This window comes from Podarcis melisellensis, assembly GCF_964234715.1.
Source record: "Podarcis melisellensis genome assembly, chromosome: 11".
NCBI lineage: Eukaryota > Metazoa > Chordata > Lepidosauria > Squamata > Lacertidae > Podarcis > Podarcis melisellensis.
Window position 1 is genome coordinate 41,768,349 of NC_138543.1, and position 72,089 is coordinate 41,840,437.

A 72,089-nucleotide genomic window follows, 5' to 3' on the forward strand; every position below is an offset into this window, starting at 1 on the left:
GCCAACTCACATCAGTTCCAGCCAGCATAACCAATGGTCAGAGATGATACAAGTTGTAGTGCAGCAACAACTGGAAGGCTACAGGTTGCCCACCCCTAATCTAGAGCCTGACAGAGGCAGTGAGAGTCTGTTAGAACTTTTGGATCTCTCAGCATCTTTTGACACAATGGATCATCAAAACTTTGTGAGCTGGCTGAAGAAGTTGGGTGTACGAGACATAATTGTTGAGTGGTTCCATTTCTAGACCAGAATTCCATGTCTGCATCAGGACCAGTAGCAGAAGGTAAAATCGGATGAGTACTGCTCTGCCTCATATAAATGGAATGAACAATAATTTGGAGATATAGATACAGATGTTAGAATTCCTGCTCCATGATTGCAGTCATGGGATTTTTGTCTGTCACATGACAGTTTATATTTTGACTCCACAGAGTGGGAAGTGACGGAGACAGGATATTTGTGTTACTGTGTTCCGTGAAGTGGGACTATTGTCCTTTGCTCTTTCCTCTTTGCTGTCTGGCACTAGAGAGGGAGCCATGTTGCAGTGCTCTGTGTGTGTTTATATGTAAATAAAGTAGATTAGCCAAAATGCTGGGTTGCTGAGGTCTGTTACGCAAACTGTGAACACTCTGCGGATCCTAAGTTTGCCAATGTCTGTTGGCATTGGTCACTGTGGTGTTTGGGCTGAAGAAAGCTTTTGAAGCTCCCAAACAAAAGACCAGGAGAGAGAGAACATGCCATGTTGGGCATGTGTCTCTGCCAGGGTCCTACTCGAGAGTAGGACAAGCTCCTGACAATAGATATGTCAGGTTATGTATCCACAGCAGTAACCAGAGGAGGAATGACCGCTGGGGGAAGTGCAGAAAGAAGAAATGCCATGGTACACCTGCAGCAGCGGTAAGGGATGCGGGTGGCGCTGTGGGTTAAACCACAGAGCCTAGGACTTGCCGATCAGAAGGTCGGCGGTTCGAATCCCCGCAATGGGGTGAGCTCCCGTTGCTCGGTCCCTGCTCCTGCCAACTTAACAGTTCGAAAGCACGTCAAAGTGCAAGTAGATAAATAGGTACCGCTCCGGCAGGAAGGTAAACGGTGTTTCCGTGTGCTGCTCTGGTTCACCATGCTGGCCACATGACCCGGAAGCTGTCTGCGGACAAACGCCAGCTCCCTTGGCCAATAAAGCGAGATGAGTGCCGCAACCCCAGAGTCGGTCACGACTGGATCTAATGGTCAGGGGTCCCTTTACCTTTTTACCTGCAGCAGCACAACTGGATGCCTTCATCTGCTCCAGCTGCAACAAATCATGTCTCTTCCATATTGGTCTCTACGGCAGCAGCAGGCACTGTAACTCTCCAACGGTTTGACTTCACCCTCAAAGGCACACTCTTCCATTGTCTTCTGAGACAGACAGATGCCAACCTTATAGATACATATGAATTGAAGTAGCTTTGGAGGAAGCCTAAATCCTGAGCCGAAGCAGGGTGCTTTGGAGCAAATCGGGACTTGTCTGAGATGAAATGGAATCGGTACAAGGCACCCCAACTCAAACCAGGAATCTCTGCTAAGCACCTTGCAGTGCTTGAATGAATCAGATGCCCCTACAGACAAGTGTCTGCTAAAAGTGGAACTCATTTTTCTAACCTTACCTTATAAGGAAAACATCAGAATAGAGGGGAAAAGGGGAGATAGGGCAAAAGGGAGATTGTAGGGGAGATTGTGACTGTCAGGTCAAGCTTGTAATCAGGAGAGATGATTTTACCCAGACACTCCAATCCCAGTATTTTCAGAAAGGAAAACCAATAGATTTTAGTTTTGCCTCTCTCTGAAAATCAACTATGATAGTAGTCAGTGCTAAGACTGCTGGACCCATTTGTTTGCAGTTGTCAGGTTTCTTAACTAGGGGCACCTCTAGCATGCCTGCTATATTCCAACTAACTGCTTGTTGTTGTTGTTTTAAAAAACCAAACATTAAAGGTGTCATTGGACTTGCCTGAAAATTTGATCTAATTCTGCCAAAATTAAAAAGTTATAGAAGGTACACACACACACACGCGTGCACACACACACACACACACACACACACACACACTTTTAAAGACATCTAGCACAGCACACACCCCGACCTATTTGTCTGTAATTTGGCATGTTTCTTTCCTCAAGGCACCTCTCCTATGTCTGGTATTTGCAGACCAATTGCCCACAGATCACTTGGGGAGATTAAGTGAATCCTTTTTATCCACTCCAAGGCTACAAAGGCTGCCCTTAAAGGAAAGCACCGCCACTATCCTTCTGAAATTTGGCAGGATTTATTCCCTTAGGAAGGGCTACCATGTCTGCAAATTGTATCCCATTTCAGCGTGTGTGTGTGGCAGGCACCACAACCAGTTTCTGCAAAATGGCCTTGTTTCTAGGGAAGAGGGGTGAGAATGTGAACTCTGAAAAATGCTTCCTGAGAAATTTCAACTTGCACTGCCTCTAAAGTGTCAGAATTACAGTCCTGGTATCTTGCTCTGCTGCTAGATACACTAGTAGCAAAAGTAGCCAGGATGGCTGATCACCACCTTTGATTTGTATTATGATCCTCTCAGATCACGAGCTGGCATCCATTCTGCATGCATTGATAATCTCTTGTGGATTGCTGTAATGCACTTTACACAGGGCTGCCTTTAGAGACGGCTAGGAATGCTTTGATTATTGCAGAAACCAGCTGCTCTTTTACGGAAGAGAAATCATAGTCCTGCTAAGATTGGCTGCCTGTTTGCTTCTAGGGCCAATTCAAGTGTTAGGTCTTACCATTAAAGACTCAGATGGCCTGGTTCCTGCCTATCTTCAAGAGTTCCTCTTCCCATATGTGCCTTCATGGTCTTTCAAATCTACCCAAGACATCTTGCTCTGTTTTCTATACCAAAGAGCACAAAATGAGGCCTTCACTGTAGTAATGACCCTTGTGTGGAACTCCCTAAAAATTCAACTGTTACCATTATAGAACTGCTCTGGAGGGCAGGGCCTGAACCAATGGCTTCAAGATACAGGAAAGGAGATTCCGACTAAACATCAGGAAGAACTTTCTGACAGTAAGAGCTGTTTGACAGTGGAAAAGTCTCCCTTTGATTGCCTTGGACTGCCCTTCCGCAGAGATTTTAAAGCAGAGATTGGATGCCACCTGTCAGGGATGATTTAGCTGAGATTCCTACCTTGCAGGGGGGAGTTGGGCTAGATGCATAGCTGTTTTTGTGTGTGTGTTTTTAATTTATTTAATCATTTTTTCAATACCACAAAAAACACATACAACAAAAACCACAATAACACAATAACACAATCTAACAATTCAGATTTGAGTACTGATATAACTATAACTACACCTTTTTAACAGTATATTTCCCCACCTCTCCTCCCCCTACTTCCCTCCACTTTCCGCCTTATCTCTTAAGTAATCCTTCCAGATTTCTTCATATTTATCCATTCTTAATTTGCGTCAATATGCAATTCGTTCATATGTAACTAGTCTGTCCATATTGTCAATCCATGTGCTCAATGGGATCTTTTTGCGGCTCTTCCAATTCATCAGAACAAGTTTTTTTGCTTCTAATAATGGCATGGTTTATCCATTTTTTTTTTACCCCTTGTAATCTCCCACGTTTCTGGTATATAATTTAGAATTAAATTCAAATCCCCTAAATAACATTTTTTGTTATTAATCTTGTTATATATATCCTCACCTCGCACCAAATTGATCTTATCATCGGGCAGCCAATCATCATATGTACTAAGTTTGCATTTTTACCTCCACATCTCCAGCAGTTGTCTGCATTTGTTATTTTCTTCTGGTAAAGTTTTGCTGGAGTCCAGTGGATTCTGAATATTATTTTCTGCTGAATAAGTCTTAGATCCATAGAAGCTATTTCTGTTGATTTTATACATGACTCCCATATATCGCTTGTTATCTGCACCCCCAACTTTTCACTCCATTTTTGTCTATCATATTCTAAATCTTACTTGCATAGCTGTCAACTTTTCCCTTTTCTTGCGAGGAATCCTATTCGGAATAAGGGAATTTCCCTTAAAAAAGGAGAAGCATTGACAACTATGGCTAGATGACCTTTGGTGTTCCTTCCAGCTCTACAATTCTAAATACAAACGTCACAGATCTCCTGGACCTCTCGCATTTCATGGCCTTTTGGCCTCACTGTTTACAAAATTAGTTTCCCTATCTGTGTCTGCCAAGTGAGGATAACAGTTCATGCATCCGATAAAGCTGATACTTTCCCCCTGAAGCTTCTGCCAAAATAGACCTTGAAGGTGCTTCAGAAAACTAAATTGTTTTTGCTGTACCAGACTAATCTGACTCCCCTTCTGGAGTTCCCCAGAAGTTAGGCATTCTTTATTTGATAAGGGTTTTGCTGACATTTTGCTCATTGCACCAGAGTGTTCCAGAGGCTTCCACTGATGGAAATCTTACTGCCAGCTGAGTGACAGTGTTGGATACAGCCCAGTGGTGTCTATTCACATATTTTTGTGTAGACTACCAAGTATAAATAAATCCAGCTATCATTTTAGGTTTGCATAGAACTACTAGGTGCAAGGAATTAATTCCTCAGCTAGTAGACCTGTTAATATGCGATTAAAACTTCACAATCCCAGTGTCCACCAATAAAAGCTTTATTGTATGCAGGCAAAATACATGGTTATATTGACATTGTATGGTTTTACAGGATAAAGAGAGAGTCCCTGGAAGGATTCTTGAAACTGAACTAAGCTCTTAACGACATAAAGAGGAACAAACGCTGTCACTGTTGCAATATTTATCACAATATTTCAGCCTTCCTTCAAGAAGCTGAGGGCATTGTATAACCCACATTTTATTCTCACAACAACCCTGTGAGTTGAGTTTGACTGAGAGAACGTGACTAGGTGAAGGTTCACCCCATGAGCTTTGTGGCTGAGTAAGGATTTGAACCTGGATCTCTGACGTTCTAGTTTAACATTCTAAACACTACTGCACACTGGCTCAATATGAGACGTTGGAAGTAAGTTAGAGTACAATTTTCTAGAATCTAAATGTGACTTTGCACCAGAATGGAACGTTTATTCTGTTTGGAGCAACCCTTTTACTCAACCGTGGTTGAATAAATAATAGCAGATAAAATTATTTGACCTGTGCTTGTTTACCACTTTCCCATAACTCTAATAGATCACTTTTAAAATGTCAGTATTGCCGCAAACCCTGTTCCTTTTACCGGTACATCCCCAGTGGCGTAAGGAGGGTGTGTGTGGAGGGGACGGGCCACACCGGGTGCCACTCTGGGAGGGGTGACAAGATGGCCCCTGCCTCCCCTCAGCTGTAGAGCGTGCAAGGGAGCTCGCAGTCTGTATGGGCGCCACTCGCGCACCGTTCATACGGACTGTGCATGTGCGGCATTCTGTAGGGAGTGCGCACACATGGGATGCTGCACATGCGCAGTCTGTATGGGTGGCGCCATCCTGGTTGCCAGAGAGGGTTCCTCCGCCACTGAATATCCCCCAGTGAACTAAAGTTCAGATTTCATTTCTTCAGGTTTACTATGGCTCAGAGCTGTAAAAATGGGAAACCAATGGTTCCTGCGTTGTTGGACCTCAACTCTCATCCTACAACCTCTGGCCACAGTCAGTTCAGCCAATAGTCAGGGGTGAACAGCAACACCTCTGGAGGGATGCAGGTTCTCCAGTCCTATGCTAGGCATTTTGCCAGAGGCCTGCAATCTCATGGCGATTTCTAATGATCTACTGGAATCCACTATGTGAATTTGAACCATCACACAGTGAAATTTTTCCTTTGCTTTCTGCTACTGATCATCACCAATGTGGCCCCAAATCACACGGTGAGTTCAGTAAGTGATATGGCTGGGAGTAGTAAATTCACCATATGAAGATAAGTTTTAAAGCACTGCTGCAAATAGGTCTCCAGAAGACCACTAGTGGCCAGTGTAGTGGTACGGAACTTAACTTGAGAGGGCAGAGCAGTGGGGTTGTAAACATTTTGGGGGGTGGCTCACTCAGGTGGGAGTGCTGGATTGCCTCCACCATAGCCCTGCCCAATCCCCATCCAGGTTATCTGCAGCGACACTGGTGTTTGGAGGGTGACTCCACCCTTCCACACCAGCCAATACTGCAAAAATTACTTAGCCCACAGATTATTATAGTCCACTTCTATTTGGTTCATCTGAAAGAAAACCACCACCACCAGTTTCCCAGCATATAAATGCTTCCCTTCCCAATCATGTGACGCTTATTCCTGCTCACCACATGTGATGAGGCAAGCAGCCATTTTGAAACCCTGTCAGCACCAACTCTTAGAGTTCATCCAGCACTAGATTGGGATATTTTTTTCACGCCCAAAGGAAAGTACAAATTTGCTTCCATGATGGAACTCAAAGTAGCATATAAGGGATTTTAATGCTGTATTGTTTTTAATACTCAATTGGGAGCCGCCCAGAGTGGCTGGGGAAACTCAGCCAGATGGGCGGGGTATAAATAATAAATTATTATGATTATTATTTACCTCGTGGTCTTCCATTCAGACACTGCCCAGGGCTATACGTCCTTAGTTTTAAGTTGACAGGCCTTCAGACAATTCCCGGGGCTCGAAATAACAACCTGCATTTGCAAACCTGGTGCCCTCCAGCTGTTTTGGACTGCAACACCCATCCCTCCCAGCCAGCAAAGCTAATGGTGAGGGATGATGGGAATTGTAGTTCAACACCTGAAGGGTACCAAGTTGGGAAGCCAGCTCTGAAACTAACTCCCTCCACATTCAAAAAGCCTTGGTGGTGGTGGGGAAGAACCACATTAAGCAACCAATAACTGAAGCCAATGTATTATAGGGAAAAGAAATCCATTTTTTTTATTTTTTTCACTCATAATTTATTTACAAATACACATTATAACTTTTATATACATTGCACATTTACATGGTAGAAAAGTACAAAACTATATATTTAAATGAATTTATATTTAACTCGCCATGTTTGAAAATATAAAATTGCCTCAGAAAAAAAAGTATTATGAAAAGCAAGAAACTTGAACTGATAAAGCTTTGATATAATATTCTGTGAACACTTTGAATGAGAAATGAAAAGGACTTTTAAAAATGGAACTGCAGGACTATCTTAAAGGAAACATCAAATAAAACGTTGATGCATGTGACAATGTATTTTTTCCCCAATAAAAAATTATGCTCGCATTACATTTAGCCATATAGCTATTAACGGCCTTCATAATCCGATCTTTGGGTTTGGATTCTCATAGTACAGTAGAAATGTCCAGTACATTGAGATCACCTCAATAACATGAATCAATCAGAAGAACATAAACAAGGGGAAGAGGTTTCCTTAAAGACTGCATCATTGCACCCCGAATCTATAGTTAAGTCAGTTTACAGCGCCTTTTGGTCAGTCAAGATTCCTTGTAAACAAATACCCGAGGGATTGTGGATGTATGTACAGAACCGGCAAGGAAATGCAATAAATTAAAATGTAACAGGAAACTGACATGCAAAGTTTTGTTAAAGTGGAAAAGAGTTAACACTGGCAGAAACAAGGCTATGAAGAGTTGTGACGGGGATGGGGGGGGGATAAGCTCTAAGGAATGGATTTATAGTTTACAAGAAAAAAAGAAGAAGCTTTACTATACAGGCAAGAGACCTCACAATAAATAACACTGTTCATCCCATAACGATTAAATTTCTTCCAAAAAAAAAAAAAGGTGTACAGTCAATCGGACATTTTTTATGTATAAATTATAAAACATGACACAGTATAAATAAATGTCTACAAGATTCAACTATATGTATACTTTTTTCTTCCCCAAATAAATAAGCATACATTTATGTACAGTATGGACATTGTATTTCTTGCCCAATGGCTGTTCCAAAAGTGATGGAAGTTTTACCACTGATTGGAAGATAAGCTGTAGTCCTGGTCGTCGTCTTCTTCGTCTTCGTCAAGATCTTCATTAATGGCTAGATAGGAGAATACAGGGGAGCTGTTGTTTAAACACGGACAACAACAGCGCAGAAGCAGCTCAGAGCATGTTTTCAAAGCCCCCTGCATAGCCGTGATAGAGAGTTGCATTTTTACTCTTTTTTTGTTTTGTTTTTTTAAGCGTGGCTTGTAGTGAGATGCGCTTTGGCATCTGCTGTTACGCAATAAAGTTTTTGTGTGCATGTGTGTGTGTGTTACATAATCTATGAAGTCATAACTGCAGCAAGTTCTGAAGACTCAATGGCTCAGGTTTTATTGGCAGATTCCTGAAATTAGATAAAAAGTGCTCTTGTGTTCTAGGTTTTTTAAACTGCTTTTTTTTTTTTTGAGTCCTTCATTCAGAGGCAACTGCAAGGAGACAGCAGCCCACGTGGTTAAGTGTTAAGCTAGGGGGGTCGCAGGAGGGAGTGGGGAGGGAGGGTGCGATTAGATTGTAGCCAAGTGTTAATAAAGCAAACAGCAAAGCACACTGAAGCAAACGATATTAAGAGAGGGCAGGAAATCGCCCGAAAGATGCATTTAAGGCAGCCCTCTGATGTTAAGCAGACCCTTTCCTACCATGAGAAAAGGCTCCCCAAAATGTCCGCTGTTGGCTATCTGTTATGCCTTACGAACCACAAGACGTCTGTATAATATATAAATCTTTCTGCATAAGATCTCTCTCATGTTCCCTTTCATGTTTAATAAGGGTGTCAGTCTTCCCTAAACTGGGGGCTGTTTTGCCTTCAGAAGATAACCGTTCCTGGGAAGGTTAAAAATCTCACTTACAGTTGCAAGATCCTGGGTGCTTTACTTCCAAAAGCACACCCAGTGAACACGCTGCCTCCTTCATAGCACATTCGCTTGGGTAAGTGGTGTTATCGCTGGCACAAACAGATTCATCCGATTTGCTTTCGGGACAGAGCTCGTCGCAGAGGGCACACCGGCCTCTGCCCACTTTTAAATCCCACAAACATTTCTTCCCAGTGCTGCATTGGATGTCTTCGCAAGATTTGGCCTCTACAAGAGATTTTCATTAAAAAAAGAAAAGAAAAAGAGGGGAAGGGGAAAGAAGTTGACGTTTGCTTGCTTTTTTTTTTTTTAAAAAAAGAACAAAAGCAAAGTAACTGTGAAATTATATTCTGACAATTTCTGCAGGGTCACAAAGATGATCCCAAAAACCAACAACCCTGTGACTGCCCAACAGGAGGCAGTGAAGCTGGAGGTGTGGAGAGAAGCTAGGACTTAAAATTGAGTTTTACTTGTCTCCTGGTTTTCTGATGGAGGGTGGGGCCCTGGCTGAAAGTTTTAGCTAGAAGAGGGAGAGTTTCAGCTAAAGGCACTGGAGGCTGTGAGTGCAATCTCAGAGAGGTTTCCTTATCCAACACTCTCAATCAGCAGAGGCTGATGCCCCTTAGGACTAGCAGGGAGGCCAATCGTAGATGCAACCAGAGTCAACGGCAGGTAGAACAAGAGACAATGATAGGCAGGGCCAACTAATTCTAGTTTTGTCTCCATCCTCCTCCCTACTGAATTCTGCAAGTGGAAGAGATGAAGGCGGAGGAGGAATCTGACTGCTGGTGCCACTCTCTGGACTGATTATTAGGAGGTGGGGGGCTGACAGAGGACAGACTAAGATTGGTAGAGCAAAGCTCCATTCATCCCAGCAGACCAGCCTCCAGTGCTGTCTGTTCAGGCTAGGTAGAGAGACAGGGTCATGATGCTGGATACTGAGAGGCATAGCAGTGAGGTGATGGATGACAGAGCTGTGTGGGCTACCCAACCTGCCCTGTACCCCATAAGCTATACTGCTATCCTCCTGTTTGGTGCAAAATCATGTTCCTTCTCCTGTTTTGAAACAAGATTCATTTGCTAGCCTGGTCTACTTTCTGAACATGGAAGGTTGAGGAGTGCCATCTGTTCCTTTGCTGGCCTTAAGATTCTTTTACTCTACTTGCCTTTGGGTGTAATGGCTCAAGCTGAAACCCTTGACATGGCCAAGTCCTATAAATCTGATTTATCGGCAACAGCCACCACAGAAAGTGCCAGCCCTTAAAATTATGTTGTCTGGGGTGAAGGACAAGGTAGTGACACTCCTCTACTCCACACACAGAAACCAACTGTGCTGGTGGTTGAATTCTTACTTCCACACTAATGATGGGATAATACTCTTCACCACACCTAGAGAGGCCAGGAGAGGCTGTATGGCAACACAAGGGAATGGCTGCAGAGCTCAGGAGGAACTCTGGGTGGCTGCTGCTTCTACCCACCAGCATCTGCTGCCTGAGGCGGGTTCCTCACTTTGCCTAGTGGTAGGGCTGGGCCTGACTATAGGAAAGCACTAGGGGTGAGTGTCAGCTTTCTGTGTGGGCTGGATAACCAGGTGAATCAGAGTGATTCAGGAGTCTTTCCCTCCCATGCTGAAGTGCCACATCAAAAAGAAAGACAGACCCGCCCACTCAGGATTATGGACGAAAATGAATCCCTTTTATGTCCCTCACAAAAAAAACAACAACCCCACTTGGATCAATTTATCCACAATTTGACAGGCATAATTCACTCTGGAAGGACTACTGTGCCTACAAACTTCATCCACTCTGGCCAAAATAAGGGAAAAGTTTTAGCTAATGTTAGATTCTCCATTACAAGTGAATGAAGAAACACAGAGTTGTTTTAGACACAGTGCCTGGGAACTAGAAACACAACTCAAAGCAGAGAGAATTCAGAGTGACCTTGAAAAGAACCAGGGTTTTAAAAAGGCAGAGATTCAAGGTGAATTTTTAGGCCCATTCCCTATGAATACAGTAAAAGGAAACACACATGACTGCCTTCAAAATGGCCCTGGGTTGCCTGATAAAGGGGGTGTTGGTGACACACATTTGCCACTGAGATCCGTAATCATAAGCATACTCTCTAGGGAGCAAATCCCATGGAACCCTGGAGGACTTAGAAGTGGGCTATGTGGCTCTTGTGTCATACTGATCTTCCAGGTCAGAGGTAGTGGCCTACTGCCAATGTAACAGCTTCCACATGAGCTGCTGAGCCAACTCTGGGCACAGGGACAGCTCCTAGTGCTGGCACAATGTTATAAACTAGTAATTGCTGCTGGTCCCAAGACCCCTGTGCTTGATCTTTGAGACCAAAGATCAGAATAGGATTTTTAAGGGAAAGGCATGCGAGGAGAGAGGGAAGGAGGGAGGGTGGGAGAAGCATCTTGCTTTCTAGGGCTCAATTAGTCCTCTATTTTTATAAACAGCGGCAGACCCAGCCGCAATGGTCACACTGAATGACTAGCTCTGCATTCTCAGAAGGGTCAGATAATGTAGCAAACCACTTATGACACCAGAAGGAGTTGCAAAATCAGCTCGTGTTACAGCAAGGAGCCCAAACAAGATCAAAGTTTTGTCTCCCACTCTAGGTGTTAGGTTAGCACGGCAAAGCAAGGGGAGATTGCGTGATCAGAAACCTCTCTGCCTTGAACGGTTACTGTATTCATTTTTGCCTATGTTTGAATTTGCGTAGAAATGTCACAGGCTGTACATTTTGCAAGTCAAGGTCTTTTAGCTTCAATGTTTACAGCCAACTGAGGACAACATTTCATGCAATCAGTACAATGGCTTGTGGTGCATGAACACTAATATCAGGCTAAATTTATTTACCTTGAAAGATCTACTGCAGTCTTTATTGTTTTAGCATGGAGTGTATAGTGTATGTGACTGTATAGGGCAGTGGTGAGGCAGGGCACGGAGAGAGCTGCTGTTAAAAAAAGTTAAAAATCTAAGATCTTGGCCACATGCAAAGTGCTTTTTAGATTGTAGCTGTTGCCTTTCTTTCTGTCCATAAATTCAGTACAAGATATATAATTTGCAGCTGATTATCAAATTAGTAAATTATATAGGGAATCACATCAGCCGTTGGCTTCAGTTGTACAACCTTCAGCTGAAATTTGTATTATCTTCTTTCTCTGATGCTATGGCTATTATGCACACTAACATGGCTGCACTGTTATTCCCCCACTCCTGTGGGAGATCTAGATTCCCCCATGCTGTGTCTAGCACTGCGGAAATTGCATTTCTCAATGGTCCAGGCATAAGAGAGGTGAATATGAATGAAAGTCCCCTTGTTTTGTTCATCTTCTGCAGTTCCCCAGTTGACCTCCTGATTTGCTTGTGCAGTGTTTATACAGCTTTGTGTTAATCGTTCCTTCATCCCACACTTTTCAGTGTACTTCCCTGTCACTTTCCTAACTGCAGAAAGTCTGTTGATATTTTTTTTAAGTGGATTTGTTACACTAAGGTACAGCACTGAGAGTTTAACGTGTTATCCACTGTTTGTGAGAACGAGGTTAAAAAGCCCTTTCCCCAAAAGCCTGCCCTTTTTTGGAGAAAGGGGAGAGCACAACTTTAACAAATGACCTGAACTCCCAAGTTTCCCCAATAGGACAGAGTTATAAAGCATCTCCAAGGTTAATGAGAAAGTTTCTGGAAGATGGAGAGGAGCATGTCTTCTGTGGAAACAGGCAAAAGCCGTCTCCTATCACATGCAACCCCACCCCTCTACAGTGGTATCTCGGGTTACAGACGCTTCAGGTTACAGACTCCGCTAACCCAGAAATAGTACCTCGGGTTAAGAACTTTGCTTCAGGATGAGAACAGAAATCGTACTCCAGTGGCATGGCAGCAGCGGGAGGCCCCATTAGCTAAAGTGGTACCTCAGGTTAAGAACGGACCTTCAGAATGAATTAAGTTCTTAACCCAAGCTACCACTGTATCTTCAAGTTCCATACTGTAATCATCAGGGAACTGGGTTTTGTAGAAAAAATATAGAGTTAACTAGGGCTAGAAGTATTAACTGCTTTTGACTGTATTTCTGCCAGTGACAAATGTCTCAATTCTGGGGGGTACTCCTTGCAAAAAGGTTTGTTTCAGTTGCCCTCACTTATCCTGACCCTTAGCTGCCATCAGTGATACGAATCTGACTGGCTTTGCAAAGTTGTAATGATAGCTCATTACTTAATTCCTCACTGGGTATGGTGATCTATGAGGAAGATGCAAGAAGTTGCAGCAAGAAGGGGAAATGGCAGAGATATAGCAGCCAGGTAAATGGAATTAGAAAAGTGGATTTTCTGTAGAAATTTCCATGCCACTGAAATGGCTAGTCTTGACCAAAAAGTAGAGAAAAACTGGTGCACCCCTTGCACAACACATTCCATTCCTCATCTTCCACACCAAAACCGCAGCAGAAGAAAATGCTAAAAGTTCCAAAATTACTTAAAAACCAAGTAGGAATGTATTCCTGGAATCCAGAAATCCAGGTTTTAGTTCAAGAAAACTTTCTATTTAATTCAGCTGACAATTACTGAGGACAAATCTTTGGCCCACCTCCCATTGGAACCCCTAATACATGAGGATACCAGATCTTTGAAGATGTTTTCAGACCACATGGCTTCAGTGTTGAAGTCAACTGGATTCCAATAGAAACAACTGCCTGAACAACAATTCATGGGGAATATTATTTTACATGGACCGAAAATAGCTTTTCTCCTTTAAAAAAATCTAGATCTCTCATAGGAGTGGGGAAATAACAGTTTGTAGTGAAGCCATGTAGCGTGCATAGCCATAGCATCAGAGAAAGAAGGGATGAGAAAAACCTTTTTCCAGCCTTGGTGGAGTGATAGGATGGAAGGGAGGACTGAAGGTCTTCTTGGACTCAGGTTAAAATCTGAACCGGAGAAGAAATTTGGGGCTCATAATACCAGCCTCATATTGTAGTTACCCAAATTTGCGTTTTTGGGCTCACAATACTAGTCTCCTATTGGAGTTACCCAAATCTGCATTTTTCAAGTCTGGAATTATGAATTTCAGCACCAGCCCAACTCCTGAGTCTCTCCCCTTGCTGTCACTTAAACAGCCATCTGCTCCTCTTCTGTTGTAAAGAGATTGTATTAGAATGATTATGGTTGCCGGATGAAGGAGAAATTTTAGAGGATTATTATTATTACGTGATAGTTTAATTGATCAACAATGCAACACTACAGATGTCTACTTGTTACCACTACATCCAAATACTAGTTGGATCAGCTCATGGATCGTGGGGGCAGGGGACCTTGGGGGATGCACAGGGCTTTGGATCCAGTGGCTCTAAACCATGTGGCTCCCCACAATGGAAAGCCCTATTTTAGGGCTTTATGAGCTTTTGCGGCCACTTGGGCATAGCACAGACCCTCCAAGGATGTCCCTGATTTAGAGAAGCCATCCCAGTTATCTGATTTGATCCCAGAATGTCTCACGTTCCCCTAGGATGTCCCTATTTTCGTTGGAGAAACGTTGGAGGTTATGGAGTTATCTGACCCTCGAGCTGTTTGAAGGCAGTCCTGTACAGTTGTATCTTGTTTTGAGACTGGGATCCATTCCGGAGCCCCGGCTGCTAGCCGAAAAGGACACAGGGCAAAGTGCTGTGTCTGCACACACATGCACTTCTGGGTTTACCGTGGACGTTTGCCAGAATGGACGCTAGATGAGGCAGACATTTGCAGAGGTATTACTGTATAAGGTTTTTTAAAAATGTTTTATTGTGTTTTTATATATGCTGGGAGCCGCCTAGAGTGGCTGGGGCAACCCAGTAAGATGTGTGGGGTATAAATAGTAATATATATATATATATCATTATGGAATGGGACCTCCCTAATTTCATTGGAGAAATGTTAGGGGGTATGATAGCATGGGACCTGTGCCACAGTGGAGCCACCCCATACTAGTGGTGCAGAGGCCAGCATGGAGGAATCCATGCAGCTTCCTAACATCTCAAGTCATTGACATGGAGTATATGTATTAGGGTTGTCCCATCAACTGATGTACATTTTCCCATGAGAGGAAAAAAGCCACAGCAGTTCTTAAGAGGGAAGCATGCTGAAATTTTGTTTGACTGATATAAACATACATTGGAGCAGGCAGAATTTTGTAAGAGGCATTTCCTTTTCACATAGGCGAGAATGCCTCTTGCAAGATGATACTTTCTATCTGCAGTGTTAATAGCTATGGCTATTAAAAATAATTTTCAAGTTGACCTCAGGGCACCTTTTTATGTCAATATAATTGTTTAAAATCGATTCATCTAAGCAATTTAGCAACTAAATCAGGTGTGGGGAACTTGAGGTTCCAACATTGTTGGACTCCAATTCTCATCAGCCCCAACCTGCACAAGCCAACATTTAGCAATGATAGACTATTTAGTCAGCAGGTTCCTTACCCCTAATCTAAACCTTGCCATCTTAATTGTAACAGGAATGTAGTTTGAGAGCAGGCAAAGGTGGTTTGAAATAAGATCCCTGTCACAGAATCATCAGGTTGCCTTGATCAAGTCTCTATCTCACACCCTCTTTCTCTCACAGCCTTTAGTTCTTTAACTTTAAAATGTAAATCACACCTCACAGAATCATTGTGGGGGCCAGTGTGTGTAATGTAAATGAATATATATTTGCCTTGCTGGCTTATGCCACCTATTTCTGATGGGCACAGATACCCTGAAAGCAGCCTCTCTCCACTCTGGAGGGTTCCTCTGGCTTACAGGTTGCCCAAATCCAGGTGTCTCATCCAGCCAATATTGAATAGACACTTTCTGACACTGGCTGTTGCATGGCGCTCATTGCCCTTCTTGTTAAGGTGACTGATGGAAGCTCTCTGGCTCCCAATAGGGTAGCTCCAGAACCATTTGCTGCTCCACACATTGGTAAACTTCCCCGTGAGACAAGAGGAAGCAGCATGGGGATTACAACAACAGTAAATGGTAATATTTAAAGTTTATAGAGCACCTTTTGAGTGTTCAAAGTGCTACATTGCTGCAGTGTGATTCTATAAAACAATATTTTCCTCACTGTTCAGTAGATACAGTTGGCCCTCACTCATCTGAGGTGAACTCAGAAAACCTACCAAGATAACTGGTGGAGAGCCCACACAGAAGAGGTTCTGTGGGCAGAAAGGAGGTGTGTGTGTCCTCAGATGGGGGACAATCTATTTAAAATGACTTGAAGAGGAAAACTGGTCAGGGTAAAGGTTAAACACAGGATCATAGGAAGTGGCTTATGCCAAGTATTGTCTACACTGACAGACAGCCGTTCTCCAGGAATCAAAACTGGGTTTTCTCCCAGCCCTGCCTGGAGATGGCAGGGATTCAATCTTCTGCCTGCAGAACAGATGCTCTAGCACTGAGCCAAGGTGCCTCCATAAACACTCCTTCCACCTGCCAGTTCTCTCCTGCGGCTGCCTCTCCACTAGACACCGAGCAGGGAGTCCTGTGTTCCCCTCACAATATCTGGTTCCACCCATGAGGCACAGATCCCAAGTTGGATGGTGTAGCCTCCTTCGTTCAGGCCTCTCAGGTTTTCCCCTCCCCAATGCATGGTACTTACTGATACATTTTCCTTCGTAGGCTAGACCGATGGATCTTCCGAGCAGGCAGGTCGCTTTCCTCAGATGACAAGCGCTTGCATATGTGATCCCATCGTTCCCACAGAGATACTGTTCAGGGGACGTAGGCTCTGGGCAAATCCGATTGCATGTCACACAGTTGGCGTTATTGTTTTGATCGACCACACAGGTGGAGCTGCCAGGGCACAAAACATCCCTACAGGTTTCTGAAAGAATAGACAGGGAGAACGACCTGTTAGCAACAACACGAGCCACCTTCACCACCAAGCAGCCTAGAATAACATGTGGCACCAACAACAACCATTGAAAAGTTGTTTATAAGCTTTTTATGTTAAATGGAAATGAACACAGTGAAGAGATAGCCACTCTGTCTCAGTGGTGGGGAGTCTCTAGCCCATCTCAGGCTAATTAGGCCTATTTTTCCTCAAACCATTCTGGCCCACCTGCTCCACCCCTACAAATATATCTGTCTGTCCCACACATCAGTGTGAGCAGGCAAAAACAAGCCAGACTACTTAGTCCTCATCGAGTGGGCTCCCACTTCCAGTTTTTGAGGTCGCATATGCATGGTGTTTGTTGCAATCCAGGTGAATCCTCTAGTTTCTTGAGGTAAACTGCTGTTTTTCTCAAACCAGCTTACAACAATAATAGTAATTTGTTACTTATACCCCACTCATCTAACTGGGCTGCCCCAGCCACTCTGGGGAGCTTCCAACAGGATATAAAATTCTGTTACAGGACTGCCTTCAAATGTATTTAGCAGGTTGTGTAGTTGTTTATCTCCTTGACATCTGCAGGGTGGGTGCCACTGCTGAGAAGGCCCTCTGCCTGGTTCCCTGTAACTTCACTTCTCACAGTGAGGGAACTGCCAGAAGGCCCTCAGAGCTGGACCTCAGTGTCGATGGTGAATAGTGGGGTGGAAATGCTCCTTCAGGTACACAGAGCCAAAGCAGTTTAGGGCTTTAAACATCAGCACCAACATTTTGAATTGTGCTAGGAAACGTACTGGGAGCCAATGTAGATATTTCAGGACTGGAGTTATATAGTCCTGGCAGCTGCTCCCAGTTCCCCGTCTGGCGGCCACATTCTGGATGAGTTATGAGTTTCTGAGTCACCTTCAAAGATAGCCCCATGTAGAGCTTCAATATGACTAGCCGCATTTACTTCATACTTAAGAAGGATGTGTATGTGTGAGACAGCCACCACACATGAAGCAGATGACAGCTGCAAGAGCAGGAATTCCAGGTGGAGAAGGTTGCAAAGCCATGCGCATCCAGGCGAAGACACATCTGCCTCCTGTCTGGTGTGAACAACACCATGCAAATGTGAATTGAAACACAGCGGGGTGGGGGTGGGGCAGGGAATGAACTTGCTGTGTTTTAAGTCTCCCTTATCTGTGGTGGCAAAGGGGACATAAGGCCTATTGGCCTGATCCAGTTCCCTTCCCCTGCTTGGTTTACTAGCCACAACATGGATAGCACTGCTGTTTTCAAAACTTGAAGTAGGTGTCACATCCTCTACATCCCAAGCCAAGAGGGCACAAAATAATAATAATAATAATAATAATAATAATAATAATAATAATAATAATAATTTATATTTATATGGGTCCCTATTGAGAAGAGCCATAAAAAGCAACTGTATCAAAAGGAATTATTGTGAAAATAAGAAATATTTAGGTGGGGAGGGGTGCGCGCCAAATTTTGTTCTCACCCAGGGTGCCATACTACCAACATCCACCCCTGTTGTGTGGATGAGTGTGACACTGTGAATGTTCTCTTCTGGAAAAAGTAACAGCTCCCAGCACATGAAAACAACTAGGGCAGGATCAGCTTTAACTATTCTCCAGGATGATTCTTGCTTTCTAATTGCACATATGTTTTAATTGTACACATGTTAATTGTTTTTTGGTTGGGGGGAGGGTAATTTTCAAGTGGCATTCCCCACCTATAGCCTGAAGAGGAACAATTGAGCCAACCCCCTGAGGACTCTACCACCTCATTCCATTACACATGGGTAGGACAGGCTTCTCGGCACCCTTAACAAACTACAGTTCCCAGGATTCTTTTTCCTTTTTTAGAAGGGAAGCCATGTGCTTTAAATGTATGGCCAGTACACAGTCCTTCTTGGGGGAACTTGCGTTAGAATCCACAAAGCACTTTTCTGCACTGGTATCTCCTGCGTTATATACCATGATAAGTAGTATACCGGGAGCACCAGCAACTTCTGATTTTCCAGATATACCTTCTCCCCCACCAGCATGCAACCCAGAGAACAGATTTGTTGCAAACTTACTTTTGCATCTGCCCTGGTACTGGACTTCAAGTTCAGGCTGCTCTTTACACCTGGCTTTCAGAAGGGCACACTCATTCTTGTAGGTTTTCCCATCCAAGCCACACACTGGGCCCTTCCATGTGATATTAGAGCAATCTGGAGCACAGACACACCGAGGTTTGTTCTTCTTGTTCATTTTGCATTTCTTCCCAGGCCCACAGTCCACATTCTCACAGGTTTCTAAAGAGGAAACGGGAAAGGGAGCAGGGCAGTGTTGGGGGTGGGTGGAAGAAAAACCCAGAGACATTGCTTTAATTAAACACCCAGAGTCCTCACCACAGCTTCACAAACAACCACAGGCTGACCCAGAATATAAGGAAGGTTATCCCCTCTCCCCTTCGCCGTAGCAAAAAGGCCATAAAATAAAAACACAGGATCTTCCCGTTTGCTGAGCCGGATGCTTTCAACGTGACGCACAAGTCCGGATCCACTCCACTCCTTCCCAAATGCCCCTTATTCTGGTGCTAGAGGCACAAAATAATGTCTGTGCACTCCCCAGTTATTAGCCTGCAATATAGCAAGCATTGGGCAGTAGCAACAGACATTAGAGCCCCCCCCTCCATTGAAAAGGTGGGCCATGCTATCCTTTTAATCGTCTGATGGCATGCCAAAGGGGCTAATCTCCAACGAGAAACTGCATGCGCAGGACTAACAAGTGAGATGCATGTCAAAGATTGCTTCGTTGAGGAAATCTGCCTCAGCTCCTCCCTTTCTCCAGTCCGTTAGAATAATAGAATTGTAGAGGATCATCTGCTCCAACCCACTGCCATGCAATCTTTTGCCCAACATGGGGCCCAAACCCTGCGATGAGGAGTCTCATGCTCTACTGACTGAGCTATGCAGTATCTTCTCTGCTCATCCAGCACTCCTGACCTGTTGGGTTTTGTTCTCTACCCTCTTTCATTGGGGAGGTCATTTAAGTTACAGACAGCCCAAGGTTGCACGTGCCTCTCTGAAAAGCCCTGGCTGCGATCCATTTCTTTTAAAAATTATTATTATTCTGGAATAATCCTGCCCAAGATACTTGGGTAAGTGAGCTGCTGCTACACCTTAAAAGGTAAAGGGACCCCTGACCATTAGGTCCAGTCGTGGCCAACTCTGGGGTTGCGGCGCTCATCTCGCTTTACTGGCCGAAGGAGCCGGTGTACAGCTTCTGGGTCATGTGGCCAGCATGACTAAGCCGTTTCTGGCGAACCAGAGCAGCGCATGGAAACACCGTTTACCTTCCCGCTGGTACCTATTGATCTACTTGCACTTTGACGTGCTTTCGAACTGCTAGGTTGGCAGGAGCAGGGACTGAGCAATGGGAGCTAACCACGTCGCGGGGATTCGAACCACCGACCTTCTGATCGGCAAGTCCTAGGTTCTGTGGTTTAACCCACAGCACCACCTGCGTCCCCTGCTACACCTTAGTTCTTTATAAAACAGCCTTCACCATCCTGGCACCCTCCTTATGCTTTGGACTACAATTCCCATCTGCCCCGGCCAGTGCAGGAAAACACCTGGAAAGCACCAGGTGAGCAAAAGTTGCTATGGAGCTTTGCACACTGTTGCCACTAAAAGAAAGTTTGTAGTGGTTGCCACCTTCCTCTTTCATGCTCACTCACACACCATGTTCCCCCATGTAACCAGAGCTCAACTTGAGTCTTCATCACAGCATGCTTTGGACTCCAGTGGTCAGTAAGAAGAACAGGGCTGTTGTTGTTGTTCCTGGCAGGGCCCCCGTGGCCATAATAGCCATGTGGCAAAAAGCTGCTCCCAGCATGAAGATGAATTGGCTGGGAAAGGGTGGCCTGCCAAACTTCTGCTTGTTGTGCAGCTGTTAGAGGCACAGGGGGAACTGCTGGCAAGCCTACCTGCAGACTCTGGTATGAAGAGCACATGCAGAATTTATTTCTGCTTCACTCTAGCTGCCCCTAAACACATCTAGAATTAGCTCGAGGCAGTCTTAGAGCCCCAGGAACTCTCCTTCAAAAATAAAATAAAATAGCCACGTCTATTATAAGGAGAAGCTGTTACGGTCAATGCATTTATTTTCTTGTAGAGAAGGAGACACTGGATGGCAGACTGTCTAGAGACACCAACCTGAGATCTGGAAGCCCTCTCTGTTACTGTAGGGCTCTTGCTAGTCAACAAACGGCAAGGCAAATGCACTCAGGCAAAGGTAAAGGGGCCCCTGACCATTAGGTCCAGTTGTCACCGACTCTGGGGTTGCGGCGCTCATCTCACTTTATTGGCCAAGGGAGCCAGCGTACAGCTTCTGGGTCATGTGGCCAGCATGACTAAGCCGCTTCTGGCAAACCAGAGCAGCGCACGGAAACGCCGTTTACCTTCCCGCCTGAGTGGTACCTATTTATCTACTTGCACTTTGACGTGCTTTCGAACTGCTAGGTTGGCAGGAGCAGGGACCAAGCAATGGGAGCTCACACCGTCGCGGAGATTCGAACCGCCGACCTTCTGATCGACAAGTCCTAGGCTCTGTGGTTTAACCCACAGCACCACCCTTATCAGCTCAGGGACACTTTAATATATTCTGCCTTGCTACATGTATCACATGGTTAGTTAGTTATTCAGCATATAACCCGCCCTTCACCAGATGATCTCAGGGTGGAAAAGGATTGAGCCCACGGCACTGAAAACAGATGCCTGGGCTCTGAGCCTTGGCACAAATTACGAAGCCCTAGGCTGCGGTGGGTGGGGTGAGAAGACTCCTCCTTCCTAGGAAGGGGCGGCAACTCAGTTTTAGAGCTTTCTATGCAGAAGAACTCAAGCCCAACCTCTGACTGCTTCAGGGATAAGAAGAGTTCTCAGGTTGCAGGACTGGGGGAAATGTTCTGCCTGTGTGACCTTGGAGAGAGAAGCGCTGCTGGTCAGAGCAAACACAACTGGTCAGTGTGGACCAATGGTGTCTGACTCAGCACTGTGCAACTGAACAGATTCATTCACACGTTACACTGGACACAGGTACAAAGCTGTCACACAACTCATTGAATGCAACATGTGAATACCCCTGGGGAAGAAATGCAGTCCTTTCCTATTTTTATTTTTAAGAGGCCCCCACCTTTGCAAGGGATACAGTTCGGGGCACCCCCGCTGAAAATCATCCACTTGAAAAGCACGTGATCGCTGACGTCCTCCTCGGTCCAAGAAGTGGTAAGCCTGCCGGTTTTACAGCACTCCTCCTTGCTGAGACCATTTTTGTAGAGGACCTGGCAGCGGCCGTTCCTGGCTTGCCGGAGCCAGCAATTCCCAGCTGCATTCAGAAAGAGAGAGGGAGAGAGAGAGAGAGACCCAGCCATATCAATGTCAGTTACCAGTGACCCAGACACAACACGTGCGGCTTTCATTGACTTTTACTAGACTGTTTACTTTTTATTTGTCCGGTTTCATAACCTGAAGCTTCTCCTCTGGACCAAATGGAAGCGCCATTCCAATAACCTGATCAAGCCAATTTGACGTCTTACTTTTCCATATGGAGAAGGCGCTGTAGCTTTGGAGGGGAGTCTGGCGTGTAGGGTAGGGTGGGGGCCCGAAAAGACTTGATTGCACGTGGCAAGGGTGCGAAATAGATCTCAGGAATTATTATTATTTTTAAAAAAAGGACGGAGAAGATCATAAGAAAAAAATGACGCTTACTATCTCCCCCTCATTTGTCCATCCCACACTCCACCCCCTTGCTTAATTCATACATAAAAGTTGGCACACACACAACCGACGGGGAAATTTCACTACAGTCTTTCCCGTTCCTCCACCCAAAGTATAGGATTTGGCAGCGGTGGTAGCAGCGATGATAAAACCGTAGTCTTTCGAAATCATCAAACTTTGCTGATTTCATCAATAGAAGAACTAGATGGCTGGTAGTGGAGTAGTGAGTGACCGAAGTGTGCACGCGTACTGCTAAGCGCAGGAGGAGGGAAGCGGAGAAGAATCGGATTAAGCTACACAAGTTTACACGGGTTTACTAGAGAAAAACAATTGGGGGAACATACGCGCACACAAACACACGGTTACCCACAACAACAACCTTGCGGCTGTCTACTGCTGCTGCTTCTGGATCCGAACCAAGGACACTGATTAGACCTGTCGCTCCATGCTCTGAGATTGAAGAATTTGGGGAAGGGGGGGCCAGTCCCTCGTGAACCACCAATGTGACTCCTCCAAACACTCAGTGGCAATCGATTCTGCTTCTTTATCCATATGGGAATTTTGCCAGAGCAAAGAATTCAGAAGGAAATATCACACACACACACGACTAACGTGGTCCCAAGCACCAAATCTATCCGCCTCAAAACTTCAAAATAGTAATGGTAATAATAATTATCGTATTTTAGCTGCTGCCAGTCTAAGGTTGCAATATAGCACCAAGGGAGGCATAATCATTCACAAAGGAAACAGAAATAAATGCCCCTAAACTGTAGAAGTATCCTAATAACCCCTCAATCCACATCTAATCAATACTGGAGTGGAGATGGGGGCGAAAATACGTGGTTACATTGTGGGTTGTTGTTGTTGTTTTTTAAAAAAATCACCGTAAGATATCCTTTGCCAAAGTTCACAGAATGGCATAAAACTGGAGGAAAGCAGGGGCACATAAAACAATTACCCAAACTTGAAAAAACTCTTTCCCTCTAGGAGTGTGAGCTATAATAATGAGTTCCTTTCGGAGTCCATATTCCCATCCTCGTCGCGCCAAGATGATTTTAGCAAATTAAACAGCAACCTTACCAAAAAGCTGCAACAACAAAAACAAAACTGCACAGCCTCTCCCTCCCTCCCTCCCTCTCTCTCAGGCGCGCGCGGGAGCACACACAGATTCACACATGTTCAAAACCAGACCTCCGTGGTGGTCGAACTCAGAAAAGTTCTGAGCTGGTGCAGCGGCTCATTGAAGCTGCAGCGCGTTAGGGATGCAAGATAAAAGCTATTGAGAAAGGGGCTAGAGCTAATGATGATGAAGGCAATCAAGATTTTAATGATGATTGCGCCTAGCTTCTCTGCCCGGCCAAACGCGGATCGCCCTGTCACTTCTGCGCCATTTGTGCCAAGGAGCCCGCACAGAGCGATCCTAAGCACACCTTTCCACCCAAAAAAGTAAGTCCCACTACGAGTTGAACGGACTTGTTTATTTATGTCCGAGACGGCAGCCGTAGACATGCAAAATGCCAGACATGTCTGCTCAGAGGCATGCCCCGTTGAGTTCCACAGTCAGCTCATCTGACGGGAGTCTCTGGAGAAAAGCGTGGGGGAAGAAGGCAGAAAGGGTAGACAGACAGACTCTCTCTAGGCAGACGGATGACAGAATAGGCACATCTGCACATTAAAAAGGCGTAAAAGCGCATCTTACCCTGTGCTGTTTGATCTTCCATGAAGTGGCAGAAAAACAGTAGGAGAAAAACCATGCCCGGGAAGATTCTCTGGTTTAACATCCTTAGTTATTTCCCTCCAGCGGAAAGAGAAGACGCAACCTCTCAAGTAGCAGGAGGAAGACGAGGGAAACGAAAGAGCACGCCAGACAGACAAGCCTGCTTATTGAATGAACGTCAGGCTCTGAATGCTGCCTCTCTTTAAATCTATGGGGTCTTAGCTCTGCGGTGGGCGGTCTCCTAATGTGTGTGTGTGTGCGCGCGCGAGTGTCTGTGTGTGTTCGGAGGTGGGGGGGGGGGAAGAGTGTTGGAGATTTTTAAAAGTTGAGTGCGAATCAGTGTGAAACCCTTTCCAATGATCCGACCCCCCCCTTTTTTTAGGTGCGCGCGCGCGCGGGCACACACAGCCACGCGCGCCCATCTAGTCTTTACGCTCCGCAAGCCAGGCACTCCACTCGCCACACTGGCGGTTAGAGCGACCCTACCTACCCAAAGGGACTCGCCTCACCTTTCTAACCGTCTGCGGTAGCAGAAAGGAAGGAGCGTTCGTTGTTGTGGTGGTTTGTGTGCGTGTGTCTGAAGCCAACAACAACAGTTTCTAGTAGCCTTAAAATAAAAGGGGGGGGGAAAGCTTATCAGAGCACCCCCTGACTTCACTAATAAACCAGGGCGCAGGGAAAAGAAGGGGGAGAGAGGCGCGTTTAGACAGGAGACGCTACTTCTTAGGGAGTCTGTTTCGAAAGCCCGTTTCGCTGGTTTGCAGCGCCTGCTTTTCCCACCCGAGTTCCCTCGCCCCTTCCCAAGCCAACCTGGCCGGGGGGTGGGGTGGGGGGTGGGATGATATGCGAGTTGCAAAACAGCGATTGCGTTTGGAACGGAAGAGAATTGTGTGTGCAGAGTTATATGCTTGCAATGAGGTGCAGCTGAGCTAGACGGCGACTGAGCAGCCACGAAGTTTTCCTCCCGAGAGAGGAAGAAGACGAAGCCTTGGCGTTGTCCTCGTTGTCTGTCTCTCCTGCGCCCCTCTCCCTGTAAGTGTCTGGACGGGGGTGGGGTGGGGAGAGTGTTGCACGGTCTCCCCACCCCTCCCGCCGTCTCCCCACCACCAGCCCCGCGCCCCAGATGTTGTGGCTACTCATAAATCTCTAACCCTCACACCTCCAAACAGTAGTTAAGTGTCTGGCGCGCACATATTTCGCCCTCTCTGGGACTCGTCAAAAACAAATCAAAGTTTAATGCCCGGTTCAATACCCAAGTGTGAGTCTTTTCACTTGGGGGCGTCTGAAGTTTTTGGAGTTGCAATGGAAGGTGGTGGCGGCGGTGGAGAGGAGGAAGAAGAAGAAGGAGAAGGAGAAGGGACTGGCGATGGGGAGGCGACGTAGGCGGTCCCTCTTCCCGAAGAATAAAATAATAAGCCATCCTCCTCTACGACGGGGGAGGCGGAGAGACGGGACGGACGCGATTGCAACAGGCCTAATGAACTTTTGCAGCGTTGCTAGTCTATTAAGCGCTGTCTGGCATTCTTCTCGGCTTCTTTCAAGAAGAGTTGGCGGACTCATTTATAATAACATTTTTTGGCACCGCTGAATGAAACTGAGTAGGCGATATTTCCTTTTATACCAAACGATTACTTAACGGGAAAAAAATGGGGAGTGTTGATTCAAAAATCCGCCTCTTTAAAAACAACAATAAAAAAAGCCCACCTCCTCCGAGCCTCGTCCAGTGCCCGGCCCTTACCAAGAGGGCAACAGACAGCAAAAAATGCAGGCAAACATTCTTGCTTATTGCCAGGTCACTGGGATTTGTACCGAAGTCCGGCCGATCCTTCTTCAGACTCCCCCCCTTTATCCCCCCCGTCTGCCCCTTCTTCCCCCCTCCATCCCCAAGTCTCTCTCTCTCTCTCTCTCTCTCTCTCTGCCCCCCCACCAACCCCCCTTCCTACAACTGCAAATAACTCAGTGATAACAGATTTTTTTCCACCAACTGCAGGAGATAGTGCTAATCTTTTAATAAAAGATCCCATTACAATGGGATCTGTCTGGACAGACTATAATAGATCTAGAAATACAGCCGTGCTAATATTAGAAGACAGTTGTTTGGGTGCCTCAGACTGGGCCACGGCCCGCCTTTGAAAAATGGGCATGAATCACAATACCACGCCGAGGCATATCCCCCCCTCCCCCCGTCACACCCATTCACAACCAGACTGGTAAATGACTGACCTCTTCCTTGCAATTTATATATATATATATACATATTTGGGTGGTGCTGGTGGCGGTGGTGAGTATAGCCATTATAATCTTTATTGCCGAGCTCCGGGGCATTTTGATAATTTCAGAAGCTTCTTTGCATCCTCCGCCGCGCGCCCCCTCCCCGTCTCACCCCGTCCCCCAAATCAGTTCAGCCGCGCTCTCCCTTGCCCCCCTTTCTCAATAGCTCGCCTGATGCGGGGTTGATGAGCGCCCTCTTATGGCGGATGCCGTTATGCACGGAGAGGAAGGAATAAAACAAGCCAGGCTTCTGCAGGGAACCGTCGTTAAAAATGCGGGATTCCTGTCGAAAACAGGTAGCGGCAGAGTCTTGGATGGATCCCGGTGTTCGCGCACGGTTTTGACAAAGCCGGATATTTTATTTATTTATTCTGGCTTCCCTTAAAAAACACGCGCGCACGTAGCGGGTGGTGTTTTCCCAGACACTGACTCTTTTGAAACTTTGCTCGTTTCCTTATGAATCAGGCTTGTAAATGTTGCCACTGAAACGTTCTGCCTCTCCGATTTAGCCTTACGCCATCCCCCAAGGGAAGTCAACGGGGGGCCCTCCAGAGCTGAGGCTGGTGGGAATTGTAGTCTAGAACAGCTGGGGGGCGCCTGGTTGGCTATCTCTGCCTTATGTTCTAAGGAAATAATAAGCCATTGAGAAAGCCTGATAAGCTCGCTGGCTTTCCACCCTCTGCTCAAAGTCACAACGGATGAAGATGCAGAAGGGTCTCTTGTGACCTGAGGCTGATTACAGGCCTCACTGCACCCCCCTTTTGCTCTGCATATTTGGCTCAGAGTACTGCACACACAGCACCCCAATAATCTATTGCAAGAGCTGGGCAAAGCGAGCTGGTATTGTTATCCAGATGTTGTGGGGGGATATCCACTGCCTTATCGACTTAAGGCCACTTTCAGCGAATTTGTGGCCAAGGAAATATTTGAACTGGGAAGTAGTCACACAGTTACTATACCAGTCAGTGTTTTATTTTTTTCTGGGGGTACTCAATGGTAAAAGTTAAAGGACCCCTGGACGGTTAAGTCCAGTTAAAGGTGACTATAGGGTTGCAGCACTCATCTCGCTTTTAGGTCGAGGGAGCCGGCGTTTGTCCACAGACAGCTTTCCGGGTCATGTGGCCAGGATGACTAAACTTCTGGCACAACGGGACACCATAACAGAAACCAGAGTGCACGGAAATGCTGTTTACCTTCCCATCACAGTGGTACCTATTTATCTACTTGCACTGGCGTGCTTTCAAACTGCTAGCTTGGCAGGAGCTGGGACAAAGCAACAGGAGCTCACTCCATCGCGGGGAGAACCACTGACCTTTTGATAGACAAGCCCAAGAGGCTCAGTGGTTCAGACCACAGTGCCCGTGTCCCTACCACTACTCAATTGTACGCTACTGCCTTTTTTCCCTAGAAGAAAAGCACTGGTTTAAAATATGGCACTTACCATAACAACTTCATGGTGAGTAATGGCACCTCCCCCCCCCCTAGAAGAAAGCACTGTGTTTGATCCTAACAGACCCTCATCTTGCATAAACCTGTAGAACTCTATCTATGAAACCCTTTGCAAATATGGTGCCCTCCCATAAACCCCAGACACCACAACATCTGGAAATCACCCGGTTCCCAAGATGAGAGGGTGTTGGATGGAAGTGATGGGAATACAGTTAACTTTCACTTGTGTATCTCCTGCTGGTGCTAAGTATGAAATAAAATGCATTTGGGAGCCCAGGATCTCAGCTTTAATTCCATGTTGGATACTGTATAGATGGTGTATAGATAGATGAAAGCCATTGCAATTTGTGTGCATATATAAACTCGAAAGATAAAATTGCCAGATTAAATGAAAAATTAGGCAGACTAAAACTCTGCATCATCATGGCCCTAATTTAAATGTCATCTGTTGGAAATTTTGTGGTAGTTTATCTTGGTCTGCAAGGAGAAAAGTAATGTAACGAGAATACGAGACATACGGTAATTGGTGGCAAACATAGTCAGCGACAGAACAGCAGAAAACTAGGCCAACAGGATGGAGTAACAAAAAATTAAAAATTACCTGCCTTCATTCTTTACAGCATTCTGGCAATTCGAGAAAAGACCACCCTCTCCCCAATTCACACATGTAGCAAAGCACTTGGTTACATCAGGTCAAGGACTGAGCCAGTGTGTGGGATCAGTGTGGATAAAAAGGAGGGTTGTTTGCTCTGGAGAATGGTTCACGTTCTCTCACTGAAGCTTCACCTTGATCATGCTTCACCTTGGCTTTGTATTGATCCACTGGGCAAAATGTTTATCCCAATTCTAGAAAGTATTTGCTATTACAGGGGCAGCTTTAACAGCCCATATTCCTGGAAGCCAACCTCATAACAGGTCATAACGGTCCCATATGCGCCTCAGATGTGCATCATCGGCAGATCACTATGATTGCCCTGGTATGGAGACTTGAATCACACCTGTTTTCTGACATCGTGTAGAGACAGCTGCAGTTTCCTTTATTGTTTTGGCTTCTTCAAATGCTAGACATTTGGTTTTGCTCGCACCTAAATGTCGGGGAGCAGCATTGTTGGACCTGAAATCTTCCTTTCATATATCAGCATATTTTGACTGCCCTGCCTCCCTCCTCTTGCTTTGTCAACAACAAAATGTAACTTACAGTAAAGGCAACAATGATGCCCACTCTGTAAAGGAATTGTCTCACGGGACACAAGAATGCTGCTATTCTCAAGCTTTGCGTTTTCTCATTAAAAAGCTAGCTTGTTTCAGAAGCCTATACATTTTAATATGTCTGGCTGCATTCTGAGGAAAATAACAATGAGGGGGAACCCGAGTCTGTCTCATGGGAAAATGGTTCTTTGAGACAACTTGTGAGGAACCATATTCAGTATGCCTTTGTAAGGAATGTTATTTTTATTGTCATTTTAATCGGTTTTCATTTTAGTAAACATTGGGAATTTTCTCCAGCGCCTGTTCCAAGGCTTATCTTGCCCTCCAGAAGAATGACCATCACTGTCAGATGGTTCAATTTTCCTTGATAATTGTTCTTGTTTCTCTGTTGTTACACTCAGGTAGAGTGGTACCTCAGGTTACAGACACTTCAGGATACAGACTCTGCTAACCCAGAAATAATACCTCGGGTTAAGAACTTTGTTTCAGGATGAGAACAGAAATCACGTGGCGGTGCCACGGCAGCAGGCCCCATTGGCTAAAATGGTACCTCAGGTTAAGAACAGTTTCAGGTTAAGAACAGACCTCTGGAACGAATTAAGTTCTTAACCCGAGGTACCACTGTACTTTGCTTCCCCAAAACATTTAACAGATAGGAACAGTATGTGTGCATGAGGTACTATTTTTGCCTGTTGAATGTTTTGGTGAAGCAAAGCACCCGAGCATGTGGTAAATAGAAAAATCTTTCCTACTAGAGATTAAACACAGTCTAGGCACAGGTTTGGAAAATGTTACGGCTTCTCTAGCATGAGACGAGTTTTTTTTGGGGGGGGGGTTTAATACTGAGCTAACGTTTTCAATATGGTTAGTCCCATTTTATAAATGACAACGGAAACAAAGAGATTTTATCTCATATCTGAGATACTTCCCACAAGCAAACTCTTTTCAGTTTTGTGGGGATCTTGGGAAATTGGGGACACGGGTGGCGCTGTGGGCTAAACCACAGAGCCTAGGACTTGCTGATCAGAAGGTTGGTGGTTCGAATCCCCGTGACGGGGTGAGCTCCCGTTGTTCGGTCCCTGCTCCTGCCAACCTAGCAGTTCGAAAGCACGTCAAAGTGCAAGTAGATCAATAGGTACCAGCGGGAAGGTAAACGGAGTTTCCGTGCGCTGCTCTGGTTCGCCAGAAGCGGCTTAGTCATGCTGCCACATGACCCGGAAGCTGTACGCTGGCTCCCTTGGCCAATAAAGCGAGATGAGTGCCACAACCCCAGAATCGGCCACGACTGGACCTAATGGTCAGGGGTCCCTTTACCTTTACCTCTGGGAAATTGATCTTTGAAGGGCCCCCTCCTAAGTTAGTGGATTCCTGGCCACTGGCTCAGTTTGAAGTGGTGGCCGGTGGCTCCGAGTCTCCCTTTAAATTTCCTCAAAGTGCTTTAGAGCAATGCTACAACAGGGGCATTCTGAGAAATTTTAAATGGCAGTTCACAGACCCAGAACACGCTGTAGCCAGGACTGGTGGGGCAGGAATATCATCTTGTAAGTACTTGGGAGTAGGAGAAAAATAGCAGCTAAGAATAGAAACCCACTATCTTTGGCCAATCGCTTTAGGTCTTTTTCTTAAATCAGCTACCTTAGAGTGTTCCAGAAATGCTGCCATTTTTTAAGGGTGTCACACTTCCCAGGCCACATGCCCTGCTCTGGCCTTGCTTCACACCCCATATCCTCCAACATCCCACTGATCCAAATAGGGACACTCATAGAATCGTAGTGTTGGAAAGAGTCCTGAGGTCATTTAGTCCAACCCCCTGTAATGCAGGATTCTCAGCTAAAACAGCTAAAACACCCATGAAGCAACTCAGTTTTTTCTTTGGTTCCAAGCTTTCGTGGGAGCTGGTTGACTCATGCCACAGTGCCAGACTAAAAAATGGGACATTCTGAGATCCATTCAGAAGCCGGGATGGCCTCATCCCATTATACCTGAAGGAATGTCTCCACCGTCATCGTTCTGCCTGGACGCTGAGGTCCAGCGCCGAGGGCTTTCTGGTGGTTCCCTCACGGTGAGAAGCAAAGCTACAGGGAACCAGGCAGAGGGCCTTCTTGGTAGTGGCACCCGCCCTGTGGAACGCCCTCCCACCTGACATTTAGAAGACATCTGAAGGCAGCCCTGTTCAGGGACGTTTTTAATGTGTGACATCATAATGTATTTTTAATCTTTGTTGGAAACCACCCAGAGTGGCTGGGGAGACCCAGCCAGATGGGCAGGGTACAAATAAATTTATTATTATTATTATTATTATTATTATTATTATTATTATTATTATTATTATATTCCAGATGTCCCGCTCAAATTGGGGTGGTTGAGCGGTTTGACATCCTCAGTGAGAGGACGTGAATATGTCATTGAACTCTAATAATGACTCTTGCTTGGAGTATAGAGAGAGAGGTGTGTGCATGTGTGTATAGAAATTAGCCTACATTTATATCCATTGCTCCGCCCACCTTTGCCTTTGGCCCTGCCCACCGCTGTCATGTGACCTCTGGAAGTTTGCCTAGAAGTGAATATGGGACAATGAAGTGGGAAAGGTTCTTCCCTCCTCCTCCGTAGACACTTTGGTATATTCTCAGCACATTCAGCTCACGTGCAGAGTTCCCAAGGCAGCCCTATCTGCCAGCAGAAAGGTATGCTTTCCAGATGGTCAGGGTGGTCCATATTGTGCAAAGCTCCCAGTGTTATGGCTGCCATTTGGAGAATCCATGCGAAAGCCAAGCACATATTTAAAGCTCTACCTTTGAAATCAGTGGGACTTCAAGGTGCCTTCAGTGGGATTTCGAGTTTGGCTGCATCACGCCCTCTTGCATCAATAAATCAGAAATGGAAAAGAGCGATGGAAAGAACTTCCTTAACGTTAACACATAGTACCGTGTTTTTCTGTGTTTAACACACCCCTGTATATAAGAAAACCGCTATTTACCAAATTAAGGAAATGGGGGTAGATTGCCCAGAGTTTTTGAGCTTTTTTTTGGGGGGGGGGGGAGGATTGCCTGCCTGACCGCCACTGCCAATCACACAACTCACAAAAGCTACCAATCGCCTTCCCGCTCGCCGCCAGCCGCCGCCAATCGCCAACCCAATTGCTGCAGCAGCAGCCAATTGCCAGCAGGCCTTGCCGCAGCTGCCAATCACCCGCCCAATGGCCATAGCAGCAGCCAATCGCCAGCAGGCCTTGCCGCAGACACCAATCACCTGAACAATCACCGCTGACAATCTTCTGCTCGCGGTTGCCACCAATCGCCCGTCCCCCCCTCTGCACTATCCATGTATAAGATAACCCCCAATTTTAAATATTTTTAAATAATAATAAATATTATCTTATACACAGAAAAATACTGTACTTTAGTGACAAATATTTGCATTGGTTTTAGAACCAGTTTAAGTACCCAAATTCTGTTGTCATAAAACTATTGAAACCCTATTGGAAAATTGTTTGTGAGCGTGTCTAGTGCAAATTAGATCTATTTGGGAAGTTTACATTATTTATTTACTTCTATTAGTTTATCATCATCATTATTATTCATTCATCACTTCTTCATTTTACAAAAAATCTCAAAGCGACCTACAAAGATTATGAAAGAAAAATGGTCATTCACATAAACATAGACATGACCTTATTGTTGTTTTCTTTTCCTGGTTTTTATGTATACAAATTCAGGCTGGCCAGCACTCTGTCCTCCACTCTCAGGTGTTCATCAAGCAAACTATCATAAGAAACTCCACTGCACTGTCTCCATAAAAATCTGAATCATTTTGCAGCGGCTTTATTAGACCAGTTGTCTCTTTTGCGTTTTTGGTTCATCACGAGCCAAGGGAAGGACTGGGACGGGGTGTTGTGTCTGTGCAGGCTGTCTGTGACCTTAAATACAAGAAGCCTCTTGTGAAGCTTTAAGGACTGTGGTGACTGTGTGTGGTTAGACAAATGCTTTGTGTGGATATAGTTAAAAGGGCATGCGAGCAGGTGGCATTCCCAAACGCCTCCAAATAAATCTGCACATGCTGTATAAGGTCAAACTTACCCGTGCTGGGGGTTTATTGGTAGCTGAAATAGTAATAACAGACCCTTGTGTCCCTACTTGAGGTCATAGATTTCGGCACACATTAAGAGTGGGACAGTGGAGAAAACATAAGGGCAGGTTGGAATCTCATAGGGCTGTTTTGTGCACTGTTGTCAAGGGAAGCTATCACAAAATGGGCGGGCAGGGGGGCCAGGAAGGGAAGAGAAGAGAAGAAAGCAAAATAAAACATTAAAAACACTTTGAATATGACATTTATTTATGCAGATAGCACTTTTATTTTGCCATTTAAGCAAAAAAAGTCTCTCAGAGTAGCTCACCTGTTCCATAGTAGAACAGCTCCCGCCTTCAGGCTTACAGCCCTAAAAGACAGGACACAGAAGGAAAAAGGGAAAGGGAGGGAGAAGGAAAAAGAAAAAAAGCAACCTCAGTGCCACTTCTTAAAGATATAGTTCTAACAAAGTCCAGCTGTGATGCAAACAGTTCAGGTAGCCTGATGGAATGACTGTTACTAGGCAACAGTTGAGGGAGGGCAAATGGCGGCTCCTCCCTCAGTCAGGGTCCCTGCTTCTCTTCCTTTCCTCTGCTCTGCACCCTGATTTTAAGCTGCAAGTGAGAAAAGGCTCCACTAGAAGGGCCCACCATAAACACAACAAATGAAAACGGTACCCATTTTTCATTTTTAAACATGCAGAACCACAGTAGCAACCACATCGGACTTCTTCACCCATTAACGCTTTTCAGATATACATCTAAAAATGTAAAAAATAAATCAATGTCCACCCACCTGCACTTTCTGGGAACATCCCCCGCCCCCCAAATCTGGTTGGCCACTATGAGAACATGATACTGATCTGGATGGGCCATTGGTCACATCCAGCAGCCCTTTCCTTATATGATATTTTTTGTTCCTACAAGCTATTCCAACTGAACAGGTCTCCGCCATGGGTGTCTATTTTGTATGGTTTTGACATTACAGTGGTACCTCGGGTTACATACGCTTCAGGTTACAGACTCCGCTAACCCAGAAATAGTACCTCGGGTTAAAAACTTTGCTTCGAGATGAGAACAGAAATCGTGTTCTGGCGGCATGGCAGCAGCGGGAGGCCCCATTAGCTAAAGTAGTGCTTCAGGTTAAGAATGGACCTCCGGAACGAATTAAGTACTTAACCCGAAGTACCGCTGTAATCTGCTCTTATTGCCTGTGTTTATTGCACAACTCCCATCATCCCTGACTATTTGACTGATGGGAGCTGGAGTCCAAGAACATCTAGAAGACACCACATTGGTTTTCCTTGGTGGAGGCAATGCAGAATGCAGTGGCGTAGCGTGGGGGGTGCAGGGGGCGGCGGCCGCACCGGGCGCAACATCTTGGGGGTAGGGTTAGGGGGGGCAAATCCACGGGTTAGGGGGCGCAAATCTACGGGTTATGGGGCGCAAATTACTTGCCTTGCCCCGGGTGCTGACAACCCACGCTACGCCACTGGCAGAATGAGATTAATATGATGCAGTAAGACAGTTTCCTTTGAGGATCTCAGGCAAAAGGTTTTCCCAGTCTACTGGAGGTGTCAGGGATTTTTTTGCATTCAAAGCCATGTGCTTGAACACTGAGCGGTGGCCATTCCCAATCATGCTTTGCAGTGTATTAATTTCCCTAACTTTTATGGCTTAAGTCTGCACTTAATTAAAAAACAACAACCACAAACCCATTGAACCATAAAACATTTTAGTGTCAGCTGGTTTTGGTGGCTGGAAAGCAATCAATGCCAACATGCATTTGCAGACTATTTCCACGAATGCCATACCAAATCACATGACATTTTATGCAGAAAACAAACGGAAAGCATGAAGTTGTAATGTGACACACACACACACACACACACCACACATGCACATGTTCCATAAACAACATAACTAGAAAGTGGCTTGTGCTTTACTTAATGTGTGAAACCCTTTGCCTTTTCAAGTGCTTAGGATTGTAGATTAAGTAGTTTATGGAATACATCTTAATCTGTTTACATGGATATCTTAACACAGATCATTGAAGGTTCTGATGATTTACAACAGCAGTTGATGTAGCAGCACTTTTATATAGATTCTATCCAAACTGAGTTTCATTTGTGTGTTATGCTGGACAGAATGATGGGATTTACAGAAGGTAGGGAGAAAAGAAACAAGCTGTCTCTCTTTGAAGCAGTGATTGTAGAGCCATCCTATGCACATTTGAACAGAAGCAAGTCTCACTGTGCCCTCTGGGTTTACTCACAAGTAGGGATGGGGGAGAAATTCAATTCAGTTTGTCTTTAAAGGTGAACCTACACTATTCACACTTTTTGAAACAACACACAAACATACAACCATCCTTTGAAATCAGCATGTCTCTGAATTTTGCAACACACTTCTCCAGCCAAATAGTGTGTAGAAAAATGCACATACTAGGGTAAAGGGTGCATGTATTTGTATGCATGCAGCGGTGAAAGCAACATACAAAAATCCATTATATTAGGTGAAATTAAGTAGCAAAAATGTGCATATTAGATAAAATTCTGTATATTAGGAGAAATCCACCCAGACATGCTGATGAACTTTCAGGAGGATTTAAAAAAAATATCTTTCAAACTGATGTGGAGAACTGAACTTGAGATAGGAAAAATGAGAAACTGAAGTTGACAGATATGCTCATTGCGGCTGCTAGCAAAATGTGTATAGACCTGCAGCCTAAAATTCATTGTGGGTGGGTTTCTGGGGTCCAGGATAGGATGAAGATCATTGTCAAAGGTTGCAAGAAGCATGCACAGATTTCTGACCAAGAGAAGCCGTTAGCCCCATTTCTACCTGCTGGGTGTGGCGTTTCTTTCTCTCCGTGCAATAAAATTGTTGTCTGCAGAGAGAGACAGGGAGGGAGGGAGGAGTAAGAAGAGTTAAATGTAAACAAAGCCCAGAAGAGAACAATGCAAATAAGCAGCAGACTGGCACCTCCAGGGAACCTTAGCTCCTTCTCCCTGCTGGAACGTATTAAAGACATTCTAAGTCTCACCAATGGTTAATTCACACCCTAGCGTCTCTCTTTTAAAAATTAGACACCACCCAGGCCATTTCCAGCATGCACACCATTATTTCTCACTCGGTTTCTAAAAGCAATTTCCCTTTCTTGCAATCCTGCATAGTGTTTGCGTTTTTCTTATCTTCCAAAACTCATTCTGAGAAGCCGACCAACACTCAGTAAGCCTCATTAAAAAGCAAGAAGCCAAAACAACATATGGAAAAACAACACACCCACACACCCCTTTATCTCGGGCCCTCCATGACCTCCTCCAGGTCTTGTGTCTGGCTAGAGTGTGTCCTTGACCTGTGACAATATCTCTTGCTTGTCTGGATGGGCAGATGGACTTGCAGAACCTTTGACTGTAGAGTCCGGGCAAATAGTCACATCTGTTGCTCCACCCCTGGCAGCCCTTGGAAGGTGGCCCATTCAGGAAGGTGGCCTTTAGGTTACAAAAGGTTCCCCCACCCTAATTGTCAAGTAAGGTAAGTGGCAATCCCTCCTGAACACTTCAGGGGGAAAAAAATCTTCTTCAGTTCCATGGTTTTCCAGAAAGCTCCACCCATCTCTCCAAAAACCAGAAAAGACATTCATGAAATTTCCAGCACAGTTCTAGTTTGTGCACTTCTTAGTTCATTGGTAGCATTTACACTCCACTACACAGAAATAGCTCCAAGTCTTTATCCCCCTCTTCCTCCTTCTGTTTCTTCTTTTCATCCTTGCTCTTTATACCTGAAGTCCCCCCCCCTTGGGTATGTAATGCTAGGCTTTGCCACTTGTGGTTAGCCTATACAGACCGATAGCCACATTCCCTTCTAGGGGCCATATACTAGTGATGGCTGGCCAGAAGCAAAAGTACAGTAAGCATAGCATTAAATGTAGACTTCACCTTTGCACAGTAGGCTAGTTTCTTCACTCTGTCTGCCATTTAGGCAAGCAAGAAGCATCATCAGAGTTCAATGGCACTTTCAAGCTAGAGAAAGGCACTCAGGGGACAATGAGGAGTGTGGCTTGGGTGTGTGTGGTCTTGGGAGAGTTCTGAGGGCCATACAGAGAGACCTGGAAGGCCACATTTGTCCTGCAGGCCTTGAGTTCTTCATGCTTGCTATACACAGTGACTGAAATGAAGGCTGGCTGTACCTAATCTTTCAATGAAATGGAGACGTGTTTTTTGTTTTTGTGTATGAGAACTGATATTTACTGACACAGTAAAGTGATGGCCAGGATGAAAACTCAACCCCAAATCAGTCTACAGTAAAACTCTCATTTTAACTTACTTTCAGGTTTGTCAGAACGGGCCCTCAGATACTGCATTGTGTGCCACATAAGGAAGAAAGTGGAGTAGACTGAATGGTATAATCATTAGAAGGATGATGAACAAATGAAGCGGAAAGAGGATGGGTGCTTGTGTGGGTTTTTTTTTGAATGGATGTGTGTCCATGCATGCATGCAAGAGAGAAAGAGAGACAAAGAGAATAAATGGAAGGGAGAATGCCACAAATATAATTATTATTATTGTCATTTATTAATTTATATGCCACTTGTATGCCAAAGTGGTCCAAACACTCCACCCAGAGGAATACAACTTTTGACCCTGAAACACTTGCCCGCTTCTGATATGATGGGTCCTTACCATTTTATTTTCTTACATTAGGATGCAGAGAAAATTCGGCTCCATTAGATACGGCTACAAAGGAGAACTGAGTTTCAAAAGTTTGCCACGTTGATGCACCGCCCTCCGTTTTCCTATATTTCCACCCTTGTCTGGTGAGATGAAGACCTAAGCTGGAAAGCTAAATCCTGACTTTCTCTTTCCCCCTTTTTTGGACCTCTGCCTCAAGCATAGGCAGTCATGCTTTCTGTGGTGACGGCTAAGGATGACTTTCTTATGACCCTGTCTAAGCTGATGCTCTTGGGTTCTTGAATGTAAATAATCTAATAGACTTTAGCCAACAATTCCCAAAGGAGATGCAGCTGTAGTGCTATTACTTGTGGAATAACAACCAAACCAAAGCTATTCATGCTTGAGGCTGCACTGTATTCATCATATGATACACACAGGGAAACACAATATTGTAGCAAAACATCAGCTAAACAGATACTTGAGGCATAGGTTATGCCCACAGAAATGTAGGACACATATTTCTCCAAATACCATTAACACACATAAGATTTGTTCTTGCAGCATTTCCAGTGGGAGCTGATTTATGCCCCCAAATACTTTCTTTTCTTTTACTGGAATTAAAAATGATCTGAGCTGCAGTGGACTTGGGCTGCTAAGTGCAACCAGTTAGGCTGCTTAAATCTCGTTGACTGGAATTGCATTTTCAGGCCGTCTTAGCTGCATGCCGAACCGTATGCCTTCGACAGAAAATAATCAAGCAAGGAAATTATATGCCGACAAATGCACCTGAGCATCCCTCCCCCCTCCCAGTTCTCCCCCGGGCTTTCAGCCATGAAAAGGAGCAATTGTACAGCATCCCATATCGAGAAGCACTGATTTGGCTTCCAGGCAGCACAGGCTTGTAAGAAATGAGAAAACTGAAGGGCTTTCTGAACTTTTATAGAGGATCAGGAGTAAGCTGTTTGGCACAGGTGTTTCTGTAATTATGATACACTGGAAAAATTCATGGTGATCCACAAGCACTCATGCTGAGGCCACAGCTGTTCCAACACATACTTCTCTGTATATGATGCTGTGCCTTAGAGTTAGCACACTTGGTTCTGTGTCATGTTAAAACAAACAGGTTTTCCCCACCCTGAAAACAGGCTTCAGTGGTGCTAACGGATGGCGGCTGCAGGATGGTGGGTTTGGGTTTTTTTAATCGCTGTTCCTTTCAGTGCAATGCTGGTATTGGACAGTATCCCTTGCATTCTGCTGGTCTCCACCCATCACTAAAAGGCTTAGAGGCTATCAGGCACCTTCCTGAACTTTTCTGTGCTGCAACAGATCACATCGTTTCTGTTGCCCAAAGGATGGCATAGAGCAGGGAAGGTGACGAAAGTACTTCTTCACACAGTGCGTAGCTAGGCTCTGGAACTCACAACCACAAGGTGTAGCAGGCTTTAAAAGTGGATTTAGCAAATCCATGGAGGATAAAGCTATCAGTGACTATTAGTCCTGCTGGCTATGTGATCTCCAGTATTGGAGGCAGTGAATATTCATTGCTGGGATCATGAGAACCCTATTGTACTTATGGGCTTCCCATAGCAATGCTAGACTTTATGAGTCTTTGGTCTAATATTGAATAAACAAATAATACTCTGGCAGTTGTCTGGGTCTCAGGCAAAGGTTTTCCTTTTCACCAGCTACTTGATCCTTAAAAAGAGAAAGAAACCTGGAGTTGCCAGAGATTGCACCTGGAACCTCCTGCATGCCTGTGCTTCACCATTGGACGGTGGCTGGCAGAAGTCACTCTCCAACCCTGGTGGGCTGTGTGGGCTGCTTTGACATCCCACCCGGACGCTGAGGTCCAGCACTGAGGGCCTTCTGGCAGTTCCCTCGCTGCAAGAAGCCAAGATACAGGGAACCAGGGAGAGGGCCTTCTCGGTAGTGGCACCTGCCCTGTGGAACGCCCTCCCACCAGATGTCAAAGAGAAAAGCAACTACCAGACTTTTAGAAGACACCTGAAGGCAGCCCTGTTTAGGGAAGCTTTTAATGTTTGATGCACTATTGTATTTTAATATTTTGTTGGATGCCTCCCAGAGTGGCTGGGGAAACCTAGACAGATGCTGTATAAATAATAAATTATTATTATTATAAATTATTATTATTATTATTAGAGAGACCCTGGCATGGATGCAAATCCGCAGCAGACCTTGCAGATGCTGAACAGCACAGAGCTGGTTTTGGCACACGCTGTCTGAGCGAAGGATGCAGAGCTCTGCCTCTGCCCTTAATTCCACCCCACATTGAGAAGATGGGCTTAGCCTGTATTATATTAATCCTAGGGTGCACTGTGCATCTGCCAGCCAGCACTTGTACTGCAATTTGGGATAAATCCAAACAGTAGCTGGTTGGCTGGATTTATTCCTATCTGACTTCTTAGAGCAGAAAAGGAGGAAAGTTAGCAATAGTACAAGTATGGTTGACAAAGGGCTAGATAATCCACAGAGGAGAGGTGTCTCAAAGGCTATTTAGTTAAGATTATCAAGGGACTGCAATCTCATGCTTAGTCTATGATTGCCCTGTTTCTATTAGGCTCCCCAGGAAACCTCCAGTATCAATTACTCTTAACGACAGGGGTCTTCACCGGTTTTGAGAGAAAGAAAATCTCAAATATATTCTTCTTGTCTGCTTGTGGATATGTACTTTTACATTCTGATACCTCAGATGATGATGGTGATGATTATAAAATGCATTGATGGATGAGGACGACAACAACAACAACAACTCAGTCCAAGATAAGCACTTTCAACAGCATACATTGCAATGAGATAAACTGAAGCATGGGTTTAATTCTCTTGCAGAAGTCAGTGAAACTTAAAAAGTGCTAAATTGCGGTAGGAAGATACAGTGGCACCTCGGTTTAAGAACAGCCCTGTTTATGAACTATTCAGTTTACGAACTCCGCGAAACCGGAAGTAGTGTCCCGGTTTGAGAACTTTACTTCGGTTTAAGAACAGAATCCGAATGGTGGAAGGGCACCAGCAGCAGGAGGCCTCATTAGGGAAAGTGTGCCTTGGTTTAAGAATGGTTTCGGTTTAAGAACGGACTTCCGGAATGGATTAAGTTCGTAAACCGAGGTACCCCTGTACTTTAAAAACAGCATCACTCAAAGCTAAATTTCAAAAGCACAACTTGGAAATTCTGGGAAACTGATGTTTTGCTGAATTTAGGATTTGTGAGGAATTACATTTCTATCCTTTTGGGCATAGCTGGTTAGACTTGTAGTGAATATTGTGTGTTCTTAGAGAAACAACTAGTGAGAGCTGCCAATCAATCATTTTATTCGTGTGCCGCCTTTCCAAAGCTAAAACCATGCTCGAGGTGGTGTACAACATATAAAAAATTACATAAAACTGCAAACATAACAAAAGGAGTCATAAACAATAAACAAAACATCAGAAGGTATACAACTAAATTGAACAATTTCTACATAAATCACAAGATCGAAAATTTAGATGACATCAACAGTGACAACAACTCCCTAAATAACACCCCAGCCCAGTTGTATGTAAGGAGTATGGCCAACCGAACTTCATTTTCGCTTTGTGGCAAATTGGATTAGCACAGGAGAGAACTGTGGTCTTGCCTGTGCCATGGTTCACCAGACACTGGAGCACAGGTGAATATGGCTCCCAGTCTCCCATCCTTCTCTAGAAGGATGTCCCACATAGATTGCATTGCAGTAGACAAGCCTCTTTGAGGCTACAAAGATAAGAGCGATAATTAAGCCACAGAAAGTGCTGCAAAATTGAAAAACCTATCTAGAACTGCTGAAAAAGCATCAGAGTTATTATTATTATTAGGTAGGCAGAAACAATCATCCAATGCACATTTAATATTTATAAAAAGCTGTTACTCATGCCACTAATAATTTGTCTGGGAGGGTTAGACTGTCAGTTAACCACATTCCTTAGTGAAAAATGAAGGCAGGGGAGAAGAAAAAGAGAGGGAAGTTACAATTTTGTAACTTGCTTTCCCCGGTACGGATAGTCTACACTTGTGGCCTGGCAATGTGTTATTTTGTGCTCTTGAATCTTTAATAGGCAGCTGTGCTAAAAAGAAAAGGTCCATTTTTATTTTATGCCCTTATGGCACATCTGTTCAATTAACAGCATCGCGTAGTTTCATTGCAGCTGGATTTGGGAGGCTGCTGATGAAATCAAATTCAAATTCAAATCTCTCTCACTCTGTTTCCCCCTTTTCCTTTCACATCCTGTGTCCCTGCAACAGCCTCATAAACCTGTCGGCTGAACAGTTTAAAATCTATTTTAGAACCCTGAATTCCACATTCCAATAATTTGTTTTTCTCAAAGCACCCTGGATTTTAAACAACATGAGTGCCGGATCCTGCTTGGTGCATGGGCCTCAGGTGCTTGCTGTGATTGCTGTGGCAACAAAAACATGCAGCTGAGGATGAACATCTGATCATGTAAACCTCATTGGTACTGCATAGTATGGATGGAGACACACTTTCCCATCAGTCTTAGCAGTGCTTTTTTTTCTTAAAAAAATGTTTAGGGGCACTCTCATTTTGACTCAAGGAAATCACCGTTTTATAGTTCAAATCAGGAAAAATAAATACAGTAAATGGACAAAAGTACAAAGATTCACAAAATGTTTTGGGGTATGTGTACCCCTGCGTACCCCTGGAAAAAAAAGCACTGGTCTTATGATACTGATGGAAATGTACAGCTACATGCAGTCTTTGCTGCTTACAGCCATTGACTGCAAACCCTCTAAGTGTCTCTATTTTCCAGGGATGTCCCTGATTTAGAGAAGCTGTCCCAGTTTCTGATATGATCCCAGGACATTCCACTTTTCCTTAGGCCAGGCATGGCCAAACTTGGCCCTCCAGCTGTTTTGGGACTACAGTTCCCATCATCCCTGATCACTGGTCCTGTTAGCTAGGGATGATGGGAGTTGTACTCCTAAAACAGCTGGAGGGCCAAGTTTGGTCATGCCTGCCTTAGGCTGTCCTTATTTTCACTGGATAAATGTTGGAGGGTATGGAGTTATCTGACCCCCGAGCCATCTGAAAGCAATTCTGTACAGAGAAGGTTTTTTTTTAATGTTTAATGTTTTATTATGTTTTTTATATACGCTGGAAGCTGTCCAGAGTGGCTGGGACAACTGCATTAGATGTGTGGGGTATAAAAAGTAAAATTATCGTTATGGAATGGGGCATCCCTATTTTCATTGGAGAAATGTTGGAGGGTATGTGATTGTTAGAACCCTGCTAGAACCCTGGAGATTATTTACTCATCTTGGAAAGGTAGTTTAGTTACCAGACTTATCTTTCAGTGGCTACTAACCCTGATGGATGTGTTCTACCTTCACAGATGGAGGCAGCATGCTTCTGAATATCATTTGCTGAGAACCGCAGAAGGGGAAAGCTCTTCTTGGCCACCATGAGAACAGGATTCTGGACTAGATGGGACACTATCTGGATCCAGCAGGCTCTTATGCCCTCACCATAAAACCATAAAAAGTGTGCTACTGCTAGGAATGGGAAAATCTATCAGTTTCTCATTTTTTCCAGTTTTTAGTTCAATTCTCCACATTTACATAGCAGTTTGCATTTTTTTTATTATAAAAAAACTGTAATTTTGAAAATTTCCCAGCATTCCATTGCAACCTTCTTCAAATCTTCTGATATACATAAAAATGTAAGGTTGTTGTCATGGTGCAGTTCTTGTGGCCATCAATAGGTGGCCGCACAAACTACAGTACAATATGGCAGGCCAGCAAGCAGCAGTGTGGGTGGAAGGCAGCCCAGGTGAGCTGTTTAATGGGGTGAGGTGGTGCTTCAGAGAGCTCCTTCCCCCACCATTAAACCCAGTGGCAGTGATGAATAACAGAGGGGGAGAATATCCTAACAGGCTGGTCACATGCAAAATGAAGAAGGGCTGCCTAATGAGGAAAAGGGCTTGGCAAGTAAGTGAAGTTGGTGAAAAGAACAAGCAGAGACAGCAGCCCCTGGGATACACATATTTGTATGGAATTTTGCTGAACACATACATTTTTGCAGAGAAGTTTCTCCTAATATAACACATTTTTGGAATAGTTAAAATTGGAATATATATTTACACACACTTAATCCAGTGTTAGAAACTGGGGTGGAAAAGCTAGGAGCCAAATGGCTTCTGGGACCTGGGCTGTGGGTGCCAAAACAGAATGTCTAGTCGTCACTGGGCAACTATTTATTTATTATTTTAATAAGCATGAATGAATATGCAATTCACATAAGTGACATATTGTTAATATCACATTTTTGCAGAAATGCATGTTTAATTTGTTGTTTACAATAAAAATGTTGATACCATACTTCAGTTTTCGAAACACTTTACTCTTTATTGTTAAACTCCTTAACATATTGTCAATCCTGAACCTATACTTTCAGGCTTAAAAGCACATGCATTTCAGTAATCCTTGAGTGTTGGCCAGGAACAAAAGATGGTCCCAGACTTTTTGAGGTGCTCGCAAATGGAGAATCTTTAGGCACAAAATGCACCTGATGCCCTGCTAATTTCGAACCCTGACAAACCAAATATATGTATTTTGGTACACGTTCCTTGGCTGCAAAGCCGCAAATTAATTAATTAAAAAGGGATGTGCAAATTTTGAAGGATCGCTATGTTTTAGGTCTCATATTGTTTTAGAAAGTGTGCATTAAGTAGGTTCACCTTTAAATGTGAGCTGAAATGAAATGTTTTTCCCATCTGCAGTTATGCCCATGCCTGAGAAGTTTGCAGAGAATTTATCCTCCCCCTGGGAAAAGTCAGGGAAATGGTCTCCCCATTTCTCTGCCCTCGGTTAGGGTGGATAATTTCAAGAGGCTGTACAGGTCTATCGCTAGCCAACAAACGGCAGCTCTCAAACTTGAATGACTGAAGTCTTATTCTGGTAACTACTCAAAGTGTATTTGAAATAATGATATGTGATGGTGTTGTATTAAGAGTCAGGAGAAGGAAAGACAAGAGCTATAGTTGCAAGGTCAGAAAGCATCAACAAGCAAGAAAAGGTAGAAGGAAAAGTATGAGCATCATTTGTAGGGACCTCAATTTGGAGATGAGGTTTTTTCATCCAGTTTTGAAAAGATAAAAAGAAAGATTTCAGGAATTTGTTAAATGGCCCCAAGGACTGCAGCCATTGCAGAAGGTGCCTTTTCAACACAAATTTGGAGGCTACAAAGTGTTGTTGATAAGCAGTGTCCAGTGCACAGCGGAATGATGAGAAGTATGAGCCAACATGCTCTATACTACTTTATTTACAGTTCAAAGCTGGTAAGTTACAGAAAAACATTTTCCCTCTGCCGGAGCAGAGAAAGCGTCATCTCTCCTCTAAAGCACGGAGAGAATCACAAACTGAAACTGCAAAGAACAGTGAAAAACAGGAAACCAGTGTACGTCACATCCAGTCTCCTTTCCCGTGGGAAAACCTCCAACAGTACATCCTGTGGAATGTAAACATTGTCTTGTGACAAGCACTTCGCTGCACAGAGAAGAAAGCAGAAACCAACATCCTCCCCCTTTCTGTGAACATCTCTGGGCAGCGTGTTCGTACAATATCAGTACAAACCCAACTTCTGCACATAGGTACAGTGTTGATCCCTTGATACAATCTTGGACAATACATCAGCAGGAATTTCATTACCTGGCATATAGGACACCGTTACGAGTCCCTTCTGAATACGTTCCCTAGCATGTTGCAACTTCAATTGCAAGTGCTTCGTGCTTTGCTTACAACCTTCAGAATTTAGCAAAGCCAAACATGCTTTGTTGTCCTGGTAAACCTGGATTGGACATTTGACAGGAATTTTCATGTCTTTGCACAATTGTAACAACCATTCACAATCTTCAAGTGAATAAGACAGTGCATTCAGTTCAGCTTCACAAGTACTTAAGCTAACTGTTGTTTGCTTCTTGCAAGACCAATCAAATAGACCCTGATTGTACTTATAGCAAACTCCAGACGTACTTTTCCTGTCTGTAGTGTCACTTCCAAAACTTGCATCTGCAAATATCTCAAGACCACCAGACTTCTGATTGTTAAATCTCAGTCTGTAATGCATAGTGCCTTTCAAATACCGCGCTATGCGTTTCAGAGCTTTCCAATCCTTAACAGTAGAATTGTTGACTTGTCTGCTTAGCAAATTACAGCTAACAGCAATGTCTGGTCTTGAACATCTGGCAATGAAGTTTAGCTTGCCTAGCACACTTCTGTACAGTGTAGTGTCAGAAAATGCTTCTTCAGTGTCATCTACCTGATAACCTGTTATCATCGGTGTGTCCACAGGGTTAGCATCCATCAGGTTTAGTTTGCTTAACACATCAGCAATTTTCCGTGACTGGTGTACTAGAATGTTACCATCTTGATCTCTCTCTATTTCCAGAGATAGGTAGTTGTTTACCTCACCAAGATCTTTCATGTCAAAGTGCTCTTTCAGTTGAGCTAGGGCGTTATTGTACATTGTGACATCTTTCCAAAAGAATAAAAGATCATCAACATAAAACAAACAATACAGTTTCTTTTGCCCCTCCTCTTTGACAAATACACATGGATCAGATTTCCCTTGCTTAAAACCTAGAGAAAACAATACTTCAGTGAGTTTTGTGTGCCAACACCGTGCACTTTGTTTGAGACCATAAATCGACTTTTTCAGAGCACAAACAAATCCCTGTTTTACCTGTATGCCATCAGGTGGAAGCATATAAAGTGATTCATTTAGAGATCCGTACAGAAAAGCTGTATTGACATCATGGTGACTAATGTGTAGATTCTCCTCTGCAGCTAGCTTGAGCATAAGCCTAATGCTCTCATACCTCACTGTGGGTGAGTAGGTCTCGTGATAGTCTTCACCTGGTACCTGAGCAAATCCTCTGGCTACCAATCTGGCTTTGTGTCTGACTATCTTGCCATTTTGATCAGTCTTCGCTTTGAAGACCCATTTGCTTCCAAGCAGTTTCATTCCTGGAACTACTGGAACAAGCTCCCAAGTTTTGTTCTTTTCCAAGGAATCAAGCTCAGCCTTCATGGCATTTAACCATGGCTCAGCTTCCTTTGAATCCAAATCCTGGATTTCTTGGAAACTTGAAGGTTCAAAAACCTTCTTGGAGCTTTTAACAGCTGTTACTGCTATGTTAGCAAACTCATCAGCAAATCTCTTTGGAGGTCTGCCTTTTGTGGCTCTCTGTGACCTACGAATTAGCCTTAGGTCTTCAACACTCTCCTCTTCCTTCTTAGGAGAAAAGTGACCTATTGTGAACGATGGTTCCTCCAATTCTTGATCAGAGCTTTCAGAGGGTCGCATAGAGGCTTTCGCACTCTTGAAATCCTCTGAATCACCCGATTCAGTTTCAGACTCAGAATCAGAACCTTCATCAGTGGGTGTGGGTTGTTGTGATTGCTTTTGACTATCCTCAGTCTCATCACTGTCATCAGGATAACATTGGAAAATTCCCACATTCTCCCCCCACTTGGCATTGTACTCAACACTTCTTGTGAGCTTAATTTCCTTAGAGTCAGTCATCATTATTCTGTAAGACCCTTTCTGATAACCTAGAAAGATACCATGCAAACCACGCTTGTCTAACTTGGAGTTTTGTGGTGAGTGAACCCACATGTCCGAACCAAAAATTTTCATGTGTTTGATGTATGGCTTCTTGCCAAACATCTTCTCATAGGGGGTACAACCAATCGCTGAAGATAACCTGCGATTATAACTGTAAGTGAAACACGAGAGAGCTTCGGCCCAATAACTCTCTGGAAGATTTGCATCATGCAGCAAGGTTTTTAACCCTTGAAGCAATGTCTGATTTGCCCGTTCCGCAAGTCCATTCTGCCATGGCGAGTGAGGACTAGACAAATCGTGTTGAATTCCTTTCTCAGCCAGAAAAGCTTCAAACTGCTGAGAAGTGAACTCTCCCCCCCGGTCGGTGAAAAGAATCTTAATCTTCTTACCATGCACATTTCCCAACCAAGCACAGAATTCCTTGAACCTAGGAAAAGCCTCTGATTTCTGCTTGAGATTGTACACATAAATATACCTGGAAAATGCATCAATAAGAACCATGAAGTACCTATTCCCACCCAAAGAGGGCGCTAGTGGACCAACCAAATCAGCATGAATAATTTGGTATGGCTCTGTAGCTTGCCTACTAGACACCTTACCTTTCGCAGCCATTTTCACCTTGTTTGCTGCGCATGCCTTGCACTTCATGTGGTACCTGCAGGGTTTAATAGTCATACCTTCAACCAAGGCAGGCATTTTAGATACTGCCTCAAAATGCAAATGAGCAAATTTCCTGTGAAAATCATGAATACAATCTGCATGCAAACTTTTGTTAGAACCTGCAATGCAACAAGTGTCATCCTGCACAACATCATCATAATACAAAAGAAACAAACGATCAACAAATTCAGCATACAATTGATAATCATTTTTCTTGGTGATGATGCATCTATTGTTCTTAAAGGAAACGTCTATTTTCCGCTCCATCAGCTGTCCAACGCTAAGCAGATTATGTTTCGCGTCCGGCACATAAAGCACGTCCTGTATCGATAAGTCCAAACTGTGAAGAACAACAGTTCCGTAGCCTTTACTGGGGATTGTGTGGTCATCCGCCTGGTGAATTGCACCTTCCTGCGGTGTAAAAGACACGAACAGTCGCTTATCGTTGCACATGTGGTGCGTTGCAGCTGAATCAACAACGAAGAAAGATCTAGACGTCTTCTGGACCTCTGCAACCTCTGCAACCTTTGGAGCGTAGCGTGAGACCATTGCCTTGTGCTGCGTTGTCCTGGACACCGGACCTTTGCCTTTGCTCTGGCCTTTTCCACGCGATGAGCTTTCGCTGCGCTGCTCTGTCTTGGCCCTGGGATATTTGCATTCCCTCTTCATATGGCCTAGACGTCCACATGAGTAGCATTTCACTGCCTTCAAAGCTTTGGCGCCATCTGGTGGTTCCACTGCACTATGGGATGATGACTGTGAAGTCTCCCCATTTCCCATGCAGCCAGCACCCCGCCGATCTGCTCCATTCTGAATCATGGCAGTATCACAAGCTACTGTGAGTTGAGCATTTGGCTGATCAGTGGTATCAAATTCCCCACTTGCTTTATCCAGCCTTCTGCAGCTAGCTATCATGACTTTGGCAATTGCCTCCTGCGTCATCTATGCTGCTTTAAATCAAGCTGCTGTATACATGCTGCTTCTGTGTACAGCTGCTTCAATCCAAAGGCAATCTCAAAACAGCCTCTGCCTTTGAGCCTGCGCCGCTCTTCTGTTTATTTGCTTTGCTTATCTGCAGCTGCTTCAAACTGCATTCCAAAAGCAAGTTCAATAGCGAAAGTCCCCAAGTGCTTTCTCTATGTCCTAATTCCTGCTGCGTCACTGAATTCTGCAGCTGCTTTGAAACAACAGCACTTCTAAAAGTTACTTTCACTTTCCCAGCATAGCGTCCCTTTGAGCCAATTGCCTGTGCCGCGGCAAAACCGGCTATTAAAAGTTCAAAGTCCAGCCATAAAGCCATTAATTAGAAGCTGGCAGGCTGCCCGGAGCAGTAGCACATACCTTCATCAATCATCTTGACGCGCAGAGCAGATACCATGCGTTCCGTCTCTCTGCTGCTTTCCGATGCTTTGCCGGCACTTTGTCTCCTTGCTCCTTTGTTGCTTTGCCAGGAGCCCGACTTCTGAAGACCATTCTCAAAACACTGCATTTTTCTGGGCCCGGAACCAAAAGTTGTTGATAAGCAGTGTCCAGTGCACAGCGGAATGATGAGAAGTATGAGCCAACATGCTCTATACTACTTTATTTACAGTTCAAAGCTGGTAAGTTACAGAAAAACATTTTTCCCTCTGCCGGAGCAGAGAAAGCGTCATCTCTCCTCTAAAGCACGGAGAGAATCACAAACTGAAACTGCAAAGAACAGTGAAAAACAGGAAACCAGTGTACGTCACATCCAGTCTCCTTTCCCGTGGGAAAACCTCCAACAGTACATCCTGTGGAATGTAAACATTGTCTTGTGACAAGCACTTCGCTGCACAGAGAAGAAAGCAGAAACCAACACAAAGAACAAGGTAAGAGTATCAGAGGTGACAGTTCTTGCTGATGAGAGTGGCAGACAAGGATGAGTGGAATGGACACATTTTTAGGCATGTTGTTATCTAGACAAAACCAACAGGCTAAGAAAAGAGTCTGCATGTGAAAAGAAAAACAGAAGGATACAAAAACTGGGAGCTTAGTAGGGACAGTTTACCACTCATCTCTTGCGTCAGGCAAAATATAATTGTACTGAAGTTCCACTATATTATATAGTCAGTAAATGTCTGGGGTATTCACTGTGGTGCCAGTGAAATGAATATTTTGTGGTGTCCGTAAGAGTTTCTTAGTGCTCTGGCTCTGGGACTGAGGTTCTCAGGGGATGCCATCAGGGGCTCCCAAGTCAGAAAGGGAATTGCATGCAGCGTTCCTCAGAAGAAGTCTAACATACAAGCCCATGAGGTCCCCTCCCGTTTGAGGTCACATTCTGTCCTGACTCAGAATTCCCATCTCAGAAGCTAAGGTACAACCAGGGTCTTTTCTGCACTATCAGAGTAAAAGACACCTGGAGTTGGCTGAGCCCCTTTAACTGAAGTTTCTGGTAAAGGCAGAGCTTACAAGTGAGACAGAACTGCTGCTCCTAAGTTAGGCTGAGGGCTTGTCCACACTTCTGCTCGTCCTGTGACTAGAAAGCACAGTCTGAGCAGTTTCTTCGCTTGACCCTCACTTTCCAGGCAGGGGTCCGAATGGTTTTCCCCTTGCACCACTCCTTTCCCAGGGAAAACCCACTCTTTAAATTGCTTGTTCCGACTGAGCACTAAAGTGTGGGTTTTGCCAGGGGAAAGCAGTGAGATGAGAGGATGACCATTGCTGAAGCAACATCAACATTCTGCACTCCTATAGCGTTCAGTCTGAGCCCTGCCAGATAAGGTCACTGCTTGCATTGTAACACATAAAATATGCCCCTGGGTCTGAGGAACCTGTTAGGATATAGTTCCATTCCACCTTAAAAGGGAACAGGCATGACTATTGCGTGTCACATGCCTGTTTACTTCCAGCTCTTGCTGGGAACTTCCGTTTGTATGTAGCTTTTGCTCTCTGCTGTTTTCCTAGAGCAATGTTTCCCAACCTTGGGTCTCCAGCTGTTTTGGACTACAACTCCCATCATCCCTAGCTAGCAAGACCAGTGGTCAGGGATGATGGGAATTGTAGTCTGAAAACAGCTGGAGACCCAAGGTTGGGAAACACTGTCCTAGAGACAAAGGAAAGCAGACATGTTTTCATTTGTTCCTGAACTATGCTGAATAAAATGCTGTACATTATGCTTGCACATCTCTCTGTCCGCCTCATCTGCTGTGTGATGATTTACACACTCTGCTGACAGAGCGTGCACGGGTCTCTAAATGTATCTGAGGCTTGTGTCGCTGTTTGATGCTGTTCCAAGGGAGACCAGCTGCCAGCCGGTGGCTGGAGCCAGCTGGTGGCCTGCGTGATGCCCCCGTCTTCCCGGAAGTATCCCAACAGAACCATGGCATAAACAACAGCCAGCTCCCATTCCTCCTCTCAGTGGCAGAGCTTCATCTGCCAGTGCCTCCTCTTGGCCACTCAGTAGCTCACCTCTCAGTCTGAGCAGTGGTGGAGGTTTGTCCCAGCTTGGGTGCAACCTCCAGCATGGTGCAGAAGGTTTAGGACTGGTGAAGATGCAGATGGTAGCTACCACTGCCCTTTCTACTTGCGCACTAATTGTCCCATTCTCTTCTAGACCACATGGAGAGGGCAGTAAGCAGATGGGAAGGAGGATGAGCAGAAACTATGGAGTTCTAGCGCTTGAAGGTAACCCCCTTTCTGGGACTTGGGGGCTCAGCAAATGCCTGACAATGCTGGCTGTTGAGGTTGTAGGTCCTACTGAAATGAAAGGATGCTGATCTCTTCAGTGTTACTGTAGTAAAACAACGTATATTCTCCTGTAAGGTCTTAGGGCTGTGTATCTGCATGTCACTTCATTACTTAATAGTCCTCAGTGCTACTCAACCTTTCTGTGGTTAATTTTTTTGTAGTGTGCCTTCTGCTACTGAGTTTATTCTTTCTTTTAAGTTTACGGTGTGTTTATTTTGTATTGATCTTTTAAATCAGTTTTTAGAATATTCATTGGTGTGCTTTAATGCAGTGGTACCTCAGGTTACAAACACTTCAGGTTACAGACTTCGTTAACCTGGAAGTAGTACCTTGGGTTAAGAATTTTACTTCAGGATGAGAACAGAAATTGCGAGGTGGAGGCTGTGGCAGCAGCGGGAGGCCCCATTAGCTAAAGTGGTACCTCAGGTTAAGAATAGTTTCAGGTTAAGAACGGACCTCCAGAACGAATTAAGTTCTTAACTATATGTTGTTCACCCTGTGATCATATGGTGAAGGGTGTAGAATGACCTAAATAAATAGGTAAATTAAATGAGTAAATATCTCCCTCTTCTTATTCAACAATGGTTTTTGTTGATGGCAATCTTCCTCTCCCCTCCGCTTGTTACCTTTTAACTCAAAGTAAATTAAAGTAGTATTCTGGCCTCATTTTACTAGCAAGTTCACTCTGGGCTGCCTAATTCACCATATCAGTTCCTAGAGATGGGGTGTGTGTGTGCGCGCATGTGCGCGTACACACACACACACACATTTTAATTTGGAATCAGTAGCAGGGGAAAACAAGGAAGAAATAATGAGAAATACCAGGGTAGGAAACTGTAACAAGAATAGAAGCCGAACAGGCGGTGGTGGTGAACTACCAGACATTTACTGCATTATTCTGTAGCAAAATAAAGTTTAAAAAAAATTACACAAAACATTTGCTTTCACATTTTTAATTAGATTTTCTGGAAATGGAAAAATAATTTGCTTTAATGGAATTACTATCAGCCTGTGACCCAAAACCTCTTTCAATATTTAACTGTATTAATATAAACCAGTCATTTCGAGTTAAGTAAAAGAATATGTTCAAAGTGGGAAATAATCCAGGCAATCTACCAAGCTCGCTTTCTTTTTACAAGCCTCAAATAGCTTCCATTCTACTAATGGGCTTAATTCCGTTTTCAAAGTATACATAGGAAATGTTCGCGGCATTTAGATGTCTTTATCCAAAACACGTATTACTCAGATTCTCTCTCTGTGTGTGTATCAGATAAACCACAACGCCAGTATTTTAAAACCCTAATAGTATTGGCAGTCCTTGAGAAATCTAAAAAGGGTTGGGAGGTTTGTCATAAGCTTATGTGTCAGGAAGGCTGGGGCTTAAGAGAGTCAACAATGCTTTTATGATACATGGTTCCTCATTTCCCCCCCCCCCCAGCCTCCTGAAAACACATGGGTTAGGCAATACAAATGCACAAGCCTTTATTGGTGCGCCAAGTTATGTGTAACTAGGTTCAGAAGTTGAGGAGGCTGGAAGGCAGTGGATGTTGAGAGAGATTAATGCTTTATTGATCTGTTGTACCAAGGATGGGAAACGTGGAGCCTTCCAAATGCTGCCAGAGGACAGTTCCACCATCCCTGGCCATTGGCTATGCTGGCTGGGGCTGGTGGGAGTTTAGGTCCAGCAACAACTGGAGGGTCACAACTTCTATATCCCTGGGGTACACATTGTATTCTGTACTGGAGAAACTGCTCCATTGAAATCCACCTTTATTTCTTGCAGTTATACCTAGCTGATTTGTGGTTGTTTTGTTTCTGAGTTACTCTTTTTTACTTGGTCTGTTTCCCCCCCCCCCCTTGCATCAACTGTACTTTTAAAATAAAACCCACACAGCACCCATCACTATGTTTCCTGAAAAATCTAAAATTAAGTTCAGATGTTTGCAACTCACTCAGTGGGGAGTGGCCCGAATTTGTTCAGGGATACAGACACAGAGAGGAATCTTAGAGCTATAGGATCATAGAGTTGGAAGGGACCCGAATGCAAGCCCCCTGCCCCCAGCTGTCCCTGGGTGGGCTTGGACCACCAACCTTCTGGTTAACAGCAAGACACAATGACCCATTGTGTCATGAGGTGGTGAAATCCCAGAGACAGTCTGCTGCTTCCCTGTGGCAATGAGAAGGCCATTGCGGCAATTTTTTCAGGGGGTATGAACATGCAAATTACCACTGAAGAATTAATATTCGGACTGGGTAATATGCCTTGTCACAGTGCTTGTGGGTTTTGTGTTTCTTTAGAATATTGTTTGGGCTGTATCCATTTGGCCTGTGTCACCGGATGCCCAAACAAAACAGACAAAATGAACCACCACTATAGAGAAGGCTGACAACCAGCCATGTGAATCAATTAGGGGCAAGAAGCATGACTTAGAACCGGCCCAATGCAATGTGAAAGGTCCCACGTTCAGCTCCCTGCATCTCCAGGTAGAGTTGAGAAAGAACCCATCTGACACTCTGGAGAACTATTGCCAGCCAGCGTAGACAAGACTGAGCTAGATGGGTCAATGGATGTCAGGGCTGGACTAAGGAGGAATTGTGGGATCTGCCCTACCCTTCTTGCACCTTCTAGAGAAGAGGACAGTATAGATTTAGAACAGTAGTTTAAAGAAGGTCATAGTTCAGAGGCTGCAGAAAGGAGAAGCTGGGAAATATTGGAAGAGCAGCAGGAAGAAGAAGCACCAGGGGAGAGACAGCTGACAGACTCAGTGTCTCTTGACAGCATTCCTGACCCTCCCTCTCCCAGATCGTGCCTTGAGGGTAGTAGAACAGAAAGCTCAGAGGCAAAAAGTAGAGATCAGCTGGCACAGGGGTGACGTAGAATAGGAGGAACTGAGGGTGTGGGGCCTGACGTGGAGCAACACCATTATCTAAGAGAGACCACATTCCTTCGTCTCTCTCTGTGAATATTGAATAAATTACTTGGTAATTTATTTCTTCTTGTTTTCCTTCTTCTTGGCATCCCACTGTGGGAGGGATAGGATCCCCTGAAGCCTTGACAATGGTCTAACTTTCTGCACAGCAGTTTTCGAAAGTCACAGTTAAGTCTTGTTGGAAAGAAATCCATCGGTCCATTTCAGACTGTTCTTGGGAAACAAATGCAAACATTTGGTGATGATGCACATATTTGGGCGCAGGGCTTTTCTTAAATTCTTTTCATACGGAGTCTTAATATAGTTTGGGTTAGACATTCCACTCACTGTGTGTCCAGGGCCTTCAAATATGGTCCCTCTTGTGGTATGCATGGACGGAATGAGTGAAAGCATCTTCTGATGTGCTCTAAGCATTATCTAATGTGACCCCAGAAATGTAGGGATGAGTGATACAGAAGAATAGGTGGAGCTTTGCAGATGGGAGCAGGCAGTAAAGGAGCTGTAATTTGGGACAATTGATTTTTAGGTGGGTACGCTCTTTATTCCAGATACTGGATTGACTAGTCCCATTTGTCCCACCAAATGGTGTCCATGATTGTATCCTTTATTCCCATCTAAGTGAATAGGCTGCCACCTATGGAGAACAACAAAGTTCTGCAGGGGAACAATGGCACAAAGTTGGTGGCTTAGCTTCCAACAAGAACACTACCTGCAGTCCCCACTATATATGAATATTCTCTCCAAAATACACTACCTCCCATAATAATGGACATTTTGCTATTGAATTACAATTGCAAGTAGAATTCTAATTCCATGCAGGAGGTATTATTATGCATAATCTCCCAATTGTGTGTGCTTCTGCAAATTACAGCCACAGTTTGGCACTGTATTAGGTACACTTAAGCCCCAGAAAGTCAATGAGCTTAAGGCACAACTAACTTGCAGGATTCTGACTTGTGAGTAAAACATCAAGAGTGTGGCTTTCCCTTTTCTACTTTGGAATGGCACCGTCATTTTTAGGATTGTTGCTGAATTGCTATTGGAAGTTGGAGTTGCTGCACCTGCTTGATAAATGCAGGTGTGATTAGGTAACCAGCCATGCAGTTACCTGGTTTCATAACTGTGTTTCATTTTTCAGGTTCCAAAAATGACCTGATTATTTTAGATTGCTCACAGTTTCACTTAACCTTGTGACTCCTTCTTGAGAGCTGTCTGTGACATCATGTGGGAAAAATGCCATTTTAAAGTTCAAACCCTCAAATCATTGATGCTGCCCTGTTTGGTTGCAGATTCTTTAAGCAGCAGTAGCCACCATTATTATAGTTTGGCTGTTTTGTATGGGATTTCTCAGCCACCCCGACAATGCTAATTTGGATTTTTCAAACAAAGAAACAAACAAACAAACGCAAATAAACAACACATTAACTATTCAGTTAATAAAAGGTCTAGGGCAGTGTTTCCCAAACTTGGGTCTCCAGTTGTTTTTGGACTACAGTTCCCATTATCTCTTACCACTTGTCCTGCTTGTGAGGAGGGGTGATGGGAATTGTAGTCCAACAAGAGTTGGAGACCCAAGTTTGGGAAACCCTGGTCTAGGGGATTCTCATTCCAGGTTTCTCCACTGGTGAGGGAGAGGACTTACATCATTTCCTATGCTCACTTCATCTCAATCTGCCCATCCTGTTCTCCCTCCACTCATAACACCAATGATGGAAATGAAATGTTGACGATGGAAAAAAGAAGAAAGGTGGGAGAAGCAATTAAATTTTACAAGTGTGCGAGTAGAGCAAAACTCTTCTCATGTTCATACAGTGACTGAAGAATGCGGACCTGCCACTGATCTTGCCGTTAGCATTAGGCATGCATTGGTGCTTGGAGATGTCTTGATGGAGGACATCTAGGCATGAAGAGCTGTTGTGTGTAGGCTTCCATAAAACTGGGACACCCATAAGTCAACAACAGCCATGTAAGAATCATATAAACATTTAAATTTAAGAGCGAGATTCCACTGATAGTGTATCTTCAACAGATCTTTCAAAATTATATCAACACAATTATTATGTTCTTATGTTGGATTGTAAGGCAGGGTTAGCCAATGAGGTGGCCTCTGGATGTTGTTGGGCCAGAGCTCCACACATCCCTAATCGTTGGCCATCTGGTCATTTCCCTTCATCTTTTTTGTGATTTTAGTTGGGCTATGTCAGAAACCTAACCAAATGACTCATAGAATTTTGGGATATGCCCCCCCCCTCTCTCTCTCTCACTGATTACAAAGAAGGGCCCACAAGTATAGCAAAACCATAACAGGGGATGTTTTCAACATTGCTGCCTTTCTTAATCACTCCTTAGCTTTTGTAAATAATCTGCGCAAGTACATCCGCAGGACGTCACAGGGACACCAATGAGTAATTGGCAGTTCAACAGTGAAAACCATGAGACCATGAAAATTTTATATGAATTTTCTCATCATCACAGGCCTTTCTTCCTATTCCTTGGAATTCATCGGAAACAAATGTTTTGAATTGTAGCTGCTTAATGCCAGACACTTATTAATTCTATTTATTTACTTTTTTAAAAATTCCATATCCTGAAGAAGCGTTTACTCAACGAGGCAGGTTTAAAAATATATTTATATAGGAACTAATATACTTAACCAGAATTTTTGGTTCTGGTATTCCCTTTGATGAATTTTTGCTTGCGCTTTCTGAAAGACTTCCCCTGCCCCCCAGGATTTCAATGATCATTTTTGTTATTTGCTTTTCCTGTTCAATGTTTCGAAGAGAAAAATAAAACTTTTTGCATTTATCATATGTCACATTTTCTTACAATGGATGTGAGAGAGATATGACTAATTCAAATTATATGGTTTTGATGTGTGATCAAAAAAAAAAAAGAGAGGAAAACTGGCTATAATAGGAAAAGGTTGGTTTAAAGGAAAAACAACGAAATATTTCAATATATAAGGTACTGTCCATCACAGACAGCTACAGTCATGTAATGGCCACAAGCCCAACTCACTTGAATTTATGAGATAAATGTACTCAAAGTGCATTTTTAGTGTTTGGTGTTTAGGCCTCAAAACTGACTAACTTTGTTAGGCCTCTAGAGTGCTGCAAGTAAGGATTTCAATAGGATGCTATAGGCACTGGCCACTGCAAAGTTAACATTCAAATTAAAAAAGGGATACAAGAACACACACAACTTCTGAATTTATACAATAAATGAAGGCATGATCCAGTTGAATGCAGGCTGTGTTTCTACATTGGGGTTGCCATATTTCTAAAAGCAAAATCCAGGAAACACCGAAAGTTGTTGAGCTTTTGATTGACTTGCCTTTGAAATCCCAGTAATGTCCGGATGCATGGAAGTCCTAGTCTACATGGCCTGCCTACTCCCCCCGCCCCCGATAATGCCTGTATAAGGAGATGTGTAGGGTTAGTATTATGGGTACAGTGTTTCCCAAACTTGCTCCAGCTATTTTTGGACTGCAATTCCCAAACTTGCTCCAGCTATTTTTGGACTGCAATTCCCATCATCCCTGACCACTGGTCTTGCTAAATAGGGATGATGGGAGTTGTAGTCCAAAAGCAGCTGGAGACCCAAGTCTGGGAAACACTGGTGGAGGATGTTGAAAGAGAGGGAACAGAATGGAACAATGAAAGATGCACTAAGATCTAAGATTTTATTCTTTTTACCATATGCTGTTATGCCTGGCTGTGCGCTTCACTTATGTGCAGATATATTTTGAGCCTAAACCTTGCGCCTAAACCTCTGCTTCAGTTACCCAAAATGGAGATGGAACTTGAATAATATGGAGTGGTTCAGAAACTGGTTTCATTGCATGGCGGGGCTTTTCCACTCACCTGACCTCCCTCTGGCTGTGTCGCTGCTGCATATTGGGACAGAGAGGGGAAGTAGCGGTGAAGTCAGCGCAGTGCAAATGCGCTGGCAGGACCAACAGATTGGCCTCGCTGTTTGCACAACGTTTGCACTATGCTGACCTTGCTGCTGCCTTGCCACTGCTTCTCTCCATCCCTGTATGAAGCAGTGACACAGTCAGAGAGAGGCTGGATGAGTGGTTCAGTCCCACCATGCTGTAGGCTACTGTTTTTTTGTAACATGCTGATGGGTAGGTAGATCAATGTTGTGGATGTTTGCCTCCAAATGTACAATGAGAAAGAGAGCTCTGCAGAAATCTAAACCCAGATTAATCTCCTATTTTGATATTTAGCTTTATATATCATTATTCATACTGATGGGAGTGGGAAAAGGCAGAATACAGAAACAGAAGAATTTTGGAAAGATACGGTGTTATCCCATGATGCAAAGTAATTCTTCTTTTTTGTCCTGTATGAATGCTAGTAACACACCTAAAACACTACCTCAAATGGCTTTTAATTCCTTCAGCATTTTTACAATAACTCCAGCCATGATGAATTCATTTGGCACTAATATGAATGTCATAAGTACTTTATCAGATTTCCACCTCAGTTCATTATTAATTACCTTGGCCATTACTGAAAGAGTTGCCCAGATGTGCTTATGATAGAACTAAAGTAAACAATGACTGATTCTCTGAGGTTATGATTAGAGCAACTCAACACAGTCTGAAAAAAACCTCATGTGTCTTAAATGTAAAGCACCTGCCAAGCCACATGTGAAAGAAGCTCCACAGAAATCCTTGTCACTCACTAATGTGGAAAGGTTGGTGCAGTGAAGAACTAGCTCGTACAGTATTTTAAAAGTCGGTGTGTGGAATAAAATACTCTTTCAAAAGAACCAGGCGTTCTTCCTCTTCAAAAAACCACAGAATTGACAATGGCAGTGTTTAGCACACCAGTGGTTTTATGAGCGAAATATTATCATCTTAATTTTTCTTCATCTGGTGCGCTATATCCTGACTTGCGAATAGCACATCACAGAAAAATGCACTGTTTTCATGGACATACAGAAGTTTAAAGATTGCGCAGAACAATGAGCTCATCCAATTCATTTTGCTGTCATTCTTCCTGACAATTATTCCACACAATTTCTTTCCTTTCCTTTTTCGTGCTTTAACTTTTAATGAGTATATTCTGGTATGAATTGGCTTCTGCATTGTTTCTTAATTTTGATAAACTTCCATGTTGAGATAAATCTCACCCCCCAACCATAGCTTTGCTAGCCCAAAGGTAAATCCTGTGTAAAATAACAATATTATACTATTTTGAAAGCTGCTTGTTCACTATGAATTTGTTAGATACATGGTTTCATCTAGTTATAGATTTTGGCTATGCATTTAGACACCTCTTAAGATATCAATGGCACTGATACTACTTGAATGCGGCAGCAAAAACAGTGCAAACATTTTAAAAATTAAATGGCATTTGCTTTGTGGCAAAATGGATGGCAGTGCTGTTTTGAGGCTGTCCAAGATGCAGCTTTCCCTGTGCTTTACTCTGAAAAAGAACCATACACCTCAATGTAGGGTCCTTTTTCAGAGCAAGGCATGGCGGGACAAGGTGGCCTGTATCACCTCCATTTTTACACAGTGGCAAAAACACACCTTCCAACTGTCCCTATTTTCCAGGGACAGTCCCAGATTTACAGAAGCCATCCCAGTTTCTGACTTGATCCCAGAATGCCCTTCTTTTCCTTAGGAGGTCTCCATTTTCATTGGAGAAATGTTGGCGGGTATGGAATAGGATCTCCCTATTTTCATCAGATAAATGTCAGATGGTATGCAAAAACCATTTATAAATTTGGCGTTGCAGGAAAGTGGGTGGCAATGCTCTGTGCTGCCCCCTTTTTTTCTGAATTCTTCCTCAGAGTGAGTCTTTGGGGGGTGGGTGGGATAGCGGCACTTTGTAATGGAGGGGGTGGGGGAAGGAGAGGAAGGTGGCAGCAGGGGGAGCAGCAGCTGGGTGGTCTCCCTCAGGTGGCAAAATGCCTTGAGCTGGCCTGCTAAAAATACCACTCTAAAGACTTTCCTACGCATTTGGAGCGCAGATAGTGCAATCATGGGAGTTGCTCTTCTGCTGTCCACATGGGGAAATGTTGATCTAATATGTTTAGTTTTTAAAATTGTAATTAGTAATAGGGCTCCCCTTGCTTTTCTTGGCCAATGCCCTTTTCCTTTTCCAGGTTTAATCAATTTCACGGGCAGGGCATTCCTAGCTTACTTCCCTCCCCCCTTTTGTTCAGCCCACTTTCCCCACTTCTGGCATTGACAGCCTTTGTTTATCTGGAGCTCTTTTGTCTTTTCTGACTAGCTAACTACACGTTTGTCTCTTCTAATCTTTAATCTTTCCTCCAGCTCCCGCCCCCTTTTGACCACTTTTGTTCCTCTGCTCTGAACTCCCTCCAAGTCATCAATATCTTTCTGGCATTGGCCGGTAGTGTCACAACCTCTCACTCTTTTCTGTCCTCCGTGCCTTTATTGATGCAACAGAAATGAACAAGGATGGGCTTGCCGCTTTTCCTGTGAGATGCTCAGGCCTAAACTCAGCGCCTTGGATCAAAGCTCTTGTCTTTTAAATGGTTTCAGTCGTTTATTTTTGTTAGCTTCTTTTGCTGAGGCCCGATTTCCTCTCTCCTTTATTTATTCAAAAATGCATACCTGAGTACAGAACGTGCATGCACTGTGTAAAGGGACGTCTATTCGATGCTGTGCCAAAAAGGGTCTTCCGTTCTCCCACCCCACAACCATTTTTCATCAGGTAACGCGAAAAGAAATGGCATTTGAAAATCATTAAAAATATTTCAGAGGATTTTTGCTGTTGCACTTATCTTAATTTTGAAGTGGCCGACAGGGTTTGCGGGAGCCATTTCTTTCGTTCTGCAAAGCCTCTCTCCGGTGGTCTGTATTCTGAAGCCTTCCAGGGTGGCCACACTTTATGAAAACCCCAAGACATCCCCAGCTGGTTTTTCTTATAATCACGTGAAGTCACGGAAGCTGCCTACCATGCTCTTGACAGCTGCTCGTTGTTGTTGTTGTTCAACATTTTTAAAAATAACTTTTAGTCTTCATCTACTTGTACGGAAATCAGAGCAGATTTTTTAAAAAAACCATCGAAAACTAAACCAGTGAGTGACCTGATACCAGGCACTTGGAAGCCAGCCTCCTGCACTTTTTAGGAACATAGGAAGTAGAGCCAGACTGTTGGTCCACCTAGCTTAGTATTGTCTACTCTGTCTGGCAGCAGCTGTCCAGAGTTTCAGACAGGGGCCTCTCCCAGCCCTCCCTGGAAATGCTGGGGGTTGGTTAAAAAAAAAAGGTAAAGGACCCCTGTATGGTTAAGTCCAGTCAAAGGCGACTATGGGGTTGTGGCACTCATCTCGCTTTCAGGCCGAGGGAGCCGGCGTTTGTCCACAGACAGCTTTCCGAGTCATGTGGCCAGCAGGACGTTGTGCGCTTCTGGCACAACGGAACACTGTGATGGAAACCAGAGCGCATGGAAACACCGTTTACCTTCCCGCCGCAGTGGTACCTATTTATCTACTTGCACTGGTGTGCTTTCGAACTGCTAGCTTGGCAGGAGCTGGGAAAGAGCAAGGCGAGCTCACCCTGTCATGGGGATTTGAACCACCGACCTTCTGATTGGTAAGCCCAAGAGGCTCAGTGGTTTTGACCACAGCGCCACCCATGTCCCCATCTTTGTTGGGGATTGAATCTAGAACCTTCTTCATGTAAAGTAGATGTTCTACCACTGAGCTACATCCCTTCCCTGAACTATGTTCCTTCCCCAGGTAATATAACAGGTAACAATGTGCATATATAAGGGACAGTCAGTAATATAAGTGACCACTGGATCTTCCAAAATGTAGAATGGTCAATATCAACTTCTTTCTAACATTCCCCAATGCTCTCTGAGGATTTATAATGGAGGAACATTTCTTCTTGTAATGTCCCCACCTGTACTCTGCATAGGAACAGAGGAAGCTGCTTTATAGTGAGTAAGATCATTGGTTCATTTACTGGTAACTCTGTACAGTGGTACCTCAGGTTACATATGCTTCAGGTTACGGACTCTGCTAACCCAGAAATATTACCTCGGGTTAAGAACTTTGCTTCAGGATGAGAACAGAAATCGGGTGGGGGCGGTGCAGCGGCAGCGGGAGGCCCCATTAGCTAATGTGGTGCTTCAGGTTAAGAACAGTTTCAGGTTAAGAACAGACCTCCAGAACGAATTAAGTTCTTAACCCGAGGTACCACTGTATTGTTTACACTGGCTATCAGTGAGTCTATGAGATTTCAGGCACAGGGTTTTTTCCAGCCTTACCTAGAGATGCTGGGGATTGAATCTAAGATCTTCTGCATGCAAATAAGATGCTCTGCTATTTAGTTATGGCTTTTCTCCATCAAAGCCCAGGAGACGATATCATGAAACCTTCTGCCATGGGGCTTTTTGCAGATCAGTAGCAGTGAGGTGGTGCCAATAGTCAATACAAGTGAGACATTTTTTCTAAGCAATAACAAAGGAGGCCACGACCTCATCATTCACAGACCACCCATCATTTCTCCAGTGAAAGTAGGAATGTCCTATTCAACAATAACAATGACAACATCAACAATGACAACAACAATTCTGGGAAACTTCCACATCTTACTGGGTTGCCCCAGCCACTCTGGGCAGCTTCAAACATATATAAAAACATAATAAAACATTAAATGTTTGAAAAACTTCCCTGTACAGGATTGCCTTCAGACAGCTTGAGGGTTGGCTAACTCCATACCCTCCCACATTTCTCCAATGAAAATAGGGACATTCTGCCATATCCTCCAACACTTCTCTGATGAAAATAGGGATGTCCTAAGCAAAAGCAGGACATTCCAGGATCAAATCAGAAACCAGGATGGCTGGTAAAGCCAGGACTTTCCCTAGAAAATAGGGATACTTAGAGCGCCTGCATTCATACTCTCCCATACATAGAAGCCAAAATCCGGGATTCCATCTTCCGGGACACCATTTCCCCATTTTTTATCGTGAGCGCACGCTGGCCATTTTGCTTGCTGTGATTGCGAGTGATTTTGTGCCTCGGTTCCCACCTCCCCCCCAAAAGTCCTTTTTTGGGCACAGTGCCCCAAAACATGTGTTTGAGGTACTGTGTGAGATCTCAGGGGGAAACCACACTGCAAAATCACTGTTGCTTACATCCTTTTTGAAACAGGAGCCACGCCTCAAATGCAGTTACAGTGGTACCTCGGGTTACATATGCTTCAGGTTACAGACTCCGCTAACCCAGAGATAGTACCTTGGGTTAAGAACTTTGCTTCAGGATGAGAACAGAAATCGTGCTCCGGAGGCGTGGCAGCAGCAGGAGGCCCCATTAGCTAAAGTGGTGCTTCAGGTTAAGAACAGTTTCAGGTTAAGAACAGACCTCCAGAACGAATTAAGTTCTTAACCCGAGGTACCACTGTATTTATTTATTACATTTCTATACCTACTCTTCCTCCAAGGAGCCCAAGGTGGTATACGTGCTTCTCCTCTTTCCCATTTTATCCTCACAACAGCCCTATGAGGTAGATTAATCTGAGGGACGGTGACTGGCCTAAACACATGGTGAGCTACATGGCTGAACAGGGATTCAAACCTTGGTCTCCCTGGTCACAGTACAGCTCTCTTATCATTACACCACACAGGGGATTCAGCTATACAGCTGCAAATAAAATGTTTTAAGTGTATTGTGAAGTGCAATATGAAAATGTGACACTGGCGACAGTGAGCTATGGCAAATTCAATAACGTTCTTAAAAAGCATTTTCATAGTGTTTTTTATATGTGTGTAGATCCCACCTGGGTCTTCACTGATTCACACACTTGGTGTCAAAACTGTGAAAAAATGTACTAGGGTTGTATTCCCTCCCCCCTTCCACAACATCCATTTGTACAAAATATATGCAAAATGAAACAATTTCAATAGTCACCCCCCACAAAACCCGTTACAGTTTACACGGGACGGTTACTGAGAATTCCTCTCAGGGATCCTGACCTCCCTGGGCTGTGTTAAAAAGTACCTGCAGATGGAATGCAAGTGATAATGGCTTGATCCCTTAAGCTCAGATAATAGGCTATGCTACTCTTTTCCAGGTTTGTTTACTTCAGACTTAGATTCTGGGACTTGTTTCACACCCAGGGCAACTCAGTTTCATTCAGTGAAGAGCGGGTGTTTTTCAAACGTTGGCCCCGTAATAAAATAGAAGAGACTTTGCAAAAATGTGTTTGTTTTTATAACTTTATCCTAAGTCCTCCCAAGCATGATATGGCCCTGAATTTTCTTAAGGGATGGAAAAGTACCCAGAGGTTTAAAGGCATTATGATAGATCCTTAGAACATCAGGGCAGCCTTTCAAACGCATTAAAGCAAAGAAGAGCTTTAAATGTCGTTGATAATAGGACACCGCATTTCGTTTGTTTTTTCTTCCTTCAGGTTTTATTCTATTCCTCCTTTCCTGATCAGTCTATGGTGAGTTAAAACACCACCACCACAATAAGGTTATCAGATTTTTTTCAATGAATCCGGGGACACTTTTCAACTTCAATTGATTTTGTGTGGGGACTGATTTGTATATCCAGGGACTGTCCCCGGGAAACGGGGACATCTGGTAACCTTACACATACACCATCACCCACAACAGGAACACTAGCTGAAACAACTTGAAAGAATGGCACACTTCATAAAATAACTTGATGCCTTTGCTCAATGATATCAAAATAGTGTTGTTGTTGTTGTTGTTGTTGTTGTTGTTGTTGTTGTTGTTGTTGTTGTTGTTATTATTACAGTGGTACCTCGCGTTAAGTACTTAATTCATTCTGGAGGCCCGTACTTAACCTGAAACTGTTCTTAACCTGAAGCACCACTTTAGCTAATGGGGACTCCTGCTGCCGCTGCGCCGCCAGAGCACGATTTCTGTTCTCATCCTGAAGCAAAGTTCTTTACCTCAAGCACTATTTCTGTGTTAGCAGAGTCTGTAACCTGAAGCTTTTGTAACCTGAAGCGTATGTAGCCCAAGGTACCGCTGTATTATTATTAATTAAATTTGTATAATGCTCTATATCCGCAGGTCTCAGGGTGGTTACAACATCAAATCACAATATAAAAACACAAAATAACGTAATAAAAACAACCCAATAAACCCTCCTATATGTTGCAGATGTGTCTCCTGTCTAGTGGTCCGTTTACCCTAATCCCTCAGAACCCTCTTCAGAATTGTTAGGAAATAGGACATTGGTGGGGAACCTCTACCCCATGCACCTAATTATTCCTGCAAGGGTCCTGCAGCTGGCCATTAATGGACTATGAAGTCTTTTGATTGGCTAAACCTTCTGTCAATACCTGGAGCCTGAGCCATCAGAAAAGAGGCTCAATGCCATACTTGCTCCCTCCCTTCCAGTTGTGGCCCTTCATATGTTTAGCATAATATTCTCCACTTGGTTGGGCATCCATTTAATAATTCCCTGAACATAATGATTATTTCACTACATCAATGAAACATAAATGTTGCAGGAGAAAATAAATAGAATTTTGTTTCTTGTAAGAATGCTGCTACATCTGTGCAAGAGATAATTTACACAGTATTATTTTATTTTTTTAACATTATGGTGGTGAGTGGTATCAACCCACCTCAAACTTAATTTTTTCTGGTACTTTTTCTGATGCACATTGAGATCACAGCTCAGTATCATTTACAACCTTTTTCAGACCACATAACAGCTTTTGACGAAGCCTCATAAGTTGGCTTTTGTTATATTAGACAGTTTTATGAATGTGCGAAGATGATCCCAATTTACATTTGCTGAACTCACAGCTCAGAGGACATGGTTGGCTGTGATCTCGGCACACATTTGTCATGGCAATTGGCTCTGGGAAAGTCATTCACAAATAAAAGTTCCCGCAAGTCCCCTGTTTGTTTCAATCAGGCTTTACTTGGAGCAGGACTCTGTGAATTAATCTCTCCATAGATACCTCTTTGATGCTGCTGAAGAGTAAAGAAAATTATCCCAACAAATGGAGTTTGTGAACAAATTGTGCAATATCAGGTTATTTTTTTGTAAGAACATCAACTTGCAGGAAAAAGCCCTACGGGTTTAAATAAATTTTCCTCTTCTTGTTTTAACATTGGCACTAAATTACATATGAAAGTTAATAATCAGAGTGGGTTATAAGCAAATCTATTTTCATATATACAGTAAATGCTGTTTGTGATAAATACAATTTCAAGGAAAAGAAAGCTTTTTGTGTTCCTGCAAGTAGAAAATCCAGGGTCTTGAAATACCAAATCCATCTACCTGAGCTTTTCAGTAATACTTAAAATAAGTCTTCTTTAAGTGCTTATACTCTATGCAGTTCTTTAACTGGGTAAACCAAAGTAAAAAAGGAATTGTGACCTTTTGTGATAACTTAAGCCGAGAGGAAAATATTTGGGGCAGTCTTGGTCCAAGTGTATTTTTCTTTATTTTTAAAGCTCCTAGTGACAGCGGGACCTGATCCCAGATTGCAACCCTGGCATAAATCACAGTACAAATTATAAATATATCAATAATAAAAATATGTATCAAACTGAAAACAAACACTACCTTTGTGGCATTTTTTAAAAAACTGGACCGTGCATACTGAATTCTCCAAGATCTCTCAAAACCAAGTTTCACATTTTGCTTGAGCCAAGAAATAGGGCTTGGTGCCAAAACAATGTGATCATTCAAAAACATATTTTGTTGTACAGAATTTACTACATTTTGATCATTTGACCTTTGCATTTTTAAGGCAGCAAACAGCCCCCTTTGGGGATGTCCTCAGTGCCATTTCAGGAGTTGGCAAGACCGAAAGTACTCTGTGTACTCTTGAAAAATGTCATGGACCCTGCTCCCTGCGCCTCTGGAAGGTGAAGCTTTATCTCTGTGATGGACACTTCATCTGTCTCCTTGATTGGTCTTGGAAAGTGATGGCATGACCCACTTTTGGTGCTGTAATAGTCATTATGTCTCTGTCATTATGCTGTGATCCAAGGCTCAGTTGCTGACACTGTAAATTCCTCTAATCCCTTCGAACACAAAATCCTTTGCAACCAAGACCCAAAAATGTCATCAAGAGATTTTGGAAGGGAGACTGAAAATTATTCTATGGGTGGATCCATCTTTTTCTTCACCCTCTTTCTTTTAATGAACCAGCTGTTCCTGGTTTACCCGGATGCCTAATAATTTTTAAGGGTTATGGCTGGTAGTAACTGAAAAGAATGACGTTAAGCCTCCGTTTCCAACCAGCCCCCTCTTCCCTTGGCTCCATTGCTTAGCAGATGTATGTATTGCTGTGTCACTAGAGCTGACTGACTCAGCTTGACCTCATCTTGACCTCAAAGTTCTCAGGCTAGAGGAAACGGAGGAACACGTTAAGTAACCAGCTAAGACTTATAAGGAAGCAGGCAGATTGTATTTGTTTACTCTTTTATTTCGTGCAGATCTACAGAAGCATCTAACATCCACATGGGAACATTTCAACTTGAATTAATTGTGAAGCAATGATGCCAACGCATCCCAGAGTTTTAGTGAACTTGAAACTTTGTGATTTGTTGGGCTGGCACTTTAACAAGTATTGTTTCACGAGGCCAGATTTTAAAGATATATCTTGCCAATGGTGATGCATGCTCGCCCCTGTTCACATGCATTTTGAAGCAAAATGCTGCTATTGATACAGTTGGGTGGTTGCAATATATGACTTTAAAATCCCATGTTCATAAATATATATATAACAATTTATTGAACTTGTTAGTTGCTTTATTTTGCCCAAGGCAACCGAAAGCAACTTACAAGCAACCAAATATAGCAAGACTGAGGATAAAACTAATAAGAACATCATTAAAAACATCAGAAAAATGCCAATAACTATCATTAAATACTGATTGTTAGAAGAAAAAATAATCTTGCACCGGCCTTTCTGAACAAAAACATTTTCAAAAGGCATCTGGAGGGAGGGATGGTTACCGCTGAACCTCTATTGGCAGGGAGTTCCACAGGGCAGGGCCTGTCAAATTAACAGCTCGGTCCATAGTGAAGGCCAGTTGAATCACGGGGGTGGGGGACCACCAGAAGTGCTTCATTAGATGTACACATGCATTTTGTAGTGGAGAGTTACTCTTCAAAGTGTCCCCTCACAAATTCATTCAAGGAAGTGAAATTGGCCATTGCTAAAGTAAGCTGGAAGAAGAAAAGTCCATACCTTCTGCCATCCTGAGAAAACGCCTTAATCCTGATTTGATTTGATTCTTTGGCAGATTTACAAAAAGAAAAACACACACCAGTAAATACATTTTAGAAAGGGGTGAGATTAGATGTGGATGCACAGAGCATTTTTAAAAAGCTCCTTGCACTCCACTCCACTCCCTCTTTCTTCCCACTCAGGATGACCCTGCCCTCTGCCTGCCCCTCAGAACTGGCACACCATGTGGGGCTGGGCCTCAGTGATGGAAGCCGCTCCTCTTCCGCACCTGTCTTCAGTAGCTGCTACAAGCTGCCCAAGGTTGGAGGATGGCAGTGCAGGGGCAGAGGAGGGGGGGCAGTGGGGGTGGTACGCCCCAGGTGTCACCACTGAGGGGGGTAACAAAATGCTGAGGGCACTCACTGCGGGGCCTGCAGTGCACCCGGGCCATGCGTCTCTCCTGGGAGTGATGTGGTTGCTTGGACACCTGCAGGCTCCGCGCTGCCCCAAATGGTCTGTCTGCCACATCCCCCTCAGCTGTAGGGTAGCTGAGTGGAAGGAGGCAGGCAGACTCCTTGGAGGCCTCGCAGAGTGTCCTGCCCCAGCTTGCCCCGTTCCACAGACGGCTGGCCCTCGGCACAGGGCACGTGCGCCGCCCCAGGCACCCGATCGGTTTGCTCCACCGCTGCGACAGTGGCAGCCATGGAGAGGCCATGGGATCCTCCTTCGCAGCCACCACTGCCATCCCTCAGGACAAGTGCTAGCTCATCTTCCTCATCTTGACACTGGTGGGGGAAACAGGGACATTCTGGGATCAAATCAGAAGCCGGGATGGCTTTCGTAATTCTGGGACTGTCCCTGGAAAATAGGGACACTTGGAGGATATGAAAGTTAGATCTGAAGACCCAACATCACTTCTATTATCCTTTAACTGGAACAGTGCATGCGAATTTATAATTTATCTATTGAGTTGTGTGCAGGGAATGAGGCAGACTTAGCATCTGAGTTAGCCTTTTCATTTCGTCTGGAAGTGGTTCAAAAAAAGCAGTAAAACCCCAGCATATGAAATGGCTGGTTAAAATGATCTAGATTTCCCCCTCAGTCGTTTTGTGTTTGGGGGCCTTACAGTGCTTCTGTAATCATGACAAATACAGATTTTATGCAGGGATCTTTGATGATGTCCCAGAGATGGTCAAGATATTTCCAGTGCAATTGGATATATTTGTGCAGGCTACTGTAAGTTGACGATGACAGCGCTCAAAAAGCAACTGGAGTTAGCAACACTTGAGGAATGCAACTTGTTTGCATGCCTCAATCTGAAATATCCTCATTCTATCTGTCTGTTGGTAATCACTAGACTGATTGGCCAGTCACATGGCAAAGAGGCAACTTAACGTATTTGGGACTTCTTATACCTAAACAAGTCAACCAAGCTATTAATCTGCAAAGAATGGTCACCAAAATGTATATGGAACTGTACCATTGGACAACCTCCATAAAATCCCATCTCTAGGGCTGGCCCAATAATGAAGTGGAATGGGACAATTGTCTCAGTTGGTGGACAAAGGGAGGGCAGAGTATTGACATCCCTGAAGCTTTGTATGCAGTGACAGACCTACATTTTTGGGGCCCTGATGATTACTGTTGGGGGCCCCTTCACAACCAGCAGTGAGGTCAGGTTAAGCACTGTTACCTTCTTCAATGGGGTTGTTCCACAACAGAACACCACATCTTATTTTTTACTTTTAATAACTACTACATCTCAGATTTTGATTTAAATTGCTGTACTGGAATATCTCACAGGTCAGCCATGGGTGTGAATTAAAATTTCCTATGCCTTATAGTTTTTGAATTATGCCAGGGTGGGTGGGTATGAAAATTAGGGAAGTGTTATACAGGCACACACACCCTTACATGCATTTTACTCATGCATGACTGCATATACATGGACCACTGCGAAATAAATAAATAGAATCATACCACGAAATGGCGAGAGAGATCTGGATGTGGCCTACAAGGAGACCCTCCCTGGAGTGGCGAAGAGGAAGGCAGTGAAGGCAGTGGGAAGCCCTGAAGAGATTGGAAGTGCAGCGGGGCTTTGTTTAGGCTGCTCAACCTCATTGCTGAACAGGGGTAGTGCAGCTGCAACCTTTTTCCTGTGCATCCTCCAACCTCCATTTGCCCCACATTGGGAACCATGGATTTAGAAGCTTTTTAGAGGGTGCCCCTCCACTTTACATGATTTCACTTATGGGGTGGCAGAATCGGCATAGAATGCGTACACTTCAACATTTCTCTGATGAAAATAGCGATGTCCCATTCCATAGTTATACCCCACACATCTTACTGGGTTGTCCCAGCCACTCTGGGCAGCTTCCAACATATATAAAAACCACAATACAACATTAAACATTAAAAAACCTTCCCTATGCAGGATTGCCTTCAGACGGCTCTGGAGTCGGATAACTCCATACTCTCCAACATTTCTCCAATGAAAATAGGGACATCCAAAGGAAAAGTGGTACATTCAAATCAGAAACCAGGACAGTTTCACGAAATCAGGGATGTCCCTGGAAAATAGGGACACTTGGAGGGTCTTGAGAATGTAACCCCCACATGCATGGCTGAAGTCGCTTCTGAGGCCAATCCAGGATTAGGGGTACTGGAGTTTAAGCTACATTAGTTTCATAGTAGATCTACCCCTGTTTGCATGCCTCAGCAAGCACTACCACCTCCTCCTCGCCCTCCTTGTCTCCCCTCATTATGAGAAAGGGCTAAGGAGATCCTTCTTCAGAACCAAGAATTTGAGGTGGCCATAAACACTTGTCTGAACCGCCACCGTGCTTTGCTATGGTGACTAGAAAGACATTTTAAAGCTCTTTCTTCTTGTTTAGAAAGAATCTAAGTCATACTCTGGTTTCTTTTCAGATCATATAAATCTTTCGCCTTTTACCAAAAAGAAAAAGAAAGAAGAAAGAAAGAATCTAAGTTTCAAAAGCATTTCTAGCTGCTGTGGCAAACCATGGTCTCAGTCGGCACAGGAATTCTCCTGGCCAGAAAGCTTGGCTCTGAAGGAGGACTCCTTTCTCAGGGTGAGGCAAGGTGAGGCTGAGAGGGGGAGTTATGGTGGAGAAACCACCAGCACTGCCCCCAGTAAGTGGGTATCAAAAAAGTTAGAGTAAAGTCAAAGTAGGAGAGGTATTCGAGTTCTGTTGTGCT

At 44.1% G+C, this 72,089-nt stretch overlaps 1 protein-coding gene across 2 annotated transcripts; it reads right to left on the reverse strand.

Moving 5' to 3' along the window:
- Positions 1-4,640: 4,640 nt before the first annotated feature.
- FST (follistatin) lies at positions 4,641-24,337 on the reverse strand. 2 transcript variants are annotated; one of them, XM_081929970.1, is made up of 6 exons: positions 24,099-24,335; positions 21,816-22,007; positions 18,716-18,934; positions 16,402-16,626; positions 8,784-9,014; positions 4,641-7,993 (listed from the first exon to the last, which is right to left on the reverse strand). In XM_081929970.1, exons 1-6 carry the CDS (start codon positions 24,178-24,180, stop codon positions 7,920-7,922), a joined length of 1,023 nt encoding a protein of 340 aa, XP_081786096.1. In that variant the 5' UTR covers positions 24,181-24,335; the 3' UTR covers positions 4,641-7,919. The 2 variants fall into 2 exon arrangements, with proteins under 2 accessions (XP_081786096.1, XP_081786097.1); XM_081929971.1 differs by lacking the exon at positions 4,641-7,993 and adding an exon at positions 8,000-8,281 and having other exon boundaries at positions 24,099-24,337.
- Positions 24,338-72,089: the final 47,752 nt, after the last annotated feature.

Bases quoted from the DNA above. Each gene is read 5' to 3' on its own strand.
- FST (XM_081929970.1), bottom strand. From the start codon at position 24,180: ATGTTAAACCAGAGAATCTTCCCGGGCATGGTTTTTCTCCTACTGTTT. The intron at 22,008-24,098 runs GTAAGATGCGCT...TTCTGAATGCAG, and splicing joins GGAAGATCAAACAGCACAGG to CTGGGAATTGCTGGCTCCGG. The intron at 18,935-21,815 runs GTGGGGGCCTCT...TTTCCTCTTTAG, and splicing joins GAACTGTATCCCTTGCAAAG to AAACCTGTGAGAATGTGGAC.